Source organism: Danaus plexippus, chromosome 15 (assembly GCF_018135715.1).
Source record: "Danaus plexippus chromosome 15, MEX_DaPlex, whole genome shotgun sequence".
Lineage (NCBI taxonomy): Eukaryota > Metazoa > Arthropoda > Insecta > Lepidoptera > Nymphalidae > Danaus > Danaus plexippus.
The window spans coordinates 822,286-894,374 of NC_083547.1; the positions used below are offsets into that span (position 1 = coordinate 822,286).

Genomic DNA, 72,089 nt, shown 5'->3' on the forward strand with positions numbered 1-72,089 from the left:
TAGTTTCGGTTAGTTTTAGAACGTAGCTACGAATGTTTACCTCGAACATGTCGATTTTGATTTGCTTCTGATAACAAATTTGAATACAAAAGCAAGTATTCATTATAACACAAATAATATAAATTTCCCCCATTTTCCTAAATCGAAAACATCCTATTTTTCCGGTAGCAATGCGATCCCCAAATAACTTAAAATTTTGCCAGCGACGTCTAGAATTTTCATTACCAAAGGTAGGGATGAGAGATAAGATCGGAAATCTTTTGAAGGGCGTCGGATTATAAATGCAAGGCACTTTATTGGTTATCAAGAAATATTTTTGACATAACAGAATGTTCAATTACTCGTCTCTCGGCATCTTTAGTACGTGCGTTCTTCCGACACCAGTATTGATATTTTCCTTAGAATACAAAATTAATTTTGTGCTTGCTTGGATTTCGTTAGAGGAGACGGGAGATTCTTAAATCTTTTTTTATTAGAATGGGGGACTGTTACACTTTTTATAAAATTTTATTTAATTTATTTAAAACTGGAAACTAGTGCTAAGCTGATATGATATTTAAACAGAAACCATACAAAATTAAAACTTTTATTATAAAAAATATATAATTAGGATAAAAGTTTTTGTATAAGAGCTATTAAAATAATAAGAGCCAAGTTTTGAAAAAAGATTGAGTCGAAACTTTGTATGTTGGTTTTAAAGGAAAATAATAAAATATAAGCTGTTAACAAGGTTTCCGTGAAAAATATAATTAAGGCTTCGTTTTATCTTTTGGTCGATTATTAATTTACTTATAAAATAAACAAATTAATTATTATAATATTTGTTAAGCTCGACGCAAAATTCTAATTTATTCATACTGTTATTTGAATATTCAATAAATAATTCACAATTTCTCGCCCTTTGACTAAATTTTTTAATTAATTAGCATCCCTTTCAAGCAGTCGGCAACGCTTTGAAACTATTTATTTGTAAGTTAAAAAGGCAACTCCATTAGTAGAATGAGAGTCGGGGATGAATAGAGGTCATTCGGCAGATGTCGTGTGTCACAAAGAAGGTAGCTCGTGAAAGGAAACGGTGCAAGGGAGGCTGATTCACCCATTGTAGGAAACAACGATTATGAGACAAAAATAAGCAAAATGTGAGGTGAAAAAAGATACAAATGGAAGCCTTTTGTACGAGGTGTTTGCTAATTTTGGAATAGTCGTTACATTATCAAAGCATCATTTATATAGTAAAATAGCCAATTTTATCAAATATTGTACTGTTGGGAGATAAAAAATCCATACTGTCGTGTAGATTGTTCGTGAAACGCGACAGTTGAAGCGTGAAGCCTCGTTAGAGACGTTGAGCCCGAAGCGAGAAACTAATAGCTTGGATTAATAATAAAAAACAGGAGACTTTTCCTCTTTGTTATAGTAAACGATCTTTTAAACCTATAAAATATTACTTATTGCACTGAAAGTATAATTTCGTAAAGGTTTAAATTTGAATTGCTTTTTAATAGCATTTATTTCAATGAGTTGAGTATCGAAAAGAGACTTAATTGATTGACACTTGGTCTTAGCAGTTTTAATTGACAGTTTATATTTTTTGAATTGATATTCAAGTAAGGTAAGCTTACAATGGTCTTATCCCAACTCGGCAGAGCTCAGTCGAAAACGGATATGCGATAACGAATGCAATTTTCCAAGTCCCTGAACAGAGTTTAGGCGGGTCTATTCCGGAATCTTTTGCCTAACTACCACCTGCTAAACCAGTTTTTATCAACGATCTTATCGTATTGAAAATAAAGGCCATATTTTATGAGCACTGCTCACGTTGATGGAATATCTAGAATGGGAAATGAAAGTTTTGTAATAATTTATTCTTGTGTATTGTGACAAGGAATGTTTTATTGCACATTTCTTGCTATTCATTAAATAATCGTATTTGTATTTATATGAAATTCAACAAGCTCTATACGTAATATCGATAAATAATAGTTAAAGGTAAATATAGGTAAAGATTTATAAGACAATTTAAATTTAATAATACGTTACCACCGATGCCATGGACATCAGCGTGCCTTTAGATTTTCATATATTTCAATGAATCGATACGTCCCTTCATTAACGTATCAATGTGGGTGGACGGCGCATTTCACAATAGAATTAATACACTAGGGATCACTATTTAGAACATAATCCCCTTTTATAGAAAAATAATTCCACAATACTTTTATGTAAATTAAATTAAGGGGTACTATTACGTCCTGTTGTTGCCAAGATTAGTACAAAGATATAAATAATAATTTTTGGTAATATAATTCAGGGTTATAATGTTATACCATCTGCCTTGATTATAATTTAAAGATTCTTTATCATATAGATAATTTTATATAAAATATATACATGCTGATCTAAATACTTTAACATTGGCACAGAAATAAATTGTAGAGACACGTTTCAAATATGGCCAGGAAATCGATGAGGCTTACCCTCAGAGGAAGTTTCTAACGACATAACCGCCTGCAATTGATATGCCCCCAGAGTAAGCCCATTGTAAAGAAAAGAAAATCCCGATCCGAAAATCTTGGGAGAGTTAGGACTGGAACCGGCATCAGTATTCCTTTCGCGTTGCTTCCCGGTGTCGCTCGTCTCCCCCTTGCGGTAAACTCCTTCAGTAATTTGACTTTGTTGTTATAACTCAGTTTTACTTGTTTGTCGTTGTTGCTAGATTTATTACAGTAATCAAATGCGTCATTTAGACGATTTGCAATTAGTATGCATTGCAGGCGTACTAAGTAATTTAATATACGCGACAATACATCATACATCGTTGCAAGCGTGATTTAATACATCGGTTTTATTTCTTTAACACATAGACGTAGACGTTATCCACATTTTCATTTCCATCACACACTGGTGTATGTTTTTAATAACATATTCATATTGCTAACGATTTTTCGTTTAACTTGTAATTTTTTTTGGAAATTTTATATATTGACCCTATAATTACGATGAAAAAGTAAAAAATATCAAAATTTCCGGTTGTTTCATTGGAATAACCCAGCATGAATATAAAGTAATAAAGTTGTGTATTCCAGATTTTTCCAGAACAAGTTTTGTAACGAAAATTCTGTTCGTGTATCATTGAGTTGTATTGGTTCCATTAAATCTAAAGCATTGTCGTGGGCGATCCTATTGAACGTGAATGGCGAATACCACGTTGGCTTCATCAAATTGCATTGAACGGCCGTTAGAGCACTCATCGACCGTAGTACCAAACGGACTGGGGGTAAAAATTTGAATAGAATATACGAACGGTAGAAATGAAAAGGCCGGTGACGCCCACTCGGCTCTCTAGGCGCACTTCCGACCACTCGGACCTCAGTCACAATAGCCCCAACTCGATCTGATATTGAAATTGCAGCTGAAGTAATGATGATATCCTCGACTTTTGGATGAATTATTGACAAGAAATCCTTATATTTATTTAGCTTGAGGTTTAAATATTATAATTCGGCTTTAAATTTCAAACTACATTTCATAATTTCATTACCGTAACATAAAAGTCGCATCCGCCAATCTCTAAGGATTTTTTCTTTTCATTCGTGTGAAAGCGACATTGTTTCTTCTTTAATATCGTTAATACAATTTCATTTTGTAAGGCGAGGATAAAAATAGGCGACCATGCAAACTCCTACCCATTACGTGACTACACTTTCAAGTAGCTTGTTTGTATTGACTTTCGTAACTCTGAAGATTGTCTGGAAAGTACAGTCAAATTCTTTTACCGCGTATCTAAAATATATTTCACAGCGTTCATAGTTAGAGAGGGCATGTTATCCCTCCAATTTTGACCCTCTACGAGATCATTAATGATGGCATCCCTTATTCGGAATAATGTAGGTTACTGTGCAAACAGAACTCTGGGGTGATCGGAATTCGGATTTCGCTTTGGAATTATGACATGTCATTAAAACACCACGGGAGCTCTAAGTCCATGAGGCACATATTTTTAAAATTCATAAATATAATGCTTCTCATATAAAATTTTTCAAGAACCAGTTTAACTAATGAGTAGACTTTTATAATATTGGATAAGAAAATCCTTCTAAATATTAAAACCGTTTGAGTTCTCATCAAAAATTTCAAAATTTTATCAAACAAGAGAACATCTAACAGCTTGGGAGAAGCAAGACCTATATAAATTACGTATTTAATTTACAGCCTTAAATAAAAATAAAATGTTGGCTATAAACTTTTAAAGACATTGTTTACAAAAGATTATACTTTACCCTTTCTTGTACAATAAATAACATGAACTTGTGTACTTAGAGCAGGCGCATGTCTTAACCATTAGAAACCCCATTCAATAGATGCAAGCACAAATCATTGCCCTTATAGGATATGAATTTTAGGAGGAAAAAAAATAATGCAATTAAATTTCCACCATATCACTGAAGCCGTAGGTTCATTTTAAGAAACATATATTTTTGAGCCGTGATTTACAAAAACAAGCTTTATGGGGAGCACGTAGAGTATAAATATTAAAATATATAATAAGGGTTAGATAACATGCTGACCTACATCTCTGGAGAGAGACTAAGTTGCATTAGTTGCATCCACAGGGAATAATATTTATAGGGCACATTATGCACATGACATTTTTATGTTTTCGGCATTGCGTTGACACAGTGCGCATCGTTATACGGTTTCCTTTTCATTTGGATATTGTTATTACTCTTTAGAATCATAGAATATAGTAAAAAAAAATACAACATGGTGTTTATAAAAGATTCTGATGTGAATTTTATTTGTAACTCATTGATTCACTAACTTTGTCCTTGAATATTTTCTTTATATCTCCGAAATAAGGCTGTTTTTATCCGGACGCCTATCTATTAGTAAAATTACTAATTATATATAAAACAAACACAAAACTGATAATCAGTCTTCTAAATTGTATCTCCTATGAAAGTCTTGAAGGCGATATGTAAATACCATAACAAATATATTAAGTGTTTTAAATCTCTATCATCAGACACACAGCTGACTGTCTATTGTCTTCTAAATTACTGTTTGTATTACACTGTTTTATTTGCACATGCAAATCAGAATTTGTTTTCATTCTGCAATGTGATGACGGTAAGACAAAGGCATGAAACTGAGGGTAGACATTTAACACGGAGAGTTTGATAAATTTGCATAAACTATTAAGAATAGGCAGCTGAGCTCTATTAATATTTCAACTGCTTGGCCGAAACTAGGATTCTATTTAAGTATACACGACGAACTTGACGCAGTATGGTTTTTATTAATTGGTTTTAAAAATAATTCACCGTAGGGTCTTGTGGCTATGAAATATTTCCAAAGCGAATATTGTATACAAGCAATATAAAGGCTTTCATCGTTTTTTAACTCAATATCCATGCTTTGTCCTACAAAGTGGTAAAATCCTTTTAGCTTTTCATAAAAACAGTGGCTATTGGTGCTGGGCTATGGGCGAAAATTGGTAAAATCAATAAATATTGCGTCCCCTCTAATGCAATGATGGATTGTGCGGCACTTATCTCCTGGCGACATCGCCGGCCGTGTACGGGGTTGTTTTTATTTTACTAGTCCTTTTGTTAACATGGGTTTTACCGATTTTACTTCTACTGCATTATCTGCATTCAACATCCGTATTTGAATGCAGCCCGTCATATCTAGCCAGCTCAATATAATATATTTATGTAGATTCTAGTCTGCTTCTTCCAAACAATTCTCTCCATAGCCTTTGTTAATAAAATTGATAAAATACCTCATTCACTGTATCCAATATGTGGTAAACAACAATTTATTACAGTTGTACGTCTGTTTAGTTTTTGACCAAAAACGTTTTTAGTTTTTTTTTTTATATATTTTCACGCAACAAGATTTTACCTTAAATTAATTTCCATTTTAAACTTTTGCCCTAACATATTAAATAAATTTAACTTGGTTTTAGCATTTATACAAGTTTTTCAATAGACTTAAGGATATTGGCTCAAGTCCAACGCAATGTTTCTTTGCCGGAAATCACATTCACGCATTTGCTTTCGTGTCTAGGTGTCATATGAAGGGTCGCCCTTGTTAGAAACTTTAGCAAAACGACGAAACCTAACAGATACAATTCTAATTTATTTCAAGTATACACGCAGCCTTGACAGTTCTAAGCGTTGTTTATAGACAGCAGTTAGCTCGAAATATATTTGCATGCATGTATTACATTCGTTAATATATGTTACAATTTTAAATCCAATTTTTAATATTATTACGAAATATTTTAAATAGAAAATATTGCAATTTTTTTATCTAACTTTAACGAAATTGTTAAGAGATTTAAAAATAATAGACTAATAATAAATAAACAATTTACAGAATAAGAGTTCCAATGTCTAAAATTAAAGTTCAAACTTTTAAGCACCCTAAGCTCTAAAGGAAATTCATTGAGTAGGGGGTCTGAGTAATGTTTAGAATTTTTTAAAACGCAATTTTAACTTAATTTGTAAGCTAAGGCTTTAAGGAAGTTTGAAAACTTTAATGTCGTCAAGTTCCTGAGTAATTGAGTCTGTACTCGACAATGCCCCGGTAATCTGCGACGAGCCATTTATTGTTATGTCACAAAGTTCAAAAGTTGCTCTCGAGTTTCAAATTGTGGCAATTTCGTGTATTCAAGAAGATAGTGCCCAGGGAGTATTCTAGGGCCTCCGGTAGGTTTCAGGCGATGGTTAGTGCTCAATATTTAATTCATATAACATTTTAGTAAAATCCATTTACTCCTATACAAAGCTTGTAATTTAAATATTTTATTAGTAAGTCTGATTAAATCAAGGTATCTTTTATGATAATCGCTAAATACTTTGAAATTATGTCCTTAATTGTAGAAATGAAGCTCTTTGTCAACACTTATTTTGAAATGCTTGTAAAAGTTTGAAGCAACTAAAGAAATCAAATAATATCCATAAATAAATGACGTCAATGAAACACTGAATACACTTCAGGAAAACAAAGACATACTCTTTCCACTCTTTAAGCAGCGAACAAACTATTTAAGTCTGTAAGAAGGGGAATTTCTAATAAAGGATTTTCACAAAACAATGTCTATTCAAAAAACCGTAATTGTTGCATTCTTTTTGATTTTATGTAGAGTAAAGTGCTTAATAACCATAGTAATACCAGGATCGCTAAGATAATCCCCGGTCCCCTTCGATATTAACCCGTCGAAACTAACGACTCCACTATCGCTCATGGGCACATGCGTTTGACAGAACTGTTATTACATCATTAATAAAATTACAAAACTCCAGCGTCCATGTGCCGTCGCCCGCCATAGTAACTTTACAGCCCATTCGAAAAGGGTTGTCCTTAATTAAATTTGGGCAATCGTCATAGTTTATAAGGATGTTACTGGTGACAACGAAACGAGAGTGAGAATTGAGTGAATTAAGCTGAATCACGTTTTTCATTGCTTTATCACGTGCTGGCAGCGTAGCGTTGTATCTTTGTTATTTTATTATTCAAGAGTGGAATTATTATAATGTCAAAAGTTACCTGACAATTAATTTAAGATAATATCTAAAACAAGAGGTTTTTGTTCCAAATTTTCAAATGGTTACATTATATATATATTAATTAATGTTTGTTTTTTTTAACACATGAATTTTGAATTATGGAGTGAAAGTTGTGTGTAAAAATATGAGAAGTTAGATGTTAAAAGGATGGGTCTTCACAAGGGTGAAAATGATCATGTGCACACGTCAACATAGGTGTGTTTATAAGAAAAACAAATACTTTGACATTACAGTGTAATTAAATAAAATACATAAGAAAAAAAATATATCCAATAAAAAATATATAGTTTTATTTCTTGTTGAGTTTCGAGCATTCTCAAAGTACGAATACCAATTATAAAATACAACTTTAACAGTTTCAAAGCGTAATGCTATTAAAAAGTAAAGAATATTACAAGAGATCCGATGAAAAGCCTAGTAGGGATACGATATTAAAAGGCTTAGAAGTGTTGGGCCCGAAAAGCCTCTGAACATCTCTGTACCTCGCTCACTTAAGCACAGTATTAAGGGCACTTTCGGTTTAAGGGCCACCGTATATTATCCTGGCCTTTTCCCTACATGAGAAGGAATTTTATATGCTTTTTATGTTTTGCTAATTAGACTCGGTGGCGTTAACTTGTAAGTAGATAATTACAGATTCTTATTCAGCAAAAGTTCATATGCGAGTGGTGCATATGACACATGAAATGTGTGTAGTTACGCGAAATTTTTGGGGGTTATGATTTTTTTAAATAAAACCTGAAGTTATGGCATAATAGTGTTTGACAAGAAATTATCACAATTTAATTTAATATCAAAAAATTCATTAGAATCAAATGTTTTGTCAGTGAAGTAATAATATACAAAACATTAGCAAAAGAGAGAAAGTTGTAAGAGCAAAAGTTGTAAATGCCTAGCAGTAACATAAACTAGATGTTAATTCTGTAAAAGGGATTTAATAAAACCTAAGTCCAACTCACTTACTACCGACTAAATCTGGGGTTTATTACACTTAGCCCCTCCATTCCTGATGTGATGATTTGTGAAGAAAAAGAATAACTGAACTTAGAGATGTACAAGCAATACAGTTTTGTTAAAAAACAGAATTTTCATCTTTAATTTTTATCATAATCTTTCATAAATACTTATGCAACATAACATTTGAAAAACATATTCCAAAATTAATGTCAATTGATTTGAAGTTGAATGTGGAAAAAATAACACACACACATACTTTATAGACATTTTTAACGTTATATTTGTGACGATTGGATGCAACGAGTTTCCAAATGTTTGAGTTTATCTATCCACTCCTTCAAATCGACGTTTAAAAAACCAAAATACAATCAAACCGCTTCCAATGTATCCTATTACTAAAATTGACCCCGAGAGCGCCACACCTCTAAAATCATATTCCGGGTAATAGAACAAAACGCCCCTCGGTGAGGACGCAACTTAATCAATCAATTAATTCTTAATTGAATTACATCCGTCACCGACTCGCTAGAGTGCGGCCTTTCAAAATACCTGTCTGTGTAATTGGTTATGAAAATGGCGTGGCAAATAAATCTATTTGATTCCGTCACAACAAGTCTCTGACGTGTTTTGTAAAACGGTTAAACGATGTTATTTACCTTGACCTTATAAACTAAGACTTTTTCATATAAATGTCTTAATGTATATGTCGCGGGCAATTTGTATGACATGGCAGTTTACAAACGGCCTCGGTATTTTATAAACATGAACCTAACCTAACCTAAAACGAGAAAAATGCCGTGGCAAATTATCAAATGCTCTACTAATGTTATAAAACCTTTTATAAAATGACGACAATTTATTTAATAATTGTAAGCGGACATATCCTACACACTGCCTGCGACATATATATGTACAAAGTAACAAAAACGGAGAGATAACGAACAAACATTTTACAAAACTGATATGATATTATAACATTTTTAATTTCGTAAATGTATTATCAGAGTTTATTTTATTGTCTTCAGCAAATCTACTCAAACGGTTACAAAAATATCAGACTCTTTGTTTCAAAATTATCTAACGGATAATATATTTTCCTAGCCTAACAGCCATATTGTTGATCAGTTAACTTTTAAAGCTCATTAAAATGGATGGTTCGTGATGTAAATTTCCACGTTGACGGAAAATTAAAACGACACCCGAGGCTACAGCGCCCGATCACATACTATACAACGGAAATAATATAGAAAAACTGATACTCAAAACTTTCCCTGTTTGTATATATTTGCTACGTTCTAAAAACTTTGTCGATACTATGCAAGCGTTTGGATTTTATCTTTTTTTTTGAGATCGAAAGCCTTGTTTCAACAAACGTAGTGCAGGAATTTCAATGTACACGCTTTTCCTATCATAGAATATCGTGTGTGAAAATTCGATCCATTTAGCCATACACTGGCGTGAATAAAGTATGTCGTGAGCTGTCACGTTTTTAGATACATAAGAGGAATTTTACAATCAGTCACGTAGGAATCAGAAGTCGTAAAACTATGTACATATTATACGCCTGTGTAACTGAATGAGAATAAACTTTATACTAAGTTATTCGCATTCCGTAAAAGTACGACAGATAATGACAATAATGGTGCTTTTAATTTAATGCACGTATCTATAGCTATCAGAATGACAGTTAAAACCAAAGCTCATACAATTACAAACAATAGATTTCTTGTGTAGGGAGCCTTAATGCGTTTAACTATGTTATCAAACATTTACAGCCGAGCTGACTGGACCACATCGACTGCTAAATATTCTCCAATACGAGTGTTGGACAGAGATTTGGTTTATGAATCGTTGTTCCAAATTGAAATGCGATGACAATACGTCGGATACATTATACTCGTTTCAATTTAATTTCTCTGTATTTGTTCGGCAAGCCACCGCCACTTTGTTTTCATATTTTCATATATATATCATTTATTTTGAAATATAATTATAAATAAATTGAGAGAGAATAACAATACCTTTGTTGTGTTGTAGTATGTTTTTTTTCATCTCATATCGTTTCGTGTTTTAATTTTATATTTATCTTTCGTGATTAAGAAATCTACATTTTCAATGACACAATTATTTACCTAGTGTAGTTGGTGGGCTCTTTTTCTAAATATATTTACTGTACTTTATTATAAGATCTAGAAATTGACAAAAAAGTAAAATCTGAAGAACATATATATATATATATATATATATGTTCTTCAGATACCAAAAATGTTGTTTAGAGATTAAATTATTATTTCAGTAGTCGACTTTCTTATTTTCTTTAATAATTCTAAGTATTGACTGCTCACGCTTCATAAATGTATACTATGTATCCAAGGGTTTATAATAAAATGAAATTCCTTAGTAATTTAAATTTTATTAAAAATTTTATTCAAAGACCGATACAAAATGAAAATAGGGTCTTGATTATTGTAATGTTTAGTTTAGCTGTAACATAATACCTTAACACACAAAAATAGGCCTTTTTACATTTATATAGAGTCTAATATCTCTTGTGTTTACAGTTTTTTTTCTACAATTAATCTTATAAGTATCATCAATATGAATAAGTTTTTGTGAATAACTTTAACAGTTCTGTGAGTGTTTCGTATAAATACATTATTTGTATGATTGTAAGAAATTCTTATTTCCTTTAATGTACAATGTGTTGAAAAAAATATCTGCCTTCTATTTATATATAGTTATTTGTTATAATAGATCTTTAAATATATTTTTTAGAAAACAAATATTGAAGCAATAAGACAATTTATATTTCGAGTAACCCTAAGTGAGACAATCACTACATAATTTGCACAACTTTAAAGGTAAATGCATAAATTTTTACTACACTTTATGAAGACTCCTTTCTATATCAAACAAATATAAACTGCGAACTTTATAAACTCTATTTGATTGTTGAGGGACAACTACAGCTACCTATTTTAAGTTCTTACGAGTTTCATTCTACATAATTTTAATTAAAACATTTCTGTTACTGTTTTTGCTATTACATTTGAATAGAAAATTTTATACTGGGTGTTAAACCAGCCCAGCTATCCATTACATCATTGTGAGCTAATTTTAATTAAGTAATAAATGAAAGTTAATTTCCAATATTAGTATATGGATGTAACATTATTTTTATATATTTACAAATTTCAATGGCCATTTTATTGCGAGCAAAACGATAGAAATGTCACTAGTTACAAGCTAAATGCGGCCAAAACTTCAGTAATGTTATTTAACCCGATGGCCTACAATAAAATCGCGATTTACGTATCTATATGATATGCAATGATACATGTGCTAACATAGTGCTAACTTTAATAACAAGTGGCTATACATATCACATTAACTTTAGTTAAAATTTTCTTCACAAAAGCATCATTTGAATTTTATTTTCACAACTCCAATGTTACTTATTTTTAGGAAACATGTTATGGCACACGAACATTTTATCACCTAGAGTGAAACAAATAGCTTGGAAAGATATTAGAGACTTTTGTATCTGATTATGTTTAATGTAAATATTGATACAGTGCGAGCACTTAACATATTGTCAGGTTCTGTATTTCCATACATTTCAGGATATGAATTGCTTCAGCTAGTAACGAATAAAAATTAAGTATTAATCTATATTTACACTACACGTGTTACTCAAATTATTGCCAAGCGTTTTCTCTTGAATTAATCTAAAAGACTTATCCTAATGATATAGGTCAGAAGTTCGTTATTGATACAAAGACGGATTAAATATTTTTCAATAGTCCAATCAATAACACGATAAATATCTCCCAGCATTCATTTTATTAATTCATCAGAAAAATTAATAATATATTTCGTTTTGTACACTATTTACAAGTATCAACATTACACAAGACTAGCTAAATGTATTTAACATAATAAATTATTATCATTTTAAGCGATAGTTCTATAGTACAAAAAATGTTCAATACAAAAGTATAGGCTCAAATTAAATAAGAGACAGTCTTTTGAATTAAAATTATAGACAAGAAGCTGTCACACTATACGTACAGTTGTGGTAAGACAGCGTAATAAATCACTATTGTGCACTGTGGCATGTTTATACGTCCGTTTGGCACAAGTCGCCGAAAACCGGCAAGGCGTGATACTACCGTGTCACTGAATCAATCCTTGGATTCGGAGCCGGTGGAGGTTGGGTTGGCGCTAGGGATCCTGGGTTACCGCTGTGAATGTTCTGACCTTGTTTAAAAGATGTAAGACGGGCTAGTGTTCTAGTCGGGTCATTATCGAAATTTGGTCTTTCGTACTGATGTTTCGATCTCTGTCTCTGAGGCTGCATCGCTTGAAGTTCATCATAGCCACCATCATCTCTGTAATGTTCATCATCAGAATCATCCTCGCCGAATGCTCTGTATGTAGTTTCCGATTCCGAATTTTTTCTAGAACTCACGCCGTAACTTCGTCCTATGAGAGATTGGGTTACTTCAGCTTTAAAGTTTTTATCAACTTTCCTCTCGTCTAAACTTTGGTTGTATCTTATTTGCGCTTTTTGGGTTTTGTCTACCGATGGAAGGTCGTAAAATTTCAAGACGTTAGGATGCCCTTGAAAATATTTCTCGCTATACACATTTCTGTTGTAATATCCTCCGTTGCTAGCTGGGTATAATTCTTCATCAGGATAGCGGTTTTCATAGTTATCAATACTTTTACTTCCCGGAGGAAACCAACCCTATGGAAAATTTCGGTTTTTAAACGTCGTCATATTTTCCAATAGATTTTTACAGATATCGATTATGGACGCATGCAGATAGAACGTTAAATTAATTTGTATTTATTTCTATTTTTACATTTTTTTTCAGATATTTTATAAAAAAAATTGACTAGTGCCTTGATTGGGTGCTTTTATAATATTTAGCAGTAAAGTATTTAAACGAAATATAGTCAAAGATGTAATTCAAATATATAATTTTCATGAAAAATGGCAAAGTATTTTTAAATTTTTCTCATAATTGTCAAGGAAATTAATGACAATTCTTATTTTTTAATATAAATGTTAATTTCGAATTATTATTAACTGTAATCGTAATATGATATATAAAACCGTTGTATTCAAGTTATATTGTACATAGTTACAAAATACAAAACTGATAGTTATGGACAAATTTTATTGAATCTTACCAGCGAACTAACACACTGCCTCGTGTTTGCTACTAGTGTCACTGAGGCGTAGGCGGCGGGCGAGGTGGCAGTTTTGCTGGTATTCCATTCATTCCCAGTCACCCTCGAAGCAGTGACTTCTGCATATTCAGGAAGCTGATGACTGACTTTATCGTATTCAGAATTGGTTTTTTCTTTACTCTGACTCGTTTGATTCCCGGACATACATAGGCCTGGTTGGTTTTCCATCCATAGTAGTGATTCCGTTTTTGTAACGGAGTTCTTATTGTAACAACTACTTAGCGGATGAGATAGCGATACAGCGGCTTTAATATTCATTTGCGTAACTAAACTGGTGCCATTGGAATCTAAAATCATACAATTTTATACAATAACCATATAAACCCTTTTATAGTAACTAAAGAATATGTTACTAAAAATTGGTGTGAATGAAACATTATTCAGAATGGAATGATTTAAAATAAGCTTACAGTAAAATCGGTGAATGAAAAAATTGTCCAGAAAAAGAACATAAGAACATTTACATTTATTGTATTTTTTTCTGATTCGGATCATTCCTTTGTGTAAGGAACATGAATGCAAAATGAAAGAGATCTACTGCGCTCGGAAGAGGGCTCGTGCTACCTTTCAACTTAAAAGTAATCTAGCACCCTCCCGCCCCTCTCATGGTGAAGCCTCCGTCAAACAACGGACGGCACCCTTACCACCCTACGTCACCCGTGGAATGTTTTTAATTTTGAAATTCTAATGCTGATCTAGGGTAAACGTAAGTATTTCGATACAAACATATGTTTGTAAGTAAAAAATATTTGATGTAACTTTTTGATAACACTTACTGTAAATATTTGGTAGTGCTGACTTTTTAGCAAATATGTTATGTCTTCGAACATAAATAATGCCAGCAATCATAATAACTTTAAACAGCACAATAGCCCCAATGAGGAAATAAAACCATGTTTCCATTACAAAATCTCCGGCAACAATGGAAACTTCTCCATTATTGGGATATCTGAAAAATATTCAATACAATTATCTTACGTAAAAAGAGTTAGTATGTAACTACTGAATTTTGTATATATTTGCTTGAAAGACCACATAAATATATTGTTAATAATTGCTTCCTGTAAAATTACCTTGACAGTGGATCTAATCCTACGGAGCGCGAATCTATATTCAAATAGACCTTCTGGCTAAATGGCCCCAAACCAACAATAGTTTCTGCAGCAATTTGCACTGAATAACTGACGCCAGATGTCAGATTAGTCATTATAAGACTTGTGGCTTGATAGACGGTGGTATTAATAGCTATCATAGACTTGTTAGCCGGTATATCCAACCAATTTAAGACGACGTTATATCCTATAACTACACCATTCTGCAAATCTGGCTCCGGGGGATGCCATTTCAAATGGACTGTTGTGACGTTTAGTATGTACATTTCGATATTTGTTGGAGGACCATCGGGAACTAGAAGAAAATATGTGTTAATCAGTGATATTTATTTTATTAAATCAATGTCGTTTTAATAAGAAAGAAAAGTGAAATAAGGCGACATTTGTAAATAATCTGTATTTAATAACACTCACCGTCATCTAACGTCTGAGCTATTCTGGAATTCGAAGGCTTTCCTTCAAATTTCTTATAGAAGGGTACTAGGAAGAACTCGTATTTCATATATTTTCGTAGGGTCGTTATTTCATAGCCAGATACGTCATTGGAATGCAAAATAGTTTTCATTTCGTAATCGATTGTCTTATTATCTAAGGGCCTATAATATATGAATAGGCCCTCTAGATAAAAGAAGTTTAATATCTCCCACATGAGCTTTATAGTCTTGGAATCGATAGGCGTCGCCTCAATTAAGTCTACAATATTATCAGTCATAATATTTTTTCTATATTCGGTGTTATTTGCAAATAATCCACCTTCCCACAAACCGTTTGTATCATCGCCTACGGTTATGGCATCCGAAACTAGACTCGGTGCTGATAATCCATGAGAATTTTCTGCTCTCACCATAAACATATACGTTATACCGGGTATCAAAGATTTTACTACAAAATGTGTTTGATATACTCTCTTTGAAACAACCACCCACCCTCTGGAGTTTCTGGGGGTATTTTTTCCTGACAATGTCTCCCTCGAAAACATTTCTATTTGATATCCGATAATAGAAGATGAACCAATTTTGTTATTTTGATTCCATGTTAAAGTCACACTCGTATCTGTTATATTATAGGTTATTGGTTTCGTTGGTCTACCTGGTAAGGCTGATGTGTCAGCTGCTCTGAAGAAGTGGATGTTGGGATTTGTTGGACTGTCAACTAATAAAACCCCACTCCATACATACTTTCCATGTTGTGATGATGCAACGCATGTGTAAGTACCACTATCTTCTTTGTCTAAATCTCTTAATGTCAATGTTCCATCACTCGATATATTTCTTCTATGATTTTGTATTAAAGCTTCCCCTTCGAAATACCAGGCAATAATTGGTTCAGGTGTGCCGATGGCCGCACAGGGAAAAACTGCCATCGATTTTATAGGTAACGTTTGGTTAGAGGGACCGTTTGTTATGATTGGTGGTGGTCGGTCATCGTCTGTTGTCACGCTTATTTTTCCTCTTACAAAAGAACTTCCGGCAAAGTTGACTGCAGAACAAACTACTGTGTTCCCGCTTTCATTTTTACTAGTATTATTGATTGTTAATCTTGTCACATTATCCAATACTGGTGAAGCGTGGTATTTACCTTTAGATGTTCCTGGTAATATTATTGTTCGGTTGCCTTCTAGACTCCAAAACATGGTAGCTTGGGGTTTTCCAGTCGACATACATGTAAATGTAACACTTGTTCCACTTTCTACTATAACTGAACTTGGTTTTAATGTAACTGTTGGGGGATCTAAAAATATTTTAAATAGTTAACACTTACTCATTAATTGATAAATTACACAAATTCTCGAGTAGCAACTAAACGTTAATTAAGTAAACAGTAACTTACCATATACAGTTAAATATCCTGTGGCACTCACAGCTCCTACAGCATTGTCAGCTTCACATGTGTACTCCCCTTCGTCTGTCAAAATCACGTTGTCAAGCCTGAGGCTACGATCGTCTAGCACTTTGACACGCCCGAGTGGCATGTTACCACCTCCGGCTGTTCTTCGCCACAAAACATCAGGTAAGGGATCGCCTCCAACCCTGCATTTGAAGGTCACGCTACCTCCAGTTTGTGCAACGATGTCTTCAGGCCCGGCGATTAGGTATGGCTTAACTAGATAGTAAAATAATATTTAACATCTAAGGATTCTTCCGAGAATTGAGTAAAGTAACGAAAAGTTGTTAAAGTTCATCGTCAGCTTAAGTTTCGATGTAAACTAAGAAACTTAGATGCCGTACTTCCTTTTATAGAGAAATAATTTATTACACATGTTACGGTATTACTAAGAACTTGTGTTTAAACTAATGTATATTAGCAAATCTGAATATTTATTCTTTACAGCCAAAATAGTTCGCAAGTTTTATTGATATTATAGGTAATTTCATAAAGACATTTTAAAAATTATTCTAATTTTTTTGAAAATATAGTATAATGCCTTGTTTAATTGTACACTTCATTTTATGTCTAAAAAGTTATAACAGGAAAATGGGTAACGGCAAACGATAATTTTAAGCTTTTAATAGGGTAATCAAAAAAATTAATCTTAGTCTTAATTAAATATAACTCACTGTGTATTCTGAGCGTAGCAATAGAAGACTCTCTTGTACCAGCTGCATTCCTCGCAATGCACTGATATCTACCAGCGTCAGTTTGCGTAGCATCTTGTATTACAAGACTACCTCCATCTACTAAATGCATTCTGCAGCAATAACACAACAAACATAATTAAAACGACCACTATGCAGCAAATAGTTATGAATTTCATTTTCATTATGAACAAAGTTCAATGTAACAAAGACATTCAAATATTGGGAGGAATAATTCAATAGGAAATTAACATTTAATAAAGGGTCCGGTGTGTCAGAACTATTCAGATTTTTACTTGATTGCTTGTCGAGCTCTTGAAATATCCCCTTCCTAGTGACTTTGATGTACTCTCCCTACTGTTAATTATTTTCATGCTTCAACATACATCCACCGTGCCCTCAAGATGTAACCTTACGCCGTGCCTCATAAAAATTCATAGACAACAAATGGAATGTATCGGCAATAAAACTTTTTAGGAGATTCAATTTAAACGCTTAGTGCAATTTGCATTTAATATTTATATCATAAGGTAGTTATTATAAAGTTATATGTCAGAATTTATAAAATAAGAATTGATGTAATTAAGACGTTTAGGTAAATTTTAAATAATATTTGCTTTTTAGAAGTTATATCACGATTGGGAACGTGAAACATTAATATACATATATTTTTATTATTTTATTCAACAGACCACAAGATTATCGAGTTCGCTCATCCCATTTAACTACAAGTGCTCTTACCAACTACCCTCGATTTTACGTTAAGTGCGCTCCATCGAACTGGCGAGCAACTTTCATTTGATATCCCAAAGCTCCAGATTTTAATATATCTGCCAACTTCACCAAATATCCGCAATCCAAAAGTTTGTTAGCAACAGTCATCAAGTGCCCATATTCGTACGTACGAAGGATTATTACATTGCGAAAATTTAATCACTTTAGGTAGAATTACAAGTTTTGTTAATTACCTTGAATCTCCGTCGAAATGTAAAATTTGTCCATCTTTCTTCCAATAGACTGTGGGCTCAGGGGAGCCACGCGGTGGTGAACATTCTAGTATTACTGTTTCTCCTTGAGCTGTTTGTGAAGTTACTGGTTCTAGTCTAAATTCTTCGCGAAGAACTGTCAACATAGTAGTTATACACAATAAAAATATAAAACAATGCATTGCTTTATGAAATAAAATTTATTAATAAAATAAGTTTACCAGCGACGTGAAGTGTAGCATTGCGACTTCTTGCTGTGCCATATGGATTGGTGGCTTCACACCAGTACACTCCCGCATCTGAATGTGCCCTTCCATGGGTTGCTCTCAGAAAGAATAAACCGCCGGCAGGTAAAAGGCTTCTATGGGTGTCCGATACAACAAGGACACCGCTTTTATACCACCGAATGGTGGGAGTGGGTGAACCGCCAGCTCGGCAGTTTAATGTTGCAGGTTGATGGCGAGCCACAGTGACATCTATTGGTTGTTCTATAATATACGGCGCTTCCCCACTGCTCATGTAATCATCGCTTAGACCTCCTTCCACAAGACCTGTTTTTAAATAGCACATTATCACAAATATAACGATCTTATAAATTTAAAACCAGTAACAATGATTGGGAATTATAAGTGTATACGAACACAACTGAGGGGCTTTTGAAAATAATTAATAGGAACCTGGGCACTGTTTTTATTTTCGTCAACAAAAGATTGTGACATGCTTAAAATTATATTAAAAATAGGTTGAGTGTGTCATTCTTAGTTACTTTAAAGCAGCACACAATAATAATGAGCTATAAACACAGACTCAGTCCCCCAGGATTCTGGGCCAGGACCCTCGTATTTTACTCTGTTTACAACGAATGCGCAGATGTTAGTTTTTGACACTTGAATTGATGTATGTCCATTGTTGTGCCTCAAACTATTATTATAGCCACGCAAAAATCTATCGCTTAAAAAAATATCGATTTCGTCTGGAATGAACTGACGGTAATCGTGGCCGACTCGATTTTCGTATTGTAGCAAAATAGGGATTACCGCTATTGTACAAAATAATTGTGTTTATTATTCATTCCCGTATCCCAATATTGTGCAAAAAGATTTATCTATAATTGAATCTTAGTCATTTTATCTCATGGATTTATTATTTGAAATAATAATATAATATATAATGTCTCTCATTTGAACCACATGAAAAACTTAACTACCGTTCGGACTGCTATCTTCCTAAACGGAAACCGGAACAGATTCAAAGCTTAATTTAGATATATTCTATGATATGGTCAGCACAAAACCGATGAAAATATACGTAAGATTTAGCGGAATGTTGGAGTCATAAAATATTGTTTATGTTGATCTCGATACGTTATTTTATCGCACATAAAACTTACTTTATTACTGAGATGTGTGTTTGAACTATTGATCCTACTAGTTAGAAGAAATTTATTTTCATGTGTAAAAACATAGTATTAATTTTCTTTCGATAGATGAACTAGAAATCATCATTATTTTTATATTTGCTGACTATTTTTTGAAGACCATTAATAATTAAGAACAAAAATTATTATTAAAACATTATAAGTGTAATATCTCTGTCTATTTTTTTATCACATAAGGTATTAAATATATAATCCAAGTTTAAAAAAAAAAAGTATGAAGGGAGGCACTGCACTCATTTCACACGTTTTTAGTAATAAACTATTGTTCAGAAGTCATTGTTAGACGAAGTTTTGCGAGGGATCTGTGTATCCCCGAGCTAATTTATACTGGCACATGTTGACACGTGTCCAATATATATATATAAAAAATCGGTTAAAGTAACATGGCTTTTGAATTTAAGTCGCCAGGCGGAGCTTTCAACTTCCGTTTGAACCGTTTCCATATGTGTTTTGTCCACTTCAAATGAATTGCTTTTCTATGTTTAGTCTTGAAACTTTATCGATTTAAAGAAAATTAGGTTAACAGTGGTGTAAAACAGCCGTTACTTTGATTCTAAGCACCATCAATCTGGTATCATTTGCAACATATCACAAACCTGTCGACGGCAACAGTTCAAAAGAGTGCCTTACTGCTTACGGATCAAAGAACATTAAAAATAAATGGCTTCTACAATGTAAGAGATAAGATTTTTATCGTTGCTTAATTAATTTGATGAAATGGTTTTTATCTTGTGTAATATTTCTAGGATTTACTTCAAATCTTGATATCTATCACCCTTCGCAATTTGATATTTTAACTTCCAATATCTAATTCTAATGACTGTGATTGGCTCCCTTAGGAGGCAATCATGATTTTTAGAATGTTGAACACGTGTTCATTCCTAGGACCCCTTTGCAACTTGATTCTGTGCCGTTATTACGCAACTTTATATTGTGAATGTTTTGTAATTGGCATCATTCAGCCCCATTATATTTATGTAAGATAAATACATTCATAATGTAGTCGAAGTAATTGTATCTATTTAAGACTGTTCCCGTTTTTCAAACTGTAATGAAGTTATTGTTATTGTAGACAAAACTTTTAACGACGCTAATAGCTCAAAGTTCAGGGAATGTCACGGCTAATGAAATAGCACTTAACTTTTACGATGCAAAAAATAAAAACATCTAGCGACGCGCGTCTCTCGTCGCACATGTGTTAAAAATTAGCCGCTTCAACGGATGGACGGATTAGCCTCTTATAAATTTCGTGAGTTGTAATGTTTGTCTTGCAAGGCATACTAATGTAAGGACAAATTGTTGACGCAGTGTCATATTTCACAGGGCTTTGCGTACCTGCGTGAAATGGAGGCAAACATTCGGACGTAACCGATTTCTTTGTGGTTTTGTTCATATTTTAAACTCTATGGCATGAAGATAAAGTTTACAATATCTTTTCAAAACATCACATAAAATATACGTAAAAGTGGCAGTTGGCTCCGTTAAAGTTTAGGGAAACATGGCGACAGTTGTGACGTTTCTTTTCATCTCTTGTTTTGTGAGCACGCGTGGACAGTTGAAAAAATAAAGACACGGATATCACAATATTGATACCGTATGAATTACTATTCTTGCCAACGTTATTTTTAAACAAATGAAATGTGTAAGTTTGGTAACATTTGAATTTGTTGGACGAGAATATGCACTCGGTTTAATTATTTATTTCCAAGTCAAATTTTCAAAACATTCACAAAATAATAATATCTTAAAATATAAAATTTATATAATTGAATTCAATATATATGTTTATATATATATTTCATATACTTTTTTTCTTTTGTTGGAAGGAAATGAATATCAACAAAATGTTTTGTATTATCGGCAAAAAAATGCCGGTCCAAAATGGTTTATCTGCTCCTGAACTGTCCAAATGAATATCACCATAAAAAAAGGTATAGTTTGCAGCTCAGATGCTATCAGATCGGCAAAGTGCTTAAGAAGGACAAAAACAACTCTAATAGATTATCCGTTGTGATAACATTCTGCTTGTTAGCAACGTCTGTATTAGCTTTTACGATTTTTTAAAAGGAATCCAGAACACTTAATTTATAACTAAACCATACCATTCTATTATGACTTCCGCCTCCATTCAAGAAACGCTGCTTATTTCAATACAAGTTTCGTATACTTTATTCTGCGGGTCAAAATGTGTCAATAATCATAAAAGTCACCATCGAATTTTTGATTGGAGATAGAGTTTTTTTTTGATGTTTCATTTAACAATGACTTATACGGCGTACCCATTGTATAGCATCTGAGCTTCGATTCACTTTTTTTATTATTTCACGCAGCATCCATCATGCATTAGACACAAAAGATAGGCGTCGTTTAACATTAGCTTAACTTCTTTACGCTTTGATAGCCGCCTGGGGCGGGGTCTTTTTTACACACAGATTCATGAACCACAGTCTAAAATGGTACATATTTAGTAACGCTACTAACTGGGGTACTTGGAATAGCGTGCGAAGGTATTTTTTAGTCTACAACAGATTGGATTGATTATAAAATACACGCAATGAACAGATGTGTCACTAAATCTTTTCATGTGTGTTTTGTTAGCATAATTATCGCTGTTCGTAATTTACATTTTCATATAATTAAGCCCTGGGGTACAATCAATTTGCTGAATATGTTCTCTTTTCATAACCCCTCGGTATTTTGTGTTTGTTTTTATATGCAGGAAATTATCGTAAACGATATTCTTTCCAAATATTACAATAGATAAGTCTCCTTTTCATTGATTTGGTTTATTTATTTTCCGGGCCTAACTAGATCCATTTTTGCATATCCTACCTGTTTTATTTACACAAGATATACCTTCTGCTGTAGCAATCAAATGATTTAAAGTTTATTAACTAGGTACTTGTAAATTACAAAGTTCCAAGTTATTAAATTACAATTGACAAATTGGGTTCATATTTTCGTAAAGCTGAGTGGTTTCACAAATCTTGGATGGTACGATGTGGCACTAAATATCGAATGCAGGGGAATGCGACCCCATGGGAGGGCGGACTATTAGCGCTGCTTGAACTTTGACTTCACCATGAATTCTTTATACGTACGTGCAACATATGGAATGAGTTTCTGATGAGAGGTTAATTTTCTATCTCTGTTGTAGGAGTTCTTGTTACCAAATAAAAGAACGTAATAGCATTGGCATGGGCAAATTAAATGTCTTGTTCCGGTGTAGACTAATTTCTTTAATTGAAAAAAGACAGTTCTCTACCTGTTTATTTTAATAAAATGGCTTTTTGTTTCTTTGTCTAATATTTTTTTTTTTGTATTTATTTCGCATTAACTGTCTTTTAATTTGTTATCTATTCAATTAAGTATAAGTAACCATCTTTATGGTAAGACTACGTGAACGTGTTATATTATATTTATAAATATAATAACAAAAAATATATGATTTAAATAAATTTTTGTATGTTTTAAATATATATAACTATTTTAATCGAATTATTTGTGTAAATAGATTCGGCTAAGAAATAAAATAAAATAGCTAGATGAGAAACTTACCAAGACAGAAGAGTCCCAAGAGAGAGGTCAGTAAGACGAACGTGTCCATATTGGCGATTCACTCCCACATATTAAACTTTCGTTTGAGAATATTGTTCATGTTCTCTAAACATCTGTAACAAAACATGGATTTGTTTGTTAGAAACAAGAGATAATATTAAGGACTATAAAGTAATTATATAAGTATCAGCTGGTAAATACACGGAAGGGACACAAATTTGACCCGATACAAAACACATATAATTCAATTGGCCCTCAAAATCAAATTAAACAAACACACTCACAAATCGGACTTCAGTTTTATGTAAACAACTTTATTATATTTATTTGTTATATTAAAAAGACTATAAACATCTGTCAGACTGTGATGTGGTGCTCTTAAAGCTGTCGTGGAAATGCTTCCCGAATCAATTTCACATGACGAGGACTCTCATTTATTTACGTCTATTTCAAAACTCACTTACTGATATTTATTCAGTTTTGTTTTTGTTAGTATAAAGATAATATTGTTATGTATACTGATCAACAATAGTGCCATCTCCATTAATATTTTATAGTTATTAATTTTTAATTTACGTTGTCATAGCGTTATTATATTTTAAATTTTTATTTTGCAATTCTTTTATTCAACAACTACTTTTATTGATCAGCGTAATATAATGATTATCTGGGTATACATAGAAATCTAAATGCACAAATACATCTACACAGATTTTGAGCTCCATGTCATGGCTATAGATCATCGTCACATTATCAAATACGACGCTTCAGTTATGATTTACACGTTGCACGGAACATTCAATTAATGTGCAAATATATTTATAGCTTCCAATAATGATTTGTCATCGTATATACCAATCATTAAAGCGCTATTTAAATTTATATCTAATATAAACGAAGCTTGAAACTATTTTTGATTGACAGATATGAAATGGTGATGAAAACTGACATATCCCAATCCCTTTTTATAACAAATTAATATTACTGAGAATATCAGTTGTCTGGTTCTGCATTTTCAAAGAACACTGACTTTTATCGTCATGTTGTTAGTTACCATAATGGAATTTATTTATTTTTGATTCTCGGTAAAAGCTTTTATCACGAGAGTTCTGCGGGTATCCTTATCAGTACCCTTTATGTATGAACTTTGTTAGAGTGACCCTGATTTGACTTTTGACTATATTAAACTACTTGCTTATTGCGTTAGATGTGTACTTCCGTCATTATCCAATAGCAGTGTGTTACTAGCCGGTGAGCGTTACAGTTACAATTCTTGATTTAAAAGGACCTTGATACAGATAATGAATTTAAAACAAGTGCATTACATTCCAATTTTCAGGATCATCTATAAAAAGTGTTTGGCTAATAAAAAATACTTAATAATTTTCTTTAATTGCTTTCCAATAAATTATTTTCGAATCTATCTGTATTACATGATACTGAAAGACTCCAAAATATCACATGCTTTGGGATTTACAAAATATGAATCTGCCCATGATTTATGAAGTAGATAAATATTTTTTTGTATACAGAAATGCCAGTATAACGTTGGGACACTAATCATCAATGAAAATAAGCAAAAAAATCCTTTTATATATTAAAGATAATACAAAGTTTTTAAAAGCATTATGTTCTAATACAAATTGATTTCGATTGCTGATGTTGGCATATATTTATGAACAATACAGATTCCAATCACCAATAGCGCATTGATCCCGCTAATTCATCGGATAATGCGTTCAAATGAATCTTCATTAGACTCATCGGACACGGAAATCGTATCGAAAATTACTACATTGAATATCAGACCATCAACAATCGATTTTGAGTATTCGTGATCCTTATCGCCGATATACGTCGATAATTGTTTTAAAATCACATATTTTATACATACACAACTGAAACACTCAAATGTAATAAAGTACTGAAGTATTCTTGACAGAGGTTTCTTTAGTTTAGAAGTTCTCACGAACACATGTGCTTACAAACGGTTAACTAAAACAAACGTGGCCAAGGTTAAGTTCATAATTTATAACCACTTCAATGATCGCCCGCTAACAGAAAAGTGTATCGTTCTATTTCATAAACAAAGGACCCTTTTAATTCTCCGACAATAAATCTCGGCCTGAGTGACATCGTATTTTATTCGTTTTATGTTTTAGTTGAAGGTTTCAGTAAAATATTTTGACAACTCCTCTGACTATATCAAGCCAATAGACTTAAATTTTTTACATTGAATTATTTATAAGATAATATCGAAGACTTTAACGTGTACTCATTTAAATGAAACTAAGGTTTTCAGAAACTACGGGTTCTTTAATTCTTTGTTGATTACATAATCCCGACGTTTATATTTATTTACAGCAACCGTGATTATGGGCAGTCGAAAGTAAGATATCTAAAACATCTCAGCTCCGATCAAATTAAATAAAATTAAAATCTATGAAAACGAAAAAAGGGACAGACCACCTTCTACATTCAACAGCAATAATAAAACAAACTTTGGTACTACAATAACATAGCCAGTGACGTTGGGACTCTTGAATCATAATGAAACTGTTGACATTTTACTTACGAGACGCGGTTTAGAGATAACTTTAGCGAATGCGCCCCGCTTATTTGTTCTTCACATACGAGTACGTCCAGCATCAACACAGTCTTGTATACAGAGTTGGTTAATATCACATTATTGTATTCCATATAGAATATATATATTCACACGATTTTACTAACTTTAAAATATATTTGGATGTGCAACATTTGCCAGAGTTGCTCAATTTCCTAAGCTGTATTGTAATGAAAATGTAACGCTACCTTCATGTAAATAGCAATCCTTTTACGGATAACACGTGGCGATCAAACGTGAGAGTCTTGTAAAAACTGAATGAAAACATTTTGAATAATGTTTGTTGTGACGGCGGCTAGCATATTTATGTTAAAGTCGAGAAGCAAGTGACGACATACGTATATTGGACCCACACAAAGACCAATTCACTAGGGGCCTTGTAAAATATGATCGACGCTCCACATTTTGAATTGATTAATTATATGTTGCTACCAAAAGATATGAGCGTCTATGATCTAATTTTAACGAGCCCAAGTGCTTATTTGTCGACAGAACTTATATTTTTTAATTGTTCGCATCATTAATCATGGCGTTGATTTTGGCTATGGGATCAGTAATTTAAAGTGGGTGTTGATTTGTATTAAATATTATTGTTAAGATTAAGTATTAGAAATAGTATCGAGTGACGTTACTTTTTCGTAAGAGCGTGTTGAAGCGTGTATAGACAAAAGTTGCGCAAGTTTTTATCGAAGTTTCCTACAAAGCATTGCTCCTCTCTCACAATAGTGTATTTTTGTTCGTGCGGTCGCAACTGACAGTTCGCGTGATGTATTGGGTTTTGGTAGAGGATTATATTTAGCCATTTCACGAAGTTTGCATGCGTCTATTGTACACGGCGGAAGCGGCATCACAAAGCAGATATGGAATTATTAGAGTGGGGTGAATGTTTGGGTGATTATGAAGGATTGGGGATTTTAAAATAAATTTTGTTTAATGCATAAATATTATTACGAAGAATAGTAACATTGTCTTAAATAATGTAGCGATTTCTAATAATTATTGGACTTAAATTGTCCTTTAAAAAATTAATCACCTTAATACTTTTAAGAAAGAATAAAAATATCAGCAACGTACTTAATTTATAAAGGATTAATTTATTTAAATCTGAAAAAAGGGACTATCGTCACTATAATAACAAAACAAAGTTAGCGGGTAATATAAATGACATTTAAAAATATGACGTTAAATAAAATGACCAAGTAACTTTGAAGTTTGAAATGAGATTGTCACGTGGAAAAGGGGAAAAGTTTAGTTTATGACAGCGACGGTTAACTTTACTGATGTTTTGTAACGTCGTCTCGATAAAATATATACGACGCGAGTTTCAAAGGAAATAAACATAACTTTAAAGCAACAGAATATAGAAAAGGACCAAACCGCTGGATTACGATAATTTTGATTTAATCATATCTTCGTTAATAACAAACATTTATTTCTGCAATCACTGCAGTTAGTTAAAAATGTTCTTTCCCTTAATCAAGTCCAAAATAAACTTCCGTTTTTTTCCTGACTATGGATATAGGTGTAGTTGATACTGCATTTTTTACTAGCCACGTTCAGATTAATACCCAGTAGTCTTGTAAGCCGATTACGGCTGAAATACTGGATCGATATAGCTAGTGCGAATAATAAGCTCGTGGAAATAAAGGAAAAAAATATTGAAACCAAAAATAAATATAGACGTGTTTAAAAGATATGAATAGCATTAAATATACCAAACTAACGCATATAATTTCGCTAGATTTATTTATGCCTCCTATGAATAAACCTCTTTTATCTGGACTCTATTTTTTCATCACCTTCTTTTGCAGAATCTTTTTATTTTTGTCAATACTTCTCTTTATTTAACTCTTTCTGTTGTATGTCTTTAATAAGTAAGTTTACATCTAAACTCTATAACCAACAGATATATCGTTCGATTATCGTTTTATCATTTATTGAAAACAATTCGATTTTATTATGACAAAGTCTATATAATACATATTGAATTTAAGACTAATACAACACAGCTTGAGGTTTGATATCCAATCAAACGTTTTAAAGATTAGTGATTTTATAATAAAACAAGCAAATAAACACACACAACTGACATACATCATCTACAGGTACATCTAAACATTACATCTAAAACTCCTCCTATTAAATATAAAATAAAAACATACTTACAAATAAATATAAATAAATTAAAAGACTAAAATTCTTAGACATTCTCCAGTAACGAGACGTCGGGAGTGAAGTCGTTAAATTTAAACAATACCTAAATTCAGTATTCATTGAAGCTTATCTAAGATGTATGAATCTATTAAGATACGTTTATAAAGTAATGAGTAATAAGGGTTATCAAAATATAATAATTTATCAAATAAATGATAGCCTTTGTTTGAATAATCGCTATCCATCGGAATTTGATCTATTGCCACCCACACAAGTTGATATAACTTAGGATTCAGTACCTTACTTTATACGAAAAACCGTATATATGTAGGATATATTTAAAAAAAAAAATTATCTTGAAAATTTGTTACTCAAAAAAGATTTATTTTAATTAATACATATAAGTTGAGAAAAATATTTCCGTAGAAACTATTGTTTTATATAAAAGAATATTATAATTATAAAATTGTTTTAGTACCTTTTAATTTCTTTACTACATACTTTTTTACTTTCAACAAACAAAGAAATGTTTTTTTTTTTTTTAATAACATTCATGGAAAACAAAAACTTTATTTCCAGATGTTATTTCGTTGCCAACTACTATATACAATATAGTGAAACGAATATGACTTTATCTTTATTTTAATTATAAGTTGTCGCTAAATCCACATTAAAAAGTACATTTCCGCGAAATGTTCCTTTGATCTGATGAATTCTTCGCGATGACAGTTGATTCATGATTGTTTATTTTAGTTTTGCTTGCAGCAATAAATGGAACGAGCTCTGCTTTAAGGGGCTACTTAACAAATTAGTATGACATTTATATTTAATATTAGTCAATTTATTATAATTTATATATAAAATATGTTTAGATATTTTGGAAATTTTTTAGTTTTATATTATGAGAGAAATATTACTATTTTCTTCACTGGCACTCTCGGCGCGTGGCGAAAGCGACCACGTTTGTTTTGCTCGAGCGGGCCGTTAACCGCGGCATTAAACAGGTACATTGGATGTTGCACAATGTTTGACCACATGTTTCTACAATCCCACCACGCGCTATCAAAATATTGACACTCTTATACACATCGACGCATTGTAGCACTTTAATAATCACAAGTGCAGCACCTTTTCATTTGCTAACCGCATTAGCCGCCACTTAATGACGCGAGTATTTGCTATTAAAAATATTTAACTAAGTGGCGACGCAGCGACGTGGTAAATGGAATATCAACAAAGAATTTAATTTTATCAGAGTCATTACTGCCACCGATTATTTTTTGCTCGACCGACCCTTAAAGCTTCGGTCATTTATTTGGCCACTTTTTGTTCGATGGGATGAATTTGAACATAAAGGGTGGCCATCCCACAATTAAGAAGCTGTTAGAGTTAAAAAAATGTCACCCTTAAAAAGGCTTTGTGGGTGCAGCCTCAAAAAAATGGTGACTTTATCACCTCGGTTAGAAGTCACAAAATGTTTATCGCCACTCAACGACATGTTGATTTATGTTTCCACCCCATTGAGGACCAAAACTCAAATGAATTAGATTTTATAATTGGTCATTTATTTTCGGAGATAATGTCGGAACCGTTTCGAGTATGAGGTCACTGAAGTGGCACCGCAGTGATAAGCTGAAATTATTTATTAACCTCGACTTTAACTTACTATTTCAATATAAATACGTATACGTTCAGCTGCATCGTGTAGTGTATACATAAATTTAGCCACCAACTGTCGACCTAACAACAGATTTATTACAGATAATTGCTATGAAGAGCATATTATCTTATGCATTATGGATTATTTTTGAGAAAAATGTGTGCTTTAAAACAAAAGATATAAAAATGTATATACAAAAAGGTGGCTAATGACCGGCTTACACTTTAGAGGCCCACCCGTAACGAAAAATTAAAGCCTTATCTTAAATTATGCTTAATTGAAGGGTCTAAAATGTACAGATTGAATTTCAAAACCTTGATTGATGGCCTCCCAACAGCGATGTTTGCCGATAATGATGTACACTAAATACTAATACATTGAATACGTCGAGGAGTTAGTACCTCTTGAATAAACTTGTCGTCACTGAAATGTTTTCAACATTTTCACAAAACCATAAACTTGAATCTAACAGAAAAGTAATATAAAGCTAGTAATTTTTGTAACCAAAAAACAAATGAATCATAACAGTGCCTTTTATTCTTTAAAACAACTCAAATATGTATACATCAAAACTGTTTAGTTCATGGAATAAAACAACGGTTAAGTCTTATGAGAAGAGCACAAAGAATCATTGTTTTCTGAGCCACCAATAAAAGCTACACATACCGCACGCTAATTCCTAAAATCTTCTAAATTAAGAACACACCGGGTAGTAACTAATTTGTATCATTGCCTATGAAGTATCGCTTTAAAACTCACAAAAACTATTTAGTATAGTAGTAATATAAGGGTTCGTTCATGGCAGCTGTTTGCAGAAACAAAGAACTCAATTCAAAGTGGCTCAATGTTTTTTACATTTTAACGTCTTTTTCTATGGTAAAGTATCGAATATCAGGGCATACCTATTGATATTAAAGGCTGGGTATTAAAACAAAGTGAAAAATGTTTCATAACAGTTTAAAAATAAATGGTGTTCTTGAAGTATCACCTACTCAATGATCATGTAACGACGTCGGAGCAATTAAAACGTTAGCCACTATAATCTGGACAGTGTCAATAAAGCAAAATCGAGACGGTCGTCGGATGTGGGCGGGAATGAGACTGTTAATTCTAATTATGGCCGTATTGTGAGGCGAAATTTTATTGCTATCTCATTGGTGCGCTCATTACTACACCCGACGTAATTGTGCCCTATTGTACTGGCTCTCGCCATTTTCTGCGAACCGTGTGAATTTTGACCTCTACCCTAATTCATTTCGATAAAAGTTCTGGAAGCTAATTTAACAATAATAACAATTTATATTAACTTACTCAACCTAGTTCCGTACAAAGACAAAAATAAAAGGTTTGTTACTTTAAATAAAATATTGTTATAAAAAAATACATATATTTTCAGCTTTTAGTTGGGTCTGTCTTAGTAAATGTAGTCTGTAAAAAGTTTAATATTAATTTGTACAGCAGATTCAATTTTAAAAAACAAAATTGTTTCGTTAAGATGACAGAATAGATTCTGTTATTGTCGTTTTATTTTCAAAACACACGTTAGGCTTTTAGCGAGCTACCGATTGACTCTGAAGTTTCATCGCGGCCTGTTGGAACGATTAGCTCCCTGACAGCTAATTTATATACTCAACTTACTATTCTATTCCCGGAGGGATGCCACAGAGGAAAACGTCACAGAGATGGCAATATGATATGGAGCTTTAATTAAAAATATATACATATATCTATGTACATAATTTATCTTTAGTTATAAAACGTTGTAGAAATTATAAAGAAGAATTTTAATTCCTTGCAATATTTATTGAGCAATTGATTCAGTAATTTACAAATGTAATTCAGTAATTCATTCATGGTAAATGCAAGTAGTTCCAAACAGTATCATTATGGTATAAAGCCGGCAGCTGTGCGACGATCACACCTCATTGCTTTTTCCATGACATTGAATAATACCATAAAAGATATGAACTTTTGCAATAACATAAGTGTTGTTGCTGATTTATTGTTTTCCACTTATCGAACAAGTCACGCTATGAGTAAATTTAACCCTACATACAAATATCAAAATGTTTTTCCAAACACATAAGACACACCAGAGCATCAGACAAAATGTTTTTTTCTTGTGTAACGTAAAGTAATCTTATCCTAATCCAACATATCCCTTACATCCATGAATATAAAAAAGGTACAAACAAAATAGAAATACAAATGTTCTGCCGCCTCTATATTACCATAACACGCAGCATTGTTTCAATGCCAACATTGAATTGTATTCACTTAAAGAAAACCCTTCGACTCTAAATCTGGAAACGGTTCGGTTACTTCTTGACAAATAATTTAAAGTTCGAAATTAGTTTAACATTCATCCATTTAATTGCCGCGTTTAAACACTAACATATTCGACATTCCAACGAAAAACGGGAGAGTAAACCTAATTAGTCTGTTACTCCATTGAGACATCAACAGATGATTTAGTTACATATAGAAATCAAAGTATTTTTTTTTTTCTAAACAAATAAACTGACTTTTAATACAACAATAAATAAAAAAAATTATGACTAAATTAATTTAATAGCAACTATTAAAACATTTTTATAAGATTCATATTATGTAACGATTAGGTAAAATCACACGATGTTTAAAGTCATGGTTGTTTATAGGCTAGCCAATAACAATTCTTCACATTATATGTCCATAAAGTAAATACATTACTTGATTGTATATTTTTGAGAATGTCTAACTATTAAAAGGGACATAAAATAGAACAAATAAAGATAACACCAATAAAGAACAATTTTATGTCAACAATTAGTTACATTTGTCGTCTGAAAGGCAATGTCTTAAAAGCTATTTATAAGTCACTTATCATTTTTACGGTGGCATAAATTTAAGAAGAATCGTTGTCACAGAAATGTGCCATCTCCCTAAAAGCGTGTGCATTGCACTGCCATAAATTATCTGAGAACACACTAAAATAGCGTGACACCCCTAACCATGGGAACTAATACAACCCCAGACTGTATACAAATCTGACGATACAAATCTAAAAGATATTCGGGAAACCGATTAGAAATGCTCGCTCAATAAACAATTTATAAAGTTTAAGATCCAACGAGGGTGGATTTGTATTGTTCCTTGTTAATCAAACAATGACATTATATTTGTTGGAAAATTTATAATACCAATCAATTGGATTTAATAATAGAAATACTATTTGGGAACTTATAATTAGTACTTAACACTAAATAAATATTTATGAGGTATAACAGTTGTGTGAGTGAAATAGTATTTGAACATGTCTTCTATAAAAAATATATTTACATATATTAAAAAAAAAGAAATCAGAAACCACTATTAAGATTTTAATTTCGACGACTTACTTCTTAAACATTTGATACAAAATTAAAACTAATATTCTTCCGTATTAATAAACCCACATAAATACGGCTTAAAAGATAAAAATATGAAGAAAATAATTGTCAAATCAACAAATGCAGCGCGTTATGAAGGCCTAAGTAAATTGGAGCGAGGGCAAACAATGCGAGCTCGGAGGCCGGAAGCTCTGCGGATTTTTTTCCGTTAACCCAAACAACAATAGGAATCGTTTATTTACCTGGGGCTGCGGGGCGCCTTTTGTTTAATTAATTATCTGCCGGACGAAATAATTAAGATCAAATCCGACCCGATTAACCCTTCTATAATATTAAAATTACGTTCTCAATGTTTAGTTGAGTCATTTTGTTCGCAAATTTGTTACTTTAGTACTTTTCACTGTTCTAGTTGTTTGTTTCGTAAAAGTTTTTACAGTTTAGTTTTTATTTAATGTCAGTAACGTAACAAAATAAAAGGGTAACGCTATTGTCTAACTAAAACCGCAGGCCATCGGTCATCGGGTACGCCTCGACAACGTTTCCAGTTCCTCGTATAGTCTAGCGAATCCCACCACCATCAATCAGAGTGCATTTCGCTGATAATGTATCGTCAACAGTCCCACGTTTAATTGGTGATGGATCATGATGGTTCGCATTTACAATACGGATTTATTATTTCTTACCCCCATTTAGTCTCGGAAGCGATACGTGAAATGGCGGAAGATATGAAGGGCGGTAATGGGGGAAAATTGTACTTTATTCGATTTTGATATACTTGATGATGGATTTAAGCCCGGTGTTGCTTAGGGGCATTGAGTTTTTTTTGACTAAAAATATCTATAACTACCTAAAAGTAAAAAAAGTCAACAAAGTGATGAGCTTACAACCAATGCCACAATAAAGAACTCCTTGTTTTATGAAAAGATATTATAAGAGATCATCTCTATCCTGAATGTTCTAAAAATCAATCGTTTCTTTTAAAAAATAAGACAAGTTTAAAATAAAAAAATATATATTAAAAAGGCCGTAATTAATAAGGCAAACAAATTCAAAATAAACTATTATTACCTAGTGACTAAATTAAATATTCCAGGTATCTTAATTACACAAAGAAGGCTGAAATCAAGTGGCGCCTGCTATATTTATTTAAACTGTTCCCAGAAAGCGACTTCATGACTTAAAGTTCTGACATTACATGTTGGGTGTTCCGAAACTATAAAAATATAGTTTCACGTGTTATCTTAGACACACAACTTCTGAGGTTGCACTGTGATATATTTATTCATAAAATGATAAAACCTCATAATAAAGTGCCGCCAGTGAAATAAAACATTTTTTAAGAGAGGGCTATCAACGACAAATTACTTAAATATATCTCGAGAGTAATTTAATTTATGGGTAATATGTTAGATTCACATGCTACGATCCGATTGCCTAAATTACGTATTCGATAAGGGATTTATTTATGACCTCATTGGTCGGGTTGCGTAGAGAATTAAAATTCATTGTTTCTCTTATCCTTAAAACGGACGATATAGCGAGGTCACGAGATATCTTCGTTTATCTGTGACAAGAATAGGCTTTTAGACCGAAGGGCCGATAGCGGATAGGTCGTAATTACTTTTCTATACGGTATTGGAAATTCTTTAAGAGACATTTATGCCACTGATCCATTTTCTTTGAAGAGTTTTGCCGGTGATCTTTCTTTTTTAAATCAATCGTCGAGTCATGAAGGATGTTAAATCAAAAACGGGACCCATTTAAAGTTATTTCTGTAAAAAAATTAACGGAAACCTACTTAACCCATAATTTATATAAATACCGGATACCTGTAATTTGAATGTAAATATAAAAGTCATGTGCGGTTTATTAATATGTATGTAAGTTTTGAGTTCGTGCAGTTTTCGCAAACAGTTAAGCGAGTGACCCGAGTGTTCCTTGAGTAAATATGCGCATTTGTTCATGTATTGTATGTTAAACGAGGCTGAGATGTATCCGTTCCTCACTTTGGACCCTCGACTTCGTCGTGATTCGAGTGATTCGTTTAGTTTTTTGTAATATAACATTGAATGAAAACAGGGAGGAACATTTTGACAAAAACAGGAGAATTCAAACTCATGAAACATCTCAATTCAACTGTTCTTATGTGATTTTCGTTGTTCAAGCTCGTCTTTTTCATCCTATGTAAATAAGCTTTGACGTGATTGTAATTAAACCATCAATAGAAAGGATTACCAAATTAGTTTGTTTATTATTCCCATAGTCTTATGAACAAAAATCCAACAAATTTCTAATATTTCATTTCTTTAATTCATGTGTTTGTAGCCTTACTTCAGGAACGGTACCGTTTCTTTCCTTATCTTAGTGGTTTTTGGATGTCGTGTTGCTTCCCGCTCGATGAATGTAAGCGAGTTTTTGTTTTAAGAAAAGGGTTTATATTCAATTTCATGTCATGCACACTGGACGTAGTAATACGACTGACGGTAACCTTTCAATTTTATTAATTTATAGCGTGTTGAGCAATCCCTTTAATGTAGTAATTTGTCTGGACTGTAAATATCAATGTATAAAATATGTAGTAGAGTTTAAACGGTAAAGTCACATCCACATACACACACACACAGTCTGGGATGTATCATAATTATAATGTAAATATAGACAATTGTTTGGCTCAGTGATTATAAAGGCGGTACTGTAATTCGAAAGAATTGCGGATCTTTCTGAAAGTAAACTTCCGGATAGGATAATGCGTGGTGTGGATTTTTTGTATCAATATGATCGATTAAGTAAATTAAAAAAGACTGATATTAATAATTTTTGTTTCAGTATGTATCATTTTATATTATCTAGTATTTTCAAATCGTTTCATCGCCTTTTCAATTTAAAATACATATAAGTCGATACTACGTATATGTATATATATTTATAATGTTTCCACGTGCTAATTCGATACAAGAGTAATGTATCGCGAGACGAGATTGCCAGTAATGTATTTATTTGAGACTGAACATTTCCGGCTTTTACTTCCAATGTGAGTTGAGCAATTAAAAAAAGATTTGTAGCGACGTTCCGAAAGATGATACTATTTTAATTTATTCTTAAAAGGGTACACTTTTTGCCTTTCATACGAACTAAATGGAAGTTAAAATGTGTACAATTTTTTAATAACCCGAAGTCAATTCCATGAAAATGCATACCGCCTGTAATATTAATATAATATGTGCATTATTTTTGATGATAGCAGAATATGTTATAACGTTGAATGAACTTTATACGATGTGAAATTTATACACAAACAGACGGTCAGAAATTACAAATACTAAAGGAATTTATTTTCGGAAAATATACATTTCAAAAAATAATATTTTCCTACTCAATGATAAAATTTCGGGATACGAATATGCAAACATTAAAATATTTAATTTGGGTTGAATATAAAATATTATTAGACTGTAAAAATTATTCCTCCAAACGCAGAAGGTACATTTGAATTCTAATTGTCTCGTATTATTTAAGAACAAGAAGACGATACATTCTCATCTCGAAAGAATGCACTTCTATTCTCCGGGAAGTGTTAATTTCTTCTCAAATGAGAACTTTTCATTGAATTTTATGAGTTATTTTCTGTTGATACATTCTTTTTGATCTGTTTATGATACCTTGTGGTTTTACTCAAATTTAAAGATCGATTGATGAAGAAAACTTTTGATCTGTAGATTATAGTTTTGTGGTTCTTGACTTAAATCTGATATCAGAGCATTAGCTTTGACTCAACATATGCCACTTTGATCAGTGTGAAATATTTCCTTGCAAGTCTCAATAAAATAACGAAATTTCCCAAAATTTTAAAAGGAACGTGAATCGTTATAAATTCGATGAATAACTTTTTTTTTCTTGATATCATTGAATCTCTTTCTAAATTACTTCCAAAGTTGGAAACCAAAGCTTCGTTGTTTTAAAGAAATAACTTTATCTTTAATCTTTAAATTGATGATCTTCATCTTTCTATGGCATTAAAGGTGAATTATTTTCGCCAATTCATCTCTTCGTGCTCGCAGTGATAAGTGGCGGACGGGACGGAAGTTGATTTTTTTTTTTCTTCAGAAACTCACGAGCTTTGCAAAATGTCATCGAAAAGCAACTTTTCTCTCTTAAGTACATTCTAACATCCCTTTTGCACTCGTTTTTACAATGTAACCACTTAAGACCGTCCTTCAAATGCTTTCGTTATTTATTGACTTCAAAATAATGAACTTTCCATTCTTTTCGGGTCCGTCTCGATGTTATATTAATCCATGTATAGCTATAACTATGTATAAAAATATTTATGAAACCTTACTTGTTTAAATTACATAAGTTGTTACTATTGTCGTTAATGTTCATTAAGTTACATAATACTGTATAATAATGAACGAGAACAATAAATATGTATATATAGCATACAATCATTCATAACATACATGTAAATCTTTAAAATTTATCATATATATCTAAAATCATCGGAAAATAAATAACGATGAAAGGTTTTCTTAAGTGCTTCAGATATTCATAGACACACAAACAACAAATCTCCCAGGACAGTCCAAATTAAATAGACCTTCAAGGAAATTAAACCAAATAAAGATAACCGTTATCAGTCATTATATATTTAAACACTAAATAGGTGTCAAGTGACTGTAGAGAAAGAAAATTAAGATAAACAAAAGGACATTACAGAGCCTGCATATTAATATATTTAACAAAGTGTTTGAGAACAAACCGTAAAACAATACTTTTTATCTAATAGTACTGTATTATAACTACATTAACAAACAAAATTAATAAACGAAAAAATATTTTCAACTTACATTCTAAGAATCCAAAATCAATTCGGAAGTCTCAATAATACAAGCACAACACTCACTAACGCACACGCGATTTAAAAATCCCGCCACTGAGTGAGCTGAGAGACGTCCTCCCTCTTCCAGAGTTGTAATGATACTACAGAGTACAGTCTGGGCATCGGTCTAGACGGATGTGTAGGGAGGGGGTAAACCAACCCTAGAACATTTACCTAGCACCATAGACTATAGAGTATAGTTTCGTTATAAAGCTTACTTTAAAATAGTATGCTGGCGTTTATCTTGTCTATGTTTTATCAACCGTAATAGTTTTATCTTTCCGATATGGCTTAATTAATTCCTTCTAATTTTATATCTCTTTCAATATAAATCTTAGTTGACTGTTAACTTTTTACTGTTTTACGGCCATGTTATGATAATATTAATTATTTAAACTACATATATATTAATGTTATATAACAGAAGTAATTAAATTCAGTACGGATGCAGTTTATAGTCAGATACAGTGTACATTATCGTCAGACAATTCCGTTTCACAACTACCTGGAAGCTGTAAAATAGACGCGCTATTAATAAAATGTCTGTCTGTTTGTGCACTGGATGTTGGATATAATCCGTATTGATCAAGTTTAAATTTAGTTCCTCACAAAGGCCCACAGACGCGACAGTCTTACTTAGACTTGTATCAAATGTGGTTTCAGACTGTTATGTTATTAAGGCAGGCTATTCTTTATACTTTTTATTTTAAAGTTTCAAATAAAATATTATTTTAATTAGCTTATCTATTTGTTATTTTTATTAGTTATAATTCAATTGTGTTATAATATATTAATCTACATATTTCTAACGTTAATTTATGTATGGACAACAATTATAATAACAATTCAAATTGCAATTATTAATTAATGTGTAAATTATGCAATTCTTTCGTAGCTTAATAAAACAATTTTCCGCAGCACGTCCAAGTTATATCATAAAATTAAAAGTCCGCACGTGATCTTTTCTATTCAGTGACCGCCCTAAGATATTTACGAATTTTGCATAAAAGAAATTATGTATTGTACTGGGCTCTATTTTTGGAATTTGAATGATTTTTTCGTTATAAAATGTCTTTATAAACATCTAACCTGTTACGATCTAAGGAACTAGATGCGGGTGAAATGACAAATTGATATTCATATGACGTGAGGTTTAAACCGACTGTTTAAAGTGGCACTGAGTAATAGAAGTGTGATGATACAGCAGGAGTGCTATTTGAAAGGATATTTAAATTGACAGGGTTGTTCCTGTGTCTTTGTAGATAATTAATGTCCCCAATCATTACCTATTCGTGAGTCAACTTAATGTTATGGATGTGTTTTCATACTTTTTCACAATAAAATTATAGTGTTTCGTATATCGGTTATATAGATTTAAATTTTTTTGAACTCGAACAACTGTTTTGCTAGCGATTAACCTTTTTGTTATTAAAAACAGAGATACAATTAAACGTCATTTAAAGAACTGGTAAAACAATAAAATAAAATAAACTAAGAATGTCTAATAACCGGCTGACGGATATGAAGGATATATGTACATTTTATATATGTGAAAATATATAAATATATATTTGTAATGAAGTTCTGTAAGAGAAAAAATCATAAGCCTTACTCCAGTTGTATATTAACAGCGTCACCTTACGGAGGTATGACCAAAAAACATAGATTGGTATGGACCAAAAAGATCTTAGTATCGAGCTACAAACCTTCTTTGCACGGTCCTAACACAAACATATATATATTTTAATTCCAAAGGCAAAATTCTAAGCTATATGAGCTCAAACACCATTTTCTTATTATTTCTTCAGAAGTCCCAAACAAAACCTGTACACTTACAGTATAAAACAGAACTCGTTCATTACAGTAATATTGTTAAAATTATTGTCGAGACATGTGTTTTTCTTGTTTTCTTTTGAATTGATATTGGTGACGAGAGGTTTAATATTTGATAGGTGTTTCAAAAAACATAGTGTATAAATTTGGAAACAGCAATAATGTATGTTTATTTGTGTCACTAAATGACACTCTCTATCATTGTAATATTTTCATCTTCATTACAGTTATTTTCATAAAACTTGTAGAAAAAGCATTGTAACCTTGGTTAAAAATATAAAAGGCATCATATTTTTAGTTAAACTAGCAATATTAAAGGTAAAGTATAACCTATGTATAACCCTAGTAAACCTATGAACCTGGAAAGGTGCAAATAACTCCAACCTTTATGTTTCATGTGCTATTTTCATAATTTAAAACACACACATATATATATATGACTAATTTTGTTATATATATATATATATATATATTAGTCTCTTATATAACAGCTGATTTTGGACATAATTTATGGTTTTAGAAGATGGATGTTACTTTTTTACAGAAAAAAATACATATTATAAATGGTAAGACAATTCTTCACCACAGTAAAGTCTCCTTTCGCAATTTATGCAAAACTGTCTTGGTAAGTTATCTTTACATCAGATACCAATAAATTCATTTGAATATCAAATATGTTAAATTTAGCCTAAGCCCCCATTACACTTACTTACACTTGCATGTTTAAATATTATAACTTATATGTTAAGAAGTGTAGTTAAAATTATTATTGAAAAATAGAGTTCAAAATTTAAAATGTGATATTATATTGCCTCAGTATTTAGTAATAGTTATTGGAGATCCCTGCGTTATATTTTTTATTAGTAATCTTAAATCCCGCGTTGAATTCCCATCAGCGTTCTATCAAAACAAGTTAATCGCTCCACGTGTTAATCTAGATATAAATTCCTAGCGACGGGCTAAGCTCTTACTACCCAATTCTAGGTGTTTTAACGATGCCGTTTCAGAGCGGATTTTTCTAAAAATAAACGGTTCAATGAAATTCATCGGCTTCTAAATTTATTTAGTATGTAATGAATAACGGATACAAAAATATTTTTTTCATATTGAGTTCAACCAAGCCAATGATCTTATTTAGAATCGGTTTATATATAACACAATAAATGTAATCATCATTTTCATCATTAACTTATTGAAAAAAGTTTATTGTTGTGTATAAAAAGCATAATTAGGTTATTCTTTTCAAGGTAATTGATGGGTTAGATTAAATTAAAATTTTCCACTCACTTTATACACCCGGTTAACCCAGTTGATAATGTTTTGTGTGATCAGTGAATTAATTCTTTGATATTTGTTAATATCGAGTGAAAAAACATAGAAATAACATAAATAATTCTCTTATTTATACAAACAGATTTATCGAAGAAAACATAATGTTTTTAACACGTTATCCTGAAACAGAATACGTCTTAGTCCCTGTAATCTCTCTTACTGCTGATTGTCTAAAGTTAATTCATACACAGTGAGCGTCGGGAATTTCGCACAATACAGTGAGCTATGTAAATCCACAATCGTAGATGGCAATCTCGTGCCTCGTTTATCCAGTGTTACATACCTCATGGATCCACCGGCAAGCGTTCTTTGACTTTATTTTACCGAAAATCTCAAGCCGAATTCACTCTAATGTGATTATTAAGGATTTCCTAAAATATTTACAATACAATTCTTATGATATTACAGTTGAAGAAGTTTAAAAAATTTTGTTTCTTCTTTAAAATTTCATTTCTTGCATAATTATCATAAAGAGAAGTTATTTTTAATTTATTCGAAAATATATTTTCTCCTTAAAAAATCTCGTTGTTTGCATAAAAAAAATATTATAACTGCCTATTCATAACAATATATTAAAAACATTCTAAGCCATTGGTAGAATAGAGTTGGATTGAATGTGTTTATTATATTTAAATGGCCGTCATAAGTGTATGTTTACAAAAGTTATCCTGGAGTCCTTCCAAGGTTTCGCTTGATCATTACCGTAGTAGTGTTAATGCGGGATGTCCATGAAATCTTTTAGAGGGCACTCAACGCTGCGTTTTAATTCTGTCTCTTTATTGCTTGCTTCGTTAAAGCTGAGAGGTTATTTGGCTGAGACTGAGCAGTTCACGGCTATGATAAATAAAATAGCCAAATAATAGAGGTGAAAATTTTTACCTGATCAAATCATTCGTTTTCTCATAAAAGAATCCCTTTTCTCATAAATTTATTATAATGGTATATTAAAAAAATATTCACAACATTAACATTTATGTTCTCATACAAAATATTATGAACTTATTGTGCACTCGTATGAATGAACCCCCAGAAGCTACTATAAGGCCTATCACTGAATGGATACGACGAGAGTTTTTTCTTCAATTCGTAAAAGCACCTTTTTTTAAATTTCATAAATCATCCTCTAAAGTATAAAATCACAATCGTCCAAAAGCATTGGGCGTCGAAAGTAAAATACTTTGACGTAGATATTATAACTGTAGGACTCTTCCGTGCACATTAAAATCATAAATATATTTAAAAACATCCTTGACATGGTTTATATTATCGTTAGATGCATTAAAAATGACACAGAAAATATTATCCATTACAATCTTCACAAAGTAGAGAACACATTTATGAATGTCCTATTTTATTATAAAGCCTTGTATGTTTTATTTAAAACTACAACCTAGGAATCAAATAAAACCTTAGGAGAGGAGACAGACTCATCCCTCATTTCGGTCTGATAGTCACTCTCAACAGAGATTCAGCTGCCGCTAACAAAAGCATGTTTCCGATGGTCAAGTTATTGTTCGACGTTGGGACGTACAATAGACGACATCACGGATCACCCGGCCCGACAACAATACTTTGGTTTTGAAATAAGGCGATGGTTTTTAGGGTGTAAAAACTTTTCAATAACATTACAGCTTTTTTGGACGATACCACCTGCATTCATTGGAATCTTAGTTACTTTATGTATCAAAACGATCATCGCAGCTATAAGCTCAAAGTTACAATAGGAACACGAGCGGAATCGCGGTGTGTAATATGTTACATTTATGGATTATCTGCTAGTCACATTAGATTATTTGTTCATTAAGTAAGAAAGCAGTACTTTTACAGCCTATTTGAATGTTTTTTTCGTATATCAGACCGTATGTATACTTCTACCTACTTTACTTTCGGGGAGTATTACATAGCAACTTCCCACAAATGATTTGTTTGAGCGTAAAATAACCATATTATATCGGCACGATAGGTGAAAATTCGCGTAAAATATAAGCATTAAGAAAGAGCTTACACAAAGCTGCTTAGGTATTTTTTGCTTACATTTGTCGCTTCGGAAAGAAGTAAATCGTCGATGCGTGTGACATTTAAGGTGAATGTGACATTCCCTATATCGTGTAGGCTGTTGTCGTTTTATTTTGACAAACGGACTAGAATTCGTTTTGTTACATCCAAAGCAATATATCGGTTTGGGACAGGACTCAGAAAAAATATCCATTTATAAATATTAAGATCAAAAATGCCAGACCAATATTCCAACAATACAACTTCGACGCCTACTATCATGTGAAGACATGTAGAAAAATCTCATATAAGTCCTTTAATATAAACAATTAAGACAATCGTTTTCAATATAACATGAAAGGTGAAGATTCATCACGTCATCAATAGAATTTCAATGCGCGCGACCACCCGCTTACTTACTAACGATGTCGTTAAAGACAATACTGGTGGTACAATGCAAGAGTAACGACCTTCATAGACCATGCCATTGATACAGCACTGGCTAAACAGTCAAAAACAAAAGAGGAGTATAAATCACAACCTCAGTACCCACGCGACATGCTGCTAATACAACTGAGTTAAAAATTAAAATCAATCAATTATGCTCCTTAGTACCCTGATATAGAACTGTGCGGGTTAGCTATTGAGACATAAACAATGGGTTTTGAATAGCGTTACTTCACCAGTATAACATAATCATCGGTCTATTGTTGGGAGCGATTCTCGAAAATACATTACTGCTGTTAAATAGCCGAAGTGCAGCTATTACCGAGTGACCGGTGGAGAAGGGACGACAAAATATTTTTACCGCAACGTGTGGCGAATTAATTATTGAAAAGGCACAGCGGGTGCCGTTTATTGTAAATAGTTCTTGTAGTCTAAAACTACAAAGAATTACTTTGTTTAATTCCACTTTTAGTGATGTATTATTTAGCATACAATTCTTTCAAAACGATTAACCATGCCTCAGTGATTTGAAATATCTGCTGATTAATTTATGACTTTTTAAAGGCATTTTTCCGCCTTTAACGACGGTTTCTACAAACTATTGGCGGAATAAGTTATATAATAGTTATAAATATATAAGATTTGATATTGAATATCCATAAAATTTACGTAAAAGGCCTAATAGTGCGAACAACTTAAGACTTATAATAGAATATCAAAGTTCAAAATCACACCTCAGATTGCATCCAATACGAACAGATTAATTTCTGGCCGCAGCAAGCCAGACGTGGACATTTAACCCCTGGACAATTTACAGGGTAGCTTCTAATCTAATTGGCGCTTTCACGTCCCGACGGTGAGCTTTGGCCTCACTAAATGCATTTTGTATGTTGCCAATTACCGCCTTGTTTAAACAATTCGTGTTATAGAATTTATTATAGTGTATTTAATTATTGATATAAAACTATTTGTGGTATTATAAAAGAATTTAATTTATTTTTTTCTTTACGATAGTGGCAATCTTGAACACAGTCTATGACTGCAAGCGGTATGTTGTCAAGCAATGATGATGAGATATGATGGGTAGATATATAGATTATAAAATGCTTGGTGTGTCGACTCGAGTCATGACACGATAGCTTAAAAGGTAAAGCAACTGGAATACGATACACCGGAACCTGCGGGTTCGAATCTTGCTTAAATATAAGGTCGAATTTGCTACAGTCATTTTAAAAACATAATTGCATGAATTAATCGGTTGTTTATTAGATATCGTTTTCTGTATTGTAATAATATATGACATCTCTTACCTAAAGTAATTTTAACATGTTAAATTAAAGCATTATTTTTAAGCATACTCTCGAACTATATTGTTAAACCATTAAGATTACTATACGTTGTCAAAATATAATCAGACTACACTAGAATATTATAGTAGAAAATATAATAGTAGATAATAATAGAAAAGAATAATTTAGTATTTTTATACTGAAGGTATTCTGGTTGAAACACTTAAGCAATATTGCCAAATAATAGTTTGATTGTTTGTAATGTTTATGAGCACAGACAAACCCAGACATACATATGTGGTGTTTTGACGTAGAAACAAATTTTTAATACTTTTACAAACATACACACATAGAACGCTTTCATAAACTAACTATATTAATAAAAATATTGTCTCTTATTTCAATTCATTATTATTATTAACAGTCATCAATAGATTCGTTACTCTATTAGTAGGTGTACGTTTCGTTTCGCTTATTTGCTATCGTGACACCCTCTCAAATATTCTCCATCGCATGACGAACTAAATTAACACATCTCCCTCTTCGTAACTCTAACAAAGTCTTTCAAATAATATTTGTTATTTTATCAACGACAAATACCATATAAAAAAAAATTTACATATACATTTCTCCCTGTATATTTCATTTTTACTTATTCGTCTGATAATATGTTTAAATGAAAAAGATTAATTATAAAATAATCATTCATTTCAGTTACTTCAATTGAAAAACCTATTTTAATTACATACGTTCCCGGATAAAACGATAAGCGAACCAATCGTTGTGAGGTAAGCGAAAGTTGCTACAGTATCGTAAAGTAACAGCTGGCTTTTCTCAAAATCTGAAGGTTTCGTGTACAAACGTGAGAGTAATGGCAGGGACGTAATCTGCTCGGTATAGGATATTTTGATATCGCGTGATACATAGACTCGGCACGCGATCATTCCTCGCTCCTTGCTGAGAAGTAAAAGCGACCTGATAATTTACTAGCACGCTTCCCTAATAGACTTGGCGAAGAAAATAGTGTGTGCATCGCCGGTTACACGCCGCAAAGCCTGAGCGGCGTATTGAATGTGATATGTTTTCCGATAATAGGTTATTGCCCCTATTTTTGTTGATAACATCTTTTATAAGTCATGTTTAATTTGAGTTTTTTTCGTATTACACGATAATATTTTAATACGGTCGACAATGCTTGTTAGTTTTGACCTTTATACTAAATCGTAGAATTTTGGTTAAATCTCACATTCCTAATAACAGAATTTTAGGGTTTCCTCGATCAATTCGCTAACCGCCGACAGAGTAAGGTGTTTAAAATAGATCATTATTTGTCTATAAATATCTTGGTTGAATAAATAAAAATATTACTATGAGTGTGAGATTCAAAACTATTGTTGAATTACAAAAATTCTTTAAACCATTCCACTTAAATTTAATTAATTTATAAATGAATTGAGGGCTTCCTTGAATTAATTAATGTACTTATATTTACTTTACCGCCGAGTTTCATGCAAATTTGGAATGCGACCATTGTGTTTCCGCTTCTAGTTTTAATTCTATATTAAATATAAGCACTAATGGTGTTTCATCACGATGCCTTCGAGTTTATACATAAACCTTTTAAGATAGGGAAACGAGTTGAATTACAATAGTGTAAAACACTTTTAAACAGGACTCTTACAGCTAGGTGAAACTGAAATCAGGAGAATTTATTTTTAGCTCGTAAGAAAACTGTTTTAATAGGCGACTCTATTACTGAGCAACGGTAAGTAGTAGTAATAATCTCTAATTGTTGTTGTTAATATGTAAATAGGTAGTATATTTTTTATTGTATTTCAACCTTCTAGTGAAAATTAATTGCAAGGTTTTGTGGGTCATTCCACAAGTGTATTAACCATAATTTTTTGCTCAAACTATAATAGTTATATTAAAGTGGAAATGATGTTTCTTTTTGTAGTTAATACTGCAAATCTATAGAGGTCGTATTGAGTATAGAAATATTATCGTAACCAGCTCAATGATAGTACTAATACTTCTTCTTTAATAATACCTGTTAGTATACAGGTGATAAAAAGATTAAAGTAATAATATGTATATTAGGATAGTTGAAATTTTTCTTTTAAACTTTGCTAGATAAATTTAATTGTTTAAATAGGATTACACCACAGTACAGTCATACAATAACTTGCGATATAACAAATGCAAAGGAAATTAAAAGAATAAATATATAATAAAATCTATCTTTAAGAAAGAAAATATAAGAAATAAATATCATTCACATTTTGCGACTCCCTTCCTTAAAATACATATTTGTACACTGCAGCCAATTTACTAAAAGACATGCCATCGTCAAAGAACTGTTTCCATGATGGTTTCCTTAATAATACTTATTTTAACCCAAACGTTACAAACTCCACATCATTCTGAAATAAACTTTATTTATTTATGTTTAAGATATTTTTCGTTTAGCATTTCCGTTTCAAATAAAGTGGAATCATTTCTTACACCGTCTGTAATAATGTTCAGCGATTTATCAAATCGCAATTTAGTAATAGATACCCGCTTGATGCGACATCAGATAAAAGCATAATATTATTTGTATCTTCCCTTTTAATTTATTTTTCATTATATAACAGTCTAAATCCAAGCTCGATGGAAGGTACTAATATACTGTTATACATAATAATTTGTCAATTAATTTCATATCTAAGCTAAATAAAATAAAACAAACCTTCATCTCATCTGCCCATAATAACGGTTGCTCTAAAGGAACCGAAACGTCGGGATTACGTAGTTATAAAATAATAATAGTGAACAGTATCCGAAATCTTAGTTTCATTAAAATGAGAGTACTCAAGAATCTTAGATAAAATTAAATAAAACAAACTTGAATTAAAAAAAAAAGTGAAGACTAAGACATTCTAATACGTTGTAAAAGATGTAGCTCTTACGAGTATAACTCTTTATAACATATTTATTATATTGTAAGCTCAACTTTAATATCTATTTGAAATCTATTACATCACATAACGACACCTTTTTTTCTTAATCCTATTACATCAATACACTTCGTTTGTTTGTTTGTAATAATAGCTTTTGTTATATTGTTTTGTTACGTCTTGTGCTATCTGTTTTATCACAACCTTATTGTAATGATCGACAAATGACATTCATATTATTTCAATAGGTAGATTTTTATGCCATTGCTATAAGATCTAAAATAGCCCAACAACTACAGAATAGCGGTATTATAAGTTTGTCAAAATGGGTATAGTTCAAGGGAAAAATCTTTAAGATGACAATGGATTTAAATGACTCTATTCCTGACATCTTTGTACAGTATTGTATCGTATAAGCGTCGGTGTAATTTATGTTTATTTTTTGTATTTCCTTCGTTTTCTGTTTGTACAAGTGGTCGATAGTGTTATTTCTAAAAGATTTGGATTTATTCAGATTGTATCGGAAATACAGACGTAAACAGTAAAAGGATTGTACGAGTGCAATTAATGATATATATTACGTAATAAACATGCAATTTTTTTTATTTATTTAATTATGAAGACAATTAATAAATAACGACTCAGAATAAATGCTAGTAAGTTGTATTTGACAAAATAAAACTTTATAGTTTACACCATTGGTCGTATAGTTTAGTCATAATTAAATTTATTTGGAGAATATCATATATTAATTTATTTTTTCCAACGCATTAATAGAACGATCCAATGAAGCTCAAAAACCGGCAAATATAAAACTTGATAAACAAATAAAAGTTACAAAACTCTAACAAACAGAACTCACCTCAAAAATCCATCACAGAAATTGTTCATCCACATTCAGTTACACAGCACAGCACAATCAAAACTTAGGGTACTCAAAATTCCTATCGTAAAGCCGTGGGCGGAAAGTGGGTATACCGCCCTAGCGCGTGCACCCTCCCTGGCAATTCGAGCCTTACTGAGGGGACTAGGGGAGGGTCAGAGACTCCAGAGCCTCCCGATAACAGACGCGCGCATCTCATAGCTTAGGCACTCTATATGCGTGAGGACCTTGCTATATCTAAGCCAGGTAAGAAATGTTTCGAATTCAGTTCCGCAAATTTCGTACGCGTGAGCGATTAATAGAAAATGTAGAAAATAATCAAAATTAATGCAAGATATAAATATTATATAGAACCGTCAATGCAGATTTATCTAATTAGAAATATGTTGAAATTAAGATTATTTAAAATACAATAATCTCGAACAAAGATATGTTTAAAAGATTCTCTTTTCACTCTAACAAAGCTAGTATACGTCGAAAGTACGTAAAAACTATCCTTCAACCCATGTTCTCAAGAAAACCAAGAACAAAATAACCCCCTAATTTGTTAATGGCCTAGAAAACACACGCGGCTACATATTACGTTGCGAGCTGCTGAATATTCGGCAAGGAAGAATTACCGACTGCAAAAACTGGAGGCTGTCCCGAAATTAACGATGTATGAGTTGACAGCGGAGAAGATTATCTCTATGTTTTTAATGGAAAAGAAAGTTACAACGGTTTCCCTTTTTATGAGAGAGCATTAACTGTGTTTTCTTTTAATGAAACGTAGCGTATATTTTGTTTTTGTTGAGAGTTTTTATGAAAGCCTCTTGTAATATTATTTCGTTTGTACTCACGATGGCTAATTAGAGTTCGGTTTATTTAAATTGTTGAAGCTTCATCCCCAAGATTACGAGAATTACTAAATGATTTTAATTTTAATTGTATATATGATCAAAGTAAGATATTTGATTCATTAATCTGTAATATACTATACAAAATCAGGTGTATTAAGACATTATTATAATGCAATAAATTCTTAAACCTTAATTGAAAAGCTTTAAAATTTGCATTCTATCAAAAATTTAAACGAAACAAGGTTCCCAATCCCTTCCGTCAGAGATTAGGTTTTAAAACTCTCGAATCAGTTAATTAATAAGGTGTGCACTTTAGGGAACTCTTTAAATTAAAAGGGTTTAAGGAGAAAAGTTTTTATTTGTTCAAGTTCGTTATCCAAACGGGAAATCACAGAAATAAAAGATTTATGTTCATGGAAAATACAATTTATATTTTGGTATGAAATAAAAGACTAAATACTGGTAGTTTTTACATATTTATAAAAATTTATTTATACACATAAAATGTTAAGTTGTTTAATTAATAATCTATGTAACGAAAAAGTTATATAATATATTTTTCTCCTTAATACCTTATTAATTCCCCAAACTGTGAATCATTTTATAAGCAGATTCTTCCATTTAAAATTTAAATTATCATCCCCTTCTAAGTTTCAAACGACATATTCAGAGAAGAAGGTGAAAACTCAGAACAAATTGAGTTAAAACGTAATAGATGCTCGTTTCTCCCAAAACTTTTGCAGATTACAAGGCAAATTCAATATTTAAGATTGATTCAGGCAGAAGGGTACCAGAGTGTAGCGAAAGGGAAACGACTTCTATAAACTATTTTACATCTATTTATATAAATTTTATAACATATATAAAAGCTTATTATAACAGTAAAATTACCACCGCGCTATGGTTTACTTCTTTGACAATGTGGTATAATATTATCAATATAATAGATTCTATGTTATATAAATATTTTTTATAAACATAAAGCTTGGCTACAACTTATCCTTACTAGATAATTTCGGTTCACTGTATAACCCGAGGTCTCGCTTTAGGTAAGATACCCTTGTTGTTGTCTTCGGGCTATTTAATTTCACAGGTCCTTTAACTCAATTTGGAAAAAAAATTAAGTTTCCAAATAAAAAGAAAATTAAAAGAAATTCACCCCAATAAAAATAAAAACTTTTGTAAGAAAACATTTAAAAACATTGTAATAAAAAAAGAATATGAATCAATAAAATTATGATACCGAATAATAAATACATCTTTCGCATTAAAATATAATTATATACAACTATTTATATACCTCCATAAAACAGCACAACAAAATCTACGAACCCTCACAGATGAGGCATGTCCGTGTATTACACGCAGAGTCCAACAGAGTTCTTTAGTGAGTCAACTGCCCGAGGCATCCAATTTACAGAAAAAGAATCCCACAATAACCGGTCCACATCACCGTACACTATTTGAATTTCCTTTAGGAGGGGGTGGAATCAATTTAAATTTTAACTCACACTTAATACACCCTTGTTTGGTGTCTAAGTGGTGTGTTTGAGGCACCCTCTGTTTAGGACGAATAATAAGTTGGGAAGACAACAAGGCTGGTAATTCCACGCAAACGTAGAAAACGGTCTTGAGTTTGCTATATTTGTTTTTGGGGAGGCGACTTAAACAACGTCAAATTAAAGGGCTGTGAGATAACACCTATTTTTATTAATCATCCTTATAAAAATTTGACTATAAAGAAAATAAAAACATAGTACTTACTGCTTTAAAAATTTATTTATCATTCTTAATACAATGTTGATAAGAAAGCAATTAAAGATAACACAAGATTTTATAAAAATGGAATTCATTAAAAATTGATGGCAAAAAACTGTGCAGGCGTTTGTAGTGAAATGAATTTATTATCAAAAATATTACAAAAATAATGTTTTTCAGCCTTTAATAATGAATACAAATTGCCCAGAGATGCCGCTAGCTCAACTAACACATTCTCATCTTATTAGATGACTCTAGTGTAAATAAATCTAGAAGTGTAATAAAAATACCTCACTAAGCGTTATACACGACGCTTTAAGCTAAACTGCTGCTAACACGTGCATAATGCAAACAACACTCCAACCGAGTTGTCCAAATTAAAATTAAACAACCTTTGTATGTTTTTTACTGTTTTAAAATATAAAGGTTTAATATAAAAGACATAAGTTGTTTGTTCCGGAGGAAATGATTTCCACACCACAATATATTTTCCTCAATCCAAGTTTTACTACGACCTTATAATTTTTCTTTGTGGAGAGGTTTATGATCTCTTTAGTATCAAATTATTGTACAAACAAACGTCCTTCAAAATAAAGACAATTATTTATTCGGCGCAAATTTAGGCTGCTACCTGGAAGAGCACCTACGGTTTTTATATCTTAATAACCAAAAACCGTATTTTAAAGCTAATCTCTTTATATATATATTAGAAATATATAAAGTGTTATACTAGATGTCTTTACTTTAATAGAATATCTGCTAAAAAATCGACTGCTGTGTCCATACTATAAACTTAATATTATATAAAAAAGAAATTGTAAGCTTTCTATAAAAGATTTGGTTTCTAAACTTAATTAACTCCAAATAAATATTAATCTTCCAATATAATATTATAGGAATAGAATATTTATAAATTGAGTTTAATGTATGTTAAGTGTTATTATCGTATTTTCCTTCAAAATGAGATATACGAAGATAATAATTAACTTTAAATTTATATTTCTTCCCGTTTGCCGTAATAATATTACCATATTATGCTAAGGACTTGGGGCAATTGCAATGCCTTGCATTCAAGTAATAGTATTTTCAATTCAACGGAAAATTACGTAATTTGTATGAGAGGCTGTATTAAATGGAGAGAATTCGTTTAACTTGCTTATCCACTTAACCTTCAACGACAATTTAACGAGGCACTTGTTTTTACAAGTTTCAATAGAAAAAGCAACGTCTTTTTCTCGCTTGAAAAGCCTTTTCATTCTATTGTTTTAAAGTCAATATTTTTAAGTAGAGAAATGCTATAAAAATGTTATTTGCACATTGGAGTTCATAAAAATGCTTAACAAATAATTAATTGATGTTTCAAATATTCATAATCATATTAAAAAATTTTAAATAAAGAACTCTTTATTACTCAGTGTACATCAATTTGTCAGCATACGAATTAATTTTCTCTTGATCATAGTTTTTTATGTAAGCTCTATATAATGTGTCTTTCAATTAATTAAGACGTTGGTTCTATAGATAAGACAAATACTAATAAAAAACATTCACACTTATCTAATGTTTGTAATAAAAGATAGATACGTTATCGTTTTCTTTAATTTAAATCTATTTATCCAATTTAACGAGGATCAAAGTAAACAAGTCAATCATAAAATTATATAGCATTACCAGCAGAAGAAAGGAGGAGGCGCAGGTTGCAGGTCGCAGGAGAAGGTGGAACCATTGTTATCCTTTTGCTTCGAATCAAATCGAATTATAGTTTATTCTCATAACATAGTCAGAAACTAAGAAAATCTCGTCGAATTTCAACGCAACATTGTTTAGGAGTGTCCTCAGGATACTCAAGAGTTTTTCTTATGACTACGTATTACTTTTTAAAATGCAGTATAAAAGCTGCCGCTATACAACTTATCATAACTAACTGCACAGATTTTGTCAATTGAACTCTTGATTCAGATATATTTAGCGACATGTTATAATTCTTATTATAAATGAATGATCTCGCGGCATCTTATTTATTAGTATAATCAGACTTATTGATCTTTGAATACAAATTATAGCAGTAATCAACCTAATTTTGTTTCCCTTTAACACAAACTGAGAGGCTACTGGAAGAAAATTGTATTAATCAGTATATCTTTATATAAGTATACACCCTTGCGTACTGGCACCTGAGTTCTTAATCCTTAAACAAGTACCAAAAATGTTGTTATTATTCTTGTTATACGGATTTTATTAATATCTTAAAACAAGCGTTAAGTCAAAATTCAAAATAAAATAAAAATATAAAAAAAACATTTTTTAATTATGACTTGGAATTAAGAGAGAATAGAACGGATTTTTTTTTAAATGTACTGAACCATAGCGTCTTTATCAAACACTATCTTAAATTCAAAGGTGCTGTAGAGAGTAACACTTTTACAACTTCACTTTCACATTATGAAAAAGGAAAAGATAATTAACTTAAAGTTATTGCCTTTTTAATAGTATAAAGTGTGATTTTTTTGAAGACGTGGCAAATTTATTTTCATTAGAACTGCCACAATAACATTACGTGATGAGATCTAAGACTTTCGCGAGTATTCATTTCAATGAAAGTAATATTTTCGTATTACAACGCACTATTTTATAATTTTGTTAACTACACACTCTCGACGTTTCGGTTGCTGCCGAGTAATCCGTTAATATTAGTTTCATTTAAACATTACACGTTTTATAAAGTGTTATTTTTTATTTACTCTTGCAATATAACGATAAAACTAAAACCTTTTTTTATTATCAAACAGTGCCACGGTTTAATTGAGTTACCAGAGTCAATAATTCTATCTATTATTTTACATGGCAACAAATCGCAAAAAAAAGTTCAAATAAAGCTATTTATCTATGTAAACAGATTTCTCCTTTTCATTTTTATGGTGGAATTAATATTAAAATTGTCATGCAAATGAAAAGTTTGTTTCTTGAATTTGAAAATAAATATAATGCTTAAACAAAGTAATTATATTATATTTTACTGTCTGAAATACAAATATATATTTTATACGCCATACGTATTAATACGTTATGATATCGCAAATACCCTTCTTTTTATTATATCAGCAAAAGTAAGTTAATAAAACTGCTATTATTATTTATGAAGACAAATAATTTCAGGTCTTCAAAACTCATTACCTATTATATACGTTGCATTAAGTTCCCTCACTTCTCCATGTAATTTCCATAATTGTCTTTAAATTGCAACAATGACACCGATACAAATGTAACCTAATTCTTTGCAGTGTTTTAAGGATGCTACGTTCAGACTGCGAAGGTTTTACTGCCTCATGCACGTGCCGTTGTATTTATTTATTCAGATTTATTCGTGACTCCGGTGTAAGTAAATACACAGTTGCGAATAATGTCGTCGGAAAATGTTCATACTTTTGCATAATGCGCGACTATCGCCATGTTGAATTTATTACGAATTGGACATTAAAAAGCAATTACAACAAAAGAAATTTGTGTTTCTTTCTTTATAGCATTATCTAGTTGTTTATCTCAATACAAACAAATAAAAATCTAAATTTATAACATACTTGATTCTCTCTGAGACTTTGCAAGAATGTAGGTTTAAAAGTACAATGATTTCAATTCTAGATAATATAGACATAGTTTTCTAACAGTACAGACTCATTTATGCACCGGTTCATCCGCGCAAAGAAGTGTATTTAAATATATGTAGTATTTCAAAAATTGTGTAAACTCGTGATTATTAGGCAAGCATTATTTATTGTAAAATATTATATAGTTAATTCAGAGAGCGGAATCCTTTTGCTTGTTTTGTGTCTGATCGCAACATTTATTTGTAAAATCCAGCAACATGGAACACTACTTTACAGGTACGTGTGAGATTTTGCCTCAGGAGGTATCAAAGATAATACAAATAGTAAAACAGAGTATGGACGCGAGCGTAATGGGATATTCATTTATTTTATCGAAACATAAGTAATTGTACTAAATTATTAACATGCTCCACGCATTTCGTACATCAGAGTGATATATTTGAATTTCATGCATAGTTTAGAAATCATAAAATTGTTTTATTTTATTCAAACGAAATAAGAAAATGTAAATGAAAGAAAATAGGAGTTGAATAAAGATCTGCACTCTGGAATGTTCATGAAATGGATGAGTACAAAGAGCATGTTCAGTGTTAAAATTTTTCTTCTATTTTCATTTTCAACTTTTCCTTAATCAATACATCCTTCTATACATGTATGTATATAAAATACACAAATAGTACATTTGTATTGCACATATGTACAACATATCTATACTTACATACATTTTGGATAAATATGAATTTAAATAATAAAAAAAAAAATTACATAAGCACTACATCCATTTCAAAAGGAAAGGATAATATTAGCTTTTATTTTCGTTATTTGATCTTGTTTTTTTCTAATAATATATGGCTTTCCCGTAACGTTTCTGTTCCTAGAATTAAAAATAAAAACATTCGAGAATTTATTTGCAGCTCAATTCTAAACCGAGTAAAAAGCGCCGGCGTGTTTCTGAGACAAAATGGCTGTTTCATTAGTCTCAGCAAATCTGTTTCCGCAAACGACAAAAGTTAGCTGAGAGTCTTTTCAGTTTTATCGATAAATCACTTTAATTTATTGAGACGAAAACCACGTAATACTTAAGTGGAAGACTGATCGTTCTTACCCTGTAATAAATAATCCTTATTATTCTCTGCCGATATTTCGACATGTATTAAAAGTTTGGGTCCTATTATTATTATTTAAAATAAGCTTTGCTCTTTTTCTCTACCAAAAGTAATCTTTATCTACTCGTTTATGATATTGGTAAACTTACAGTGTTATGAAATAAATCCTTTATGTTATTTAAAACTGCGATTTTTTTTTTGTTAAATTATTTTACCGAACTCGAACACGAATTTAAATTTACAAATACTATTTCAGATTTTGGCTGGATAGGTTAAAAATTTACCCGATGTTAAATACTTTTAATTAGATAAATTTAATAAATTAGAACATTAAATTATTTTTTTAATGATGATGAGATGAAATAATGAAAATTGGCAAAACGAACATAAGAAATATTAAATGTAAAAACATTTTTTGTGACTCTGATTTGTTAGTTCTGAACTGTAATTTGTAACGTACATAAATCTCAAGGCGAAAATTGTTGAGATTTTAAGATGGATTCGAAAGTTTTGTGACAAAAAAAGAACAGAAATATACCAAAGATATAAATCGTACTTTTTTTTAAAGTATATTTTTCTTATCCTGAAACAAAATAACGATATTAAGCAAGGACTAAGTAATGGACTAAGTACTATTTTTTGATAAAGTGCAATAATGGTATGACTTTTAACTAACTTGGTTTGCAAACATTTCATTAAATACTGTGCTTTATATAACTGGAAACGTAAAAGTTCACAAAACAATTCCATAAATTAGGCCAGTTATTTGCCTTATAAATAAAAACTGGGAAGTGAGGTACTCGGTTTTTTTTTTGTTTTTTCAGCAGATTATATAAAAAGAGCTCTTTATAGTTTATCATTTACTTGTGACATTTAAAGGGAAAATTATTTTGAGAGAAAAAATGCATTTAAACTGTCTTTTGCATGAATTACAAAAAGGTGGAAAATATGCTTTAAGTATTGGTTCTTTTCAAAGAAAATTTCGTTCTGGGGATCTGATCTTCTAAGAGAGTGATTGAACCGGATAACCATCCTATATAATGTTTTACAATCTATGTTGGAAAATAATAACCATTAAAAAATCAAGTAATTATCGAAGAGTTTCTAATCTCCATACAGTCATTGCAAATCACGTTAAATCTGTAGTCTCTGTTAAGGCAAACTGCTTGCGTTCGACATAAACTAACTGAAAAAAATGACAGAACTTGTTCATTACATCTGAATAGACAAAACGTTAAGTTCTTTTTTGATGAACCTGTTACCGGTTATGAATAGTTGATTTTTAGGAGAATATTTGGAGAAAAAGTATTACTGCAAATAAGAAACATCATCAACAACAGTTACAAAATCAACTATGAATGAAAGAAAAGTACAGTTTTGTTTGTGAGGAATATGAAAATGGTACTAGAAGTTGCTGAAACAGGGAAAGACCATTAAAAAGAACCTATAATGCAATCCGCTGGATAAATTGAAAGTAGCTAACAAAGAAAAAAACGTCATTAGCGCGTAGAAAAGGAAAAGTCAAGTTTTTTTTTATATATTTCTAAAGCGTTGCTAACTTTTTTAACTCCAAGCACAAGAACTACTACAAAACATGAATTCGTAGATTACCCGTGGATTAAAAACAGGTTGTAACAAACAACAGAGCTTATATAATAAATTTATATTAAACAGTATTATTGTAAATGCATTTAAATACGTTTTAAATAAGTTTCTCTCCAACAATGTATGATAGGTACTGTTTATAAAATCGTATTCCTTACCGAGCACGTAATCAAAACTTTCCAAATCAAATCAATTGTCGATACGTCTTAAGAGTCAAACAAATCAGCCGAGCACTTAGCGAAGTCGCAGGGCTACCCGATAAACTTTAATTGTTTCTAAGAACTGTTTTATCTTAAAAAATAAATATTCAATCAAAATTTATAATGAAGTAAGGAGATAATCTTTCTTAATGTATCATGTTTGCATAGCTATATTTTAATGTACCTATTTATAATGTATTATTTATTATACTATATTATGGGTGAGATACCCAACGTTGAGCAAAATAGTCTTTCATTATTTAATGGTTCTGTTTTCTTAAAAAAACCATAGCAAAGCCCTCTTAAAAACTATTTAAAAAATGTGAAATGTACAAAAACTGACACAGATAACAAATTAAATGTTTTTGTTTCAAGTGTCGTCGGAAAATTATATTTAGATGTTAGCTTTATTCAGATGTTTCATTTTGCTGCTTTTGCCGTAATTAGTTAATGGCGACGTATTATTATATATAAAGTAAAATTAATTTATTTTAACGTCATTTCAGTATTAAAAAGACATGGCAATCTGGAAAATATCCCGGAATAAAGTGGTCAGTGATAACAAATAATAAAGAGTTTTCGATGACTCTAAAGTAAGGACATAAATCTAAGAAAAAAGTATTTTTATAATGATCACCTGTCTATCATATCGTATGTATATCATTAATGACTGGCCTTCAACGAGCCGTTTCTGTGCCGTATTGAATTTTGCTTCTCCTTATCACATGATAATCATTTCGACTGATAAATTTACATAGAATTCTATTCGTCTTGTTCTCTTCAAAAAAATCTTGAAGTTACAGTCCAGAAAAAATTACATTCTTATGGAATGCGACAATAATTTTGACTAGGCTAACAAAACCGAGTTAAGTCCTGGCTATCTTCAATGCAAAAGAAACGTGACAGATGTAACTAATTGTGTTTATTACTTTTTAACATCTCTAACACTTTGTAAAAAATTTAATTTCATATATTTTTGCGTCTTCCTTCAAGGCACTTTAATAATTGTCTACTGATCGTTGACGTCACTTAGCCTCTATTTCTATGAGAAGGCTACTTTTTATTTGCAATTTACAACCTTAAACAAACAACAATTTTTGAAATACTATTTCAAGTACAAAAAGTGTCTTAGTCCACAAAATATATTGGTATATCGAGCAAAAACTAAAAGAGAATTTTACAGTTAATCTGACTAACGGTGGGGTCAAATAATTTAAAATAACTAAATTTTAATTAAATATAATGATAAAAATACAAAAATATCTATCATTATTATTAGAGTAGAGGTATTTTTGCAAGTTATAATATATGATTTAAGGAAATATTAACCCGTATTTTATTTTTTTTATGAGAAACCCCAACAATGCATTGTACTGGCCTAAAAGGAATTAAAGACTTTCATATTTTGTACGAGTAGACATGAAAATATAATTCTGAATACAAGAAAGTATCTGAATTTGCATCTACTAAATTAAGTTAGTTATAATGTCTCCTACTCGGAAACTAAACAGAGACTTAAAAACTAATATACCTGCTAAGTTCTAAACATACAATAATGTAGGTAACATAAACACATTCTAAATCCCGCATAAGTACATTGTACGCGGAAATATACGGGGCTTAGTATAGTCATTACGTGGATATTCCAATGAATCCCTAGTTGGTTCTTGTTGTTTGGGTGATAAGGACTAAAATTCAATAGTCAGATCTGGAGGATGTTTCAATTTAACTTTTTGCTGAACTAAAAGTTGTAAACTGTACTGCGGTTGTGGCTGTGTACTGACGGACGTCGCAAAAGTCACGCTTTTTATAATTACAGCTAATTGTCGTATTTCGCATTATATCGCCTATGTTTTACTAAACAAAAACCTAAGACAAAAATTTCTAAAGAAATTTTAATTTTGTTTATACTTTTCAAATGAAAAACTATGTTATAAAATAGGATCTTACAAATTGATTGGATTCGTTCTGATAGGAAGAAATTTAATTAGTATCGTTATTTTGAAACGACGCGATCCAGACTAACAAGAACATAGAGACTTGAACACTTCGCAGACACTGAAAAAGCCTTGCACAATGTAACGAATGTGAGCGACTAGCTACTAGCTATCCAGTATCGTACGTACTGTTAGCATTATATCGTTTATAGATTACTGTTTCTTAAAAATAATTACATAAGTTTGTTTGATTTATTACAAGCTATTTTCCGCGGATTTTTCATTCAGCTAATTCAAATTGGAATTTATGAGCCCAACAATGGGTAATATTTATATACATTATACTTTATTAATTTAAACATAAAATTCCGTCAGATTTTTTAAAAGTTTAATCAATTAACTTTATTACATCATAATTTTTTTTCATATAATTTTGATGTAAACGTGATGTTAATAAGAGTAATATATAATATTTAATCAAACAAGCGATTGCAACTGCGTTTGATATAATAAGTTACAGTTTATCCTCGAATGCTTACATCCCTAATGCAATGTGTAGAGCAAACGTAAGTTACCGAATAAACAACATCTGATCTCCAAATTGAGTAAGTACAAATTTCATAAAACGTAATAATATATTATTTTGTTTTGTGATATATGTTAGGTTTTTTAAAATGTTTAATAACACTTTAACGAAACAGTTATTGATTGGATATGAATAAAACCATCCAATAATATAGTAAAATTTTATGGGCTCTCTATCTATCCAAAAAAATTGCTGAAGATGAAGTTCGACTCAAAAGATATATTGTGTATCACATAACAGTCTAATAGTGTTGGTTATTTACCGTATCCATATTTTTAAGAACAGATTATTTGTCTCGAATTAAAATTCCGAAGTCAAAGCTGACGAAGTCGTGGGGTGAAACTAGTTGCGTTATATAATAATATAAGTAGAAATAAAAAAATCCCTGTTACCGCAGACATTTTTTGGATTTTGCACGAAAAACAAAGTACAATGAAATGAACATCTGTAAAAACCTTTTTTATTCTGTAAATTTTCGTCAGTGGTAAGCCCTTGTTGCATCTGAAAGCAAACTGGATGTAGAATAATAATGGTATTTATCTACATTTAGCTTGATGAAAATAAAGTCAAAACCCATTAGAATATATAAAAATTAGTCAATATGACAATAAAATTAACGCTATTCTTTAAATATAATTTGAGTATTTTATAGTATCATTGAAATATATAAATTAGTAAAAACACATTTTAGTGTAAAAAAATTCAAAATCAGACTTGCTTCACTTTGCCAATGAACGTCACAGGGGAGATTCCGCCTCCTTTAATGAAATGAAGACGTTGCTAGTTTACATGCCCTGTGCTCAAGACATGCTTCACAGGCTTTTGGATAATTGAACGTGTTTCCTGTAAGTGATTAATTATTACTTCAAAAATTACGTTTTGCAATTTTATTGACAATAATTTCGATTCATTCCTACGCAAGGAAAATTAATATATTAAGTATATAATTTTAATTACGTACAAACTATAAAAACATATGGTTTTGTGCGCGTATTTTTTTTTATGACGTAATAAATACCTTATTAGTGTAAATGAAAATTTGTTGTGTGTAACGGGATAGTGGTAAAATTATACCAAGGTCACCTCGGTCCTAAGAACCCAGCTGAATATTCATAGAAATCCAGGCTTAAAACTTATCTTTACTTAAAATGTATTAATAAAATTACGACAAGAATTTACAATCCTTATTACATTATAAAAACTTTTTATCACAGCGACATGTTTTTGGTAATAAAATTAGCAAAAATGCTACCGTAGTAAGTAGCCGCTCGTTGACTAATCTGAAACTCATCACTCTTTTCTTTTATATTCTGAAGAGACGCAGCCAAACGAGGTATAGAACTGCCATACTTTAAACAAAATATCATAAGCTCACCTTAATTTACATGCGCATAAAAATCCCTTTTCTCTCCAGTAACTGCAACGGGGCTTAAGATGGTTGCATAATTTTTACCCGCCAGCGCATTGTGGGAGCTACGTTATTCCATTTCAGAGAAACTGTTTTGTGTTCAAACATTTTGTTTTGATGTTGATTGCAAACATGTTGAGCTAAAATGTTATTTCGGATAACGAGTTTCTACTTTTGTTAGCGCGGTTACTTTTTTAAGTATATTTATTAATTTCATTGTTGTACATGTTTGGTACAAGCCATTTTATAATGATTCATCGTTACGTTATATTATTATTATAATATATTTCGATAGCAATTTTTATAATTAAATATACAAGTAAATTGATTATTAAAGGGTTAATAAAAAGACAAATAGCACTTAAAGGCAAATGTTCAAAAGGTTGTAAACTTAGAAACGGAATATAAGATTCCTTCAATCGGAGTTATAACTTATTGTTTTTAGTCGTATCACCTGTCTAATATCCTAAAATTTCCCCCTACTCAATCGATTCATCAACTCTTGAATATTGTTAGTCGGGAAATTGTCCTTCAGTATTAGGAAATAATCTCATTAAAATACTGACTATAGGCATGATTGATGGGAAATCCTAAGTTTGGCATGTATTTTCTTATAATTAAGTTTTGAAAGCGGGGACCTACCAAAGGCCTAACGGGAAAACAGTATTTTAATATTTGTAGTATCTGATTAAATGATCCTTTTTGTGTTGTATTTTAATACCAATGTTAAAACGCTAACGCTAAATCTGATTCAAAATGTAGTTAAAAGACATTAAATCTATCATCAAAAATTTATTGAGAAAACTTTAAAAAAATTATTTAAACGGGAATACAAAAATATGATTTCCTAACTAAATCAAAATGTGCTTACTTAAAAAAAATTATTAAAAAAAATTAAGTCCCTTCAAGAAAAGACCCTGAGAAGTTAATCTATAACATACTAATACGCTTTATATATATATATATATATATATATATATATATATATATATATTGTAGGAATATGAGAAGGTAGGAGAGACTCAAACGACATATAAGCAGTTGTCAGAGGACATCAGGGCTCTTTTTTGTTCGTAACGCGCGTTGGTGTGATAGTTTAGTCGTTAGTAGATTTTAGAAGTGTGTTTAAATCTTTCGATTGTGTTATATTCGGATTTCATTTAACGATTAGTTTAAATCAAGATAGTTGAAAGTTATTCATTTAGAATTGTTTTTATTTTTGTGTAAATTTAATAAATTAGCGGTGGAATTGTATCGAATGTTATTTTTTAAAAAGTCAATTCTTGTTTCTAAGAATATATATATATATATATATATATATATAAAGCGTATAATATTATTAAATAAATACTTGGATATATATATATATCCAAGTATTTATTTAATATATTTATAAACATTAATTTATAAAACGCTAGGAAGCAACTTATACGTTTATAGCAGTACGGACAATAAACCTCGTGTGTCGGTTTGTACTTGAATAGTGGTTGCGATACAAAATAATACATGGTTTTCTCTGAAAGCACTGGACTAATATCAATTTAAGTTAAATGAGGTATTTTCCTTAAGATATTTCTCTGCCTTCATACAGTGATATGTTTATTTTTATTATAAAAAAAGGGGATAATCTATCAATAAGTTTTGAACACATTTCACCCTTTCGCAATATTTCAAAAAACTTTTCCTAAATGTATCGGTTTTGAACATGAAAAAAGTTTCATCTTGCTCTGTTCTATTTATTGGTTAACAACATAAAGACCTCCATTTTCTACAATGTGGTATTATATTGTAGACATAAATATTTGTTATCAAATTTATTACGAAAATACTTTTTTCCGAACTAAATTTAAACGATTTAAAATTTATTGAGTTAAAATTATCAGTTTTATTTGATTTCCATTCAAAACATTCAGGAAGTTGCTCAGTGGTATCGTGATCCTAATTAGCGAACTTCCCTCTCAGTAATTATGAATCATAAAACAATAAATTACAACTTCTGAAAAAGGTTTCATTTATTCATGGGAACATTTTATGAAGAAATCTCTTTTATACGATACATTGAAAAAATATTCTTATTTAACTTGTATTGTATATTTTTGATAATAATTTTTTAATTTTTTTTTTTGTATTGTACATTATTTTTTTTAATATAGATTCTACAAAATAATTATCTTTGTTCCAAGTGTAACTTAAAATTTTAATAAGGATTTCGTATACTTAGATAAATACAAATTAAGTTTGGCTCTCAAAGATATTTTGGGTACAGTTTATACAAAACTAGACTAAATACGATTAGATTTTTAACTCTCTCATAATTTAATACCATTTTACAATTTAAACACTAAGTTTGTATCACGACTACACAATAAATACTCAGTATTTACCTGAAACTAAATATTTACAAAGCTACCAAAGAACATACAACAAGACACGTTATTGGGAAATTATATTTTATTCAGTCGTATTTCAAATTTTTAAAAAAATAAAAAATATATAAAGAATAATATTTTAAAAACGTAGCAGTCAAAGTTAGAACTTAAATCAAAGACTTCCCCTAATGATAATAATAATTATGTAAAATTACCAAGAAGGCTATTACTGTATGGGGTGCAGAAACGCAATTCGTAATATGATAAATCTCTCCCTACCCCCTTAGTTTCAAATGATTTCCCTCAAAAAATTGAATTATTCCTCCCAAATAATCAATAGCAGCTTAAATAATAATAATGTAAGGAATATGACCATCTAAAGTTGCATGTCTGGGAAATGTCATATTTTTATTATATTATAATATAAATTTCTTTTTGTATAATATGGTACTCTTCTTCATTTAAGGAAACACACTTTCTTCATTTTATTTCTTTTCACAAAACAATAGTCATATTACTCAATCGGCAAAAAATATTTAATGTTAGAGACTATCATCGTTGCATTTTTTGATACAGAATGTTTTAAAATCAAATGTTATCTTTAAATACAGATCAAACCGTGCAATAAAAGCAACCAGTCCCCCGGGCAAAACAATCGTTTAGTATAACACCAGATATCTTTGTCTGCTATCTGCGGAGCGTGGCACATTTCGATACCACTCTAATCCATCACCCTACGAACTCTTTGATGTCCGAGAGGGGGGAGATATTTTGGACCCAGCTGCATATAATTTCATTGCCACACTAAATGTAATTTAGCGGATGAGGAATTTTATATAGATTCTACTTACAGGATTTACGAGTTAATCTTGCAGAAATGATAAAAATAATACTTAATCAGTTTAACGAAATTATTCCTCTATTTCGATGTCTGAAATATGGGGTAGATAATGATTTGAATTTTGAAAAACCGTGTTGTCAATATTTTTCGCAGAATCCTCATGTAATGGAAATTGACAGCTAAATTTAAGCCGCACCTAACAAGATACTTCGGTATGTTGCTGTCAGTTAATGTTCTTATTCGATTTCTGTAGGGTGGAAAGAAGTGGGGTGTCTCATGTCACATTGACCGTATCATGTCCGTCAATTATGTTGTAAGTGTCAATATTTATTGTAATAGACACTGGGAATGATACGTTAAACGATTTTATTATTTAGTTCTATGTGCAAGTTGCAGAACATTCCAAAGGAATTTATTTAATTTAGTTCCAATGTCCATTTGAAGAACTTGAAGTATGAATGTGGTGTCTGAAATTACTTCTACAAAAATGTTAAGCACAATCATTTTGTATGTTTATAAAGAGTCTAGCCACGCAGTTAATATACTTTCGCCTCCAGCGAATTCTCCCAAACAATAGCGAAAACTTAGAGCGTGACGAGATGGTGCCGGACTACTAATGCCTCTCCCAAGACGTCTAGGACATTTATATCCGCTTCCCAGTTGACTACATAATGAAACTAAAGCTGGCAGCACAGAAAGTGATATTGATAGATTTAAAGTAGCTGATCTGTAAAAACCTTATATAAAACTAATTATATTTTCAGTACACATTCCGTTTGAAGATAAAGAACGAAACTTTTGTTCATTTTAATATATTTAATTGCATATTTAATCTTACCAGAATGATTTCGAAGAAACTAAGTTATTGAATAAAGAACGCGTAGAAAAATATATGTTATGACACATTTTCGTGGATAGTTAACGTATTATATCATACAGATCGTCATAATTTTATTTTATGGACATTATACGATAAAACGATAATTAAATGAAATAATATATATATTAAGAATAATAATATATATATTAAGAACACATGTGGTCTAACCCACACCTATCGCATAGAAACTTGCACTGAACACTGAGCCAAATCTTATCAACTTGGGGCTGCAAGAATAACTGAACGGTGCCACGTGATCGGCTTACTGAGGAGTCTCGATTTCAAAGGCATTTGTTGAATTTACAATGTAAGGTGTTAAGAAGTGAGAGTTCAAATTTTAAATAAATATTTCCAAAAAAAATCACTATAAGTATTTTGCTTAATATTTGTAAAATATAAAAAGTTAAAATTTACAGTATTTTCGTGTTTCAAAGTTCACATGAGTGTATAAAATTATAGGCAGCTGTTCTGAAAAATTAATTCCACATTTTTAATTCCGTGGATTTTTTTTTTGTACATTCTTTTAGAAAAATGATTTTGAATATAAAAATATAGAAATATTATTTCTGAGTATGCTCTTATATTTTTAAACTAAAATTGGTTGGGGGGCATACGCCTAAGCAAGATTAACAACCGAAGCCACTAGGGAAGTAATTACAGGCATTATTGGCAATCGATGGAGATCTTAGCAGATTTAGTACTCTAACTTACGAGGGATTTCAAAAACCAACCAATTTATGTGACCTCCTTACGCTTACGTTTGTCAAAGTCGTCTAGTCCGTTTTAAATTGGTGGGATATGGAATAAGTTAGAACATTAACGAAATAATAGGTAACTCGTGTCTCCTGGGGGTTAATCTTCTTAAGAAAATTCGACGGAGAGTATTAAAACTGCAGCAAATTGTTTATTAAGGTAGGGTCTGTTTATTATTCTATTATATATAACGTTATAAAAAGGAATCGTTTCTCCTGAAATTTTATGCCAAGTTGAAATATATATAAAAATATCGGGCGTCTTATAACTAAAATAACAGACGTTTAAAATACACGACTTTTACTAAATTCTTACATGTTATTAAAGATCTACAAAAATCCTGACTTAAACCGGAATATTGTAATATAATATAGATAGTTTTCCTTTTTACTTGTTCCATATAAACTCGGAATGGCATGAAAGTTTAAAGGTCAAATGACACGTCAGGTGTCAGGGCAAAGATGATACTCTGCATATTACGGGGCAGAAAAACGAAGGCATTATCGTCGGGTTTTCCGGACCATTGAACATCCTGACGCGTCGGATCGTGTCGACCCTTCGACAGTCAGCGGCTCTTTATTAGTTCAATAACGCATCCTTGAATTCAATAAGAGAAATACAAGTTTGCATATATTATAATTGACGGTATCTTTTAAAAATACAAAAATTTTACAATAACACGTGTCTTAAGCCACTTTGTAGTTGAATCGATTACTTATTGCTTGATTCTTCTTCTAGCATAGCTTAAAATTTAATAAAAAATAAGTTATTACTTTAATCTATTCTGTATTTAAATCTATAAAAAATATATTGTTTCATTTTTTTAACTGTTGACACTAATGAAGTTAAATGACCTATGAGTTACTCATTCCAACGATGAAATTCCAACAGGAATCATTAAATTGCTTGGTCATTAAAAGACTGAGTAGACGAGTAGACGGTGTAATAATTTAATCTGAAATAAAACAGTTAAAAATAAAATCTAAATCCCTGATGACTGTAAAACGCTATCTTTTTATTCAATATCACCGTTCTAGAGTCCGTATCCCATTAATTCAATGTTCGAATGTCCCAATCGTAGTTTTCCTTGCTCTCCTCCAACAAGAGCTTTTTTTCTTATCTAAAGTGTTCCTGGAAACGGGCCAGATATTGCGAAAGCTATTCGAAGCCTTATTTATTACAAGTTAATTATTTGTTTCAATTTATTATCGAAATGCATCTCGGTTTTTAATGAACTATTGAGCTTAACAGAATAAGTTACGCTTTCATTCCTACTTATTTAAGTCTTATGATACAAATTTTGTATTATTATGTGTCATTCATATATTGAGTCATTTAATTTATAATTCAATATATATCTTAGTTCTTATAAAAACCTGTAAATGAATTAAAACATTTCTTAAACTCGAGTCTGTATTAGAGAAGGCGTAAGAAGTATGATTCAAAATAATTCTCTGATATGTAAGCTATCGTACGTGCCCGGTATTTCAGACTTCTGCCGATAAATCAAATACTTGTAATGAAATGTCAGAGCTTACCGTGCCGGAACACGTTTCCATACATAATGTAACATGTTCCAAGTAAATTCTGTTTAGTCATGTTTATTGGACAGATTTTTTTTTTTAATAATTTAATATAAAATTCAAAACTTTTCGTTGTTCACGCGTTTACTAAAACTTTTGATGTTTCTAAATTTATTCAGCGAACATAACCGATAAACTCATTACAACTTTGAACAGATTTGGTTGTATAAACTAAATCGAAACGCTATAATTCTATGTTAATATCACTGAATTGATTTACAAATCAAATGTACGATTAATATTTTAACATATTATTTTATGTATTCCATAACAACGGATCGATTTTCACTGCAGTCGCACGGCTCGTTACATCTACGTGATCGCAATAGCGATTGCCTATTTATACACATTGTCGGCCTCACTCACCACTTTACCGAGATCCCTGACTCTGAACATCAATGCAAAATTGATGCCATCAGATTGGCTCAAGCTTAATTGGTCTGAAATGCCAAATGAGGTTTTTTTGCTAATTTGATCGAACCCTTCAGAAAGACTTGGACTTCGATCGCGCTATGAATAGATTTATTTTTCCAATACAAACATAACTCCCAATACATTTTTTTTTCAAACGCTTCGAGGGAAATTACTCAATTTATTATTCAACGATAATTTTGCATTATGAACCTTTTTGTTTGATTTAGTTTCACAAGTTTGAAAATGAATAAACTGATTGATTGTATATTGTTTTATATTCGGTTAATAATAGATTCATTTCTGCAATCCAATTATTAGAAAATAATTGGATTAGTTTAAATTGAATAACGCAACGTAATTACATATGAAATATATGACACTTAATCATTCATATAACTGAATGGGACCGCAACCGTCCCACCAACATGTGTACTGTATAATCAGAATTTGAACAACCTTTTCATTTAGCATCGTTTAGCTTAAATTCCAATTTGACGGTGAACTAAACCGAATAAAAGGTCCAATAGTGAATGAAATTCCAGCCGACAATCATTTCAGGATGTGGCATTAAACGTTGCCTAATAATAGGATAGGCTGGCTCGCTTGGTCTAGACGGATATGGAGTGAATGCTAATGGAGGAACCATATTTAGACACTACTATAGACCTGATAATTATTCAACATTTTCTTCGTTACAATTACGTCACGTTATAAACGTATCACATTCCTAACGGCTATTAATTATATAAACAAGGTTATTGATTGATTATTTAGTGTAATAAAATATTTATATAATTTACGAGAAAAAAAAATTATAGCGTCGTTTTTATTTATTTCATACATGCACAAATAATAATACAATATATAGCTGAGACACAACTACACTGATTTATTCTTTCTCACATACCTATTTGATATGAATTTTGATATTCTATTGAATTTCAAGAAGCATTTAATTTTTTTGCATGCGATGTAACTGAAAACTGAACTAGCTAAATGTTAAATAAAATCCATATTATATGAAGCAATGTGTCTATAAGAAACTTAAATCAGGCGACATCAAACTTAAATATATAACATATTAATCTCATACATTACATTCTCAAGTGATTATCGGTTATTGAAGCTAGGTCAACACGAATCATGTTCATAAATCGATCAATGAATCTATGAAGGAGCCTCAAAAACTCGCGTGTCTTAAACAGATTACCGTGTATCTGACCTCAGGGGAGGTGACCTGTTTACCGTTATATCCCTAAGTGGTACGCTTCCAGGTTAAAGCGATACCTTCATCGGTATCATAATGATGGAAATCGATTGCAACGTACATTACCTGACATTAAAAAATAATTTTGTTTCATTACTTTTGATCATATGTAAATATTCATGAATGCGATCGCATTATATGATACTAAAATAATGTTGGTTAATGTTCCAAACATATTTATTTACTAACATAAAATAAATCATGTACACTTGATTCATATTAAGCGTCAATATTCAAACAAAAAGTTCGGATTGAAATAGATTGTGGGACACAAAATAATTGATGATATACATATATGTGATACATTGGAAAATCACTTTGAAAGTAAATCTCAGTCAACAAGAAAGAGACCACAGACAGTGAAGACCCGCTAAGCATCTGTCAACAATCTGCCTGATAACAAAAACTCAATTTTGTGAACAGCTCCGTACAGCTTTATCTGCTTTTAAACGCTCGCCCGTAAGACACCCCATTACATGGGAAATCCCCTGATAGTTAATACTAGTTGCAATGTCAACTTGCACAACAAACAAATTTATTTGTAACACGATTTCACACATTGTATATAAATCTCGACTCTATTGCCAGGCACAAAAGTTTATCATTAATTTTTTTGTGACACTTTATGTACTGGTCAGGCAAAGTATTCTCTAATACTGGCACGTGGCGCAGACGCAGTTCTGTTTAATCTTCACAGTCCTTTGATGTGAACGCGTCCCTATGTTTGTCTAAACATAGGTTCAATTACGGCCTCATTAATTTAAGATTATTTAAAGAACTGAGGATCAGTGGTTATATTTTTTTTTGGAACAGATTTGTATAACAGCATGATAAATGTCTTCTAAAACAAGTTTACATCTATGACAATGATAAGTCATCTCATCATTACCCTCTTTAGTATTCAATAGAGTTAATTTTATAATACCAATTGTGGTAATTCCATAAAAGAAAGAAAATAAATAAAACAAAATGTACCTAATATATTTTTTTATTCGTAAATCATTTTCATTTTATAAGAATAAGCAGAACCTACTCAGGTTATACTGACAATAATATAACAAGTGAAATTGTTAAAACTTTTTTTTTATTCAAATACATATAAAATTGTAGTAATGTTGATTTAAAATATTTCTTTGGATCAGACGCTAAGCCTCCGTATAGTTCCAAATATATTACATACCTTTAGAACAAAAACAGAATAGATAAAAAAAAAAATATTCACAAATATTTCTTAACCTAACTACGTACTGGATCGTCTTTTTAATAATCATTATAACGAATGCAAGATAAAGTCGACCGTTTTAAAGTTGTCAAGGAATACACTCGGAACGTCTTTAATTATTCCTAGTATAAATCTGTGCTTGGTTAAATTATTTATACTTCAATTTATTCGCTAAGCGATGAGTGCTCCGAGAGCAAATATCATTACAAGAAAATAAAAATAAGATACTCAAAGGCAGGGGTATTATAAAATCAGGAGATCTATGAAACAGATTTCTATTTAAATTAATTCTACGTAGATATTCTTCCCATTTAGATATCGTGGCGTACAATTTGAATAGCGACGAACCAATTATAATTAATCTAAAATATGAGTTTAAGAGCTTATTTTTATGTTCTCTGGAAATCTAATTAGCTATTGGAATACTCACTTTATTTATGCTTTAAGTAGAAGCTGTTACAAAATGTTGTCTTGATGTAATTTGTATTAATTGTTTGTGATAATAAAATACCTATGATCACACTCCAGTACCAACGATATACATCCTTACCAAAAACACAAATGATTATGTTCAAATACATCCAGAAAAAATATTTAAAGTGGTGATAAATGAAAAGAGAAATTACTCTTTCATTTCTTTAAATTTCAATTAAATACATGTTTGAATAAATTAAGTCGATCTTTAATTTTTTATTTATAAATAAGAACTATAGAATATATAGAATATATAATATATAGAACTATAAAAATTGTCGTCCATTAAATTTTTTTTTTAAATTAAAGTATATAAAAGTTAGAGATAAAAAACAAGCTTTTATTATAATTAGCTACAAAGATATTTTTTT

General features: G+C 31.1%; 1 protein-coding gene across 1 annotated transcript; it reads right to left on the reverse strand.

Moving 5' to 3' along the window:
- Positions 1 to 10,940: 10,940 nt before the first annotated feature.
- On the reverse strand, positions 10,941 to 38,232 carry LOC116766204 (protein sax-3-like). Its single transcript, XM_032655966.2, has 11 exons — positions 38,122 to 38,232; positions 23,464 to 23,576; positions 18,689 to 19,018; positions 18,450 to 18,603; positions 17,464 to 17,594; positions 16,736 to 17,008; positions 15,320 to 16,636; positions 14,867 to 15,200; positions 14,570 to 14,742; positions 13,734 to 14,080; positions 10,941 to 13,284 (listed from the first exon to the last, which is right to left on the reverse strand). Exons 2-11 carry the CDS (start codon positions 23,510 to 23,512, stop codon positions 12,703 to 12,705), a joined length of 3,690 nt encoding a protein of 1,229 aa, XP_032511857.2. The 5' UTR covers positions 23,513 to 23,576; positions 38,122 to 38,232; the 3' UTR covers positions 10,941 to 12,702.
- Between the last annotated feature and the right edge of the window lie 33,857 nt (positions 38,233 to 72,089).

Coding starts and splice junctions, on each gene's coding strand:
- LOC116766204 (XM_032655966.2), bottom strand. CDS start 23,512: ATGGACACGTTCGTCTTACTGACCTCTCTCTTGGGACTCTTCTGTCTT. Junction 18,604..18,688: donor TGCTACACTTCACGTCGCTG/GTAAACTTATTT, acceptor CTATGTTGACAG/TTCTTCGCGAAGAATTTAGA. Junction 17,009..17,463: donor TGCTACGCTCAGAATACACA/GTGAGTTATATT, acceptor TTTACTATCTAG/TTAAGCCATACCTAATCGCC.